At 34.2% G+C, this 72,089-nt stretch overlaps 4 protein-coding genes across 4 annotated transcripts; 3 read left to right on the top strand and 1 right to left on the bottom strand.

The window, feature by feature from the left end:
* Nucleotides 1-19,906: 19,906 nt before the first annotated feature.
* On the top strand, nucleotides 19,907-21,071 carry LOC115960313 (ethylene-responsive transcription factor 2-like). The gene has a single exon (XM_031079136.1). It carries the CDS (start codon nucleotides 20,036-20,038, stop codon nucleotides 20,816-20,818), a length of 783 nt encoding a protein of 260 aa, XP_030934996.1. The 5' UTR covers nucleotides 19,907-20,035; the 3' UTR covers nucleotides 20,819-21,071.
* Nucleotides 21,072-45,060: 23,989 nt separating this feature from the next.
* On the bottom strand, nucleotides 45,061-45,450 carry LOC115961518. The gene has a single exon (XM_031080492.1). It carries the CDS (start codon nucleotides 45,448-45,450, stop codon nucleotides 45,061-45,063), a length of 390 nt encoding a protein of 129 aa, XP_030936352.1.
* A 6,475-nt stretch (nucleotides 45,451-51,925) lies between these two features.
* LOC115958962 (oleosin 1-like) lies at nucleotides 51,926-52,556 on the top strand. The gene has a single exon (XM_031077251.1). The coding sequence runs from the start codon at nucleotides 51,974-51,976 to the stop codon at nucleotides 52,403-52,405; it is 432 nt and encodes a 143-aa protein (XP_030933111.1). The 5' UTR covers nucleotides 51,926-51,973; the 3' UTR covers nucleotides 52,406-52,556.
* Nucleotides 52,557-65,258: 12,702 nt separating this feature from the next.
* Nucleotides 65,259-65,690, top strand: LOC115959224 (oleosin 1-like). Its single transcript, XM_031077556.1, has one exon. It carries the CDS (start codon nucleotides 65,259-65,261, stop codon nucleotides 65,688-65,690), a length of 432 nt encoding a protein of 143 aa, XP_030933416.1.
* The last annotated feature ends 6,399 nt before the right edge of the window (nucleotides 65,691-72,089 follow it).

The following is a 72,089-nucleotide window of genomic DNA, read 5'->3' as shown; positions in this document are numbered from 1 at the left end:
TTCTCTGCCAAAATTCGTTCTCCACAGCCTCCCTTCAAAACCCTAATGTCTAAGTGTCCCAAAGAAAATAAAACATTTACTATTTTAATTTCCGTCCAGGTTTACAGCGGTAACTTGTGAGTTAATTTCGGCCTCCAAAAATTGAGAATTTCGAAAAACTCAAAACTGGAAAGTTGTAGATATTTAAGTCACGGTTCCAACCCATCTGGCCTTGTGTTAATTGGATTTTTGAGGAGAGAGATACGCTCAAAATACTGATCAGTGCTCAAATCAGATTTTTCCTTTTCAGATTCTGCCTCTTTGATTTCTTTCCTTATTTGAAGCTTCCAATCATGGTAGACGATCCAAGCACTCCAGCTGCACCTCCTTAGAATTTTAAGCATGGTCCTTTAGCTCTACTTTAATTCTAGTTTGGCCTCCATTCTCTCACAACTTCCTGTAAACTCATCTTTCTCACATGATTTCCTGAAAGTAGAAAATTACATACAATGAATAGCATCTTATTCAAGAAATTATGTAAAGATAAATAATAGGGACTAATGCAAATCATGGCTTAATTATACAAATTAAGCATAGTAATAAGGAGATAACGCCCATATAAATATATAACAAGTATACATTTTAAGGCGTTATCAGTTGTGGAGGAGGATATGGCAAGGTTTAGAGGTAGTGGCATTGAAGGTACTGCAGAATTGAAGGACAGTGTTGCTGAAATCACCCTTTATGCATTACTTGGTAGCCCTTCCCCAGGTAAAATGAGGGTTTTGGCAAGGATCAAGCAATAAGAGATGGTTATTTTGATTGATAGTGGCAGCACACATAATTCTTTGGATGAAGGTATGTGGAAGGCCTTGAATTTACCTTTGTTATCTCTAGATACATTTGAAGTCTAGATTGCTAATGGTGCTTTAATCAAGACTAAAGGGATTAGTTATGGGGTTCCACTTAGAGTTCAAGGGCATATTTTTAAGGTGGATTTGAACATATTGCCCCTTGGTGATTGTGTAGTAGTCTTGGGTACACAATGGTTGTATCCTTTGGGGTTGATTCAATGGGACTTCAAGCATCTCACTATGCAATTCTGGTATGAAGGCATTTCTGTTCTGCTCAAGGGTTTACAACCTTCAAAGCCTTCCTTGCAAGAGGGTGAGAAGTTTTTGACACCTGCTGTCAAGAAGGGGTTGTTGTTGCAGATTGTAGCTACTCCTCTAGCAGCTTCAAAAGTGCAGCCACATCCTGCTTTAGCCCAATTACTTCAGGACATCAACAAGGTCTTTGAAGTACCTACTGGTTTGCCATCACTCAGGAATCATGAACATTCCATCATTTTAAAGGAGGGCAGTCAACCTATCTGTGAAAGGCCTTACAAGTATTCTTTCTATCAAAAATCTGAGATTGAAAAGATTGTTAAAGAATTGCTTGAGGCAGGATCTATTAGAGCTAGTCAAAGTCCATTTTATTCACTTGTGTTGTTGGTGAGAAAGGCAGATGACAGTTGGCGTATGTGCATTGACTATAGGTCACTTAATAAAGCCACTATTAAGGATAAGTATCCAATTCTCATGGTAGATGAATTACTTGATGAGTTGTGGGGAGCAACAATCTTTTCTAAGCTGGATCTTAGGTCTGGTTACCATCAAATTAGAATGAAAGAAAGCGACATTCCAAAAACTGCATTTAGGACTCATGAGTGCCACTATGAGTTCCTAGTCATGCCCTTGGCCTAACAAATGCACCCTCCACTTTCCAATCTTTAATGAATGACATCTTTAAACCTTTCTTAAGGAAGTTTGTTTTGGAGTTCTTTGATGATATTTTAGTCTTTAGCATGACCTTAGATGAACACGTTTCTCATTTAAAATTGGTCTTGGAGGTGTTGCTTTAGAACCAATTGTTTGCTAAAATGAGCAAATGTGTAAGAAGTGGAGTATTTGGGACATTTAATTTCAGGTGAGGGGGTTAGAACTGATCCTAGAAAGATTGAGGCTATGCAGAATTGGCCTACTCCCACTTTTGTTAAGGCTTTAGGGGGGCTTCTTGGGTTAATTGGGTATTATAGGAAGTTTATCAAAAATTATGGAGTCATTGCTGCCCCACTAACTGCTTTACTTAAAAAGGACTCTTTTCATTGGTCCTCTAATGTTGAATTGGCTTTCAATGCTCTTAAGCAATCTGTTTCTAATCCACCAGTCTTGGCTTTACCTGATTTCTTGAAGCCTTTTGTGATTGAATGTGATGCTTCTGCTTATGGATTGGGTGCTGTTTTGATGCAAGACAATAGACCTTTTGCTTATCATAGTGAGGCACTTAAAGGTAGGTGCTTGCATTTGTCTACTTATGAAAAGGAACTATTGGCATTGGTGAAGGTTGTTAAGAAATGGAGGCCTTACTTGGTTGGCAATCCTTTTTTCATTAGAACTGATCAGTACAGTCTCAAATACATCCTTGAACAGAGAATTGGCACTCCTACTCAACAGAAGTGGATCACAAAGCTGTTGGGTTATTCTTTTATGGTGGAGTATAAAAAAGAGAGAGAAAATAGAGCTGCTGATGCTCTTTCTAGAGTGCAACCTTCTGCTGATAGCCTTGCCCAAGATGCTTCACTTTATCTCATTTCATTCCCTTGTCCAATGTGGTTGGATTTATCAAAGGCTAGTTACAATTCTGATGTGGTTTATCAAGACTTGCTTTCTAAGCTTGCTGATCCCAAAAATCTTCCTCCAGCTGGTTATTCTTTACAGAATGGACTTATTCTTTACAAGAATAAGATTTATATCAGCCCTACATCTTTCTTGATTCCACTAATCCTTCAAAAAATGCATGACAACCCAATTGGTGGTCATTCAGGTTACCTTAAGACTCTTTACAGGGTTAAATATGATTTTTATTGGCAGGGCATGAAGTATGCTATTAAGGATCATATCAGGTGTTGTGAGGTTTGCCAAAGAACCAAAAGTGATACTTCTAAACCAGCTAGCCTATTACAGCCTTTTCCCATTCCTGATAAGCCTTGGTTGGATATTAGCATTGATTTCATTGAAGGGTTGCCTAAATCTCATGATCAAGATGTTATCTTGTAATGGCTGACAGACTCACCAAGTTTGTGCACTTCTTCTCTCTTCATCATCCTTTCATTGCAGCCAAAGTTGCTATTGTGTTCATGCAAGGTGTCTTCAAACTACATGGCATGCCCAAGTCAATTTTCAGTGATAGGGGGGCTGTCTTTATTGCTGCTTTTTGGAAGGAGTTGTTTAGGTTGCAAGGCACTAAATTGGCCATGACCTCAGCTTATCATCCACAGTATGATGGTTAGACTGAGGTTATTAATAGAAGTTTGGAGCAGTACTTGAGGGCATTTGTGAGTGACAAATCTCATGAGTGGATTGATTGGTTGCATTTGGCAGAATATTGGTTCAATTCTAATTACCAAACTTCTGCCAAAATGACCCACTTTGAGGCACTGTATGGTTACCCCCCTCCTAGACTTTTGGATTATGTTTCTGGTGTAACTAAGGTGGAGGTAGTGGATAACTTCTAATGTACTAGACAGGAGCTTCATCCTCTTTTGCTGACTTCAGCATAGGCTAAAATGAAGCTTTTGGCTGATCAACACAGGTCTGATAAGTCCTTTAGTGTTGGTGATTGGGTTTACATTAAGCTCCAACCTTATAGATAGTTTTCTCTATGAGTGAAAGGGTATAACAAGTTCTCTCCAAGGTTCTTTGGTCCATTTCAGATTGTTCAACGCATTGGTGAGGTGGCTTACAAGGCAGCTTTGCCAGAGGGTTGTCCTATCCACCCTGTGTTCCATGTTTCTTGTTTGAGACAAAAATTGGGGGCTCAGGTTACTCTAATTCCTTCTCTTCCTTCCATGGATTCAGCTAGTTTGCTTCAGCCTGAACCTGTTGCAATTCTACACCAGAGGTCTAAGCAGTTGAGGAGCCGTGTCATTATTGAGGTATTGGTCCAATGGCAAGAACAATCTGCTGAAGATGCAACCTGGGAGTCTCTTTATGTTCTTCATAATAGATTTCCTCACCTTGTGGGCAAGGTTCTTTGAATTGGGGGGGGGGGGGGGACTTTGTTGAGCTGTCTGACCTTGAGGACAAGGTTTTTAAAGGGGGGTGGATTGATAGGAGTTGTATTGACTTGATAGAAGTTGTATAGGAAGTTAGTTACTATGCCAGCTATATGTGCCAACTAAGGGTAGGCTGATGAGTTTAACTAATTGTAACTACTAGATTGTATTGTACTAAGCTGTATATAAGGTAGAGAAGGGTGTATGAGAAGTTTAAGCAGAAATAATACCAATTTTCCTTGACTCATTCTTCCTAATCTCTTAATTTCTCTCTGATCTTCCTATTCTCTATTCTCTTTCCTTGGAGGCTGGTTTCCTCGAAACAAGCCTTGAACATAATCACCCTTCCCTAAGCTGATTCTATCAAATAGCTATCGAAATCTATTAATGCCATGAGATTGAACAAGGTCGCGAGATTAGCCATAACCTCAAAGAAATAAGGAAATTCTTCTAAGGTTTTAAGATTGGCTGTGGTCATGAGACTTATCTAATCTTAAATAGACAAGGGAAACTTCTTTGGGCCATGAGATCGGCCGATCGGCCTCGCATTAATGGCCTTGTGGCTATCGAAAGGCAAGGAAATTAAGATTAGTTCTTGAGTTGGCCAATTAGGCTAATGGATCATGCCCAACATTCTTTTCTTATTTAAATAGTCAAGTCAAAACTTTCTAGGGTCTAGGCTTAATCAAAGATGTGTGTCAACTGGAGTATATATACAGTAAGGGCCTACACTTGGATGGTAGCTATATTAATTTGAGTGATCTGCTTAGGGCAACGTGATGTATTAGAATAAACATCATTATTTGGAGTGTCGACGAAATAAAAATATAATAACAAGTCATTAAAAATGGTAGTATTTGACTATCTGTTACACATATCCTGTTTTATTTCCTTAAAATCCATTTTCAACTCACGATTTTGTGGGTTCTTGTTATCTTAATTGATAAAGTCTCTGATGATTGAATAATAGATCTAGAGTTTAATTTCTGCCTATATCAAAAATTGTAAATACCAAATAAGAATTAAGATATATATATATATATATATATGAAATCTAAAGTAAGATTCACCGTACATGTAATTTTTATAAATAAAGTAAGAGATATTCCAAAACATTTTTATAAAAAAAAATACTGTAAATTAAATATAAGGACTACCAAATCAATTAATGCATTGGGTTCCTTGACGGATTCACCAAGGCCCAGCCCACAAATTAACACAATTAATAATACATTATTTTTTACGTAGGGTGAAGTTTGGGTCTAGTATGCAGTTGCACTGGACCCGTTGAAATTATAATACGTATCTACTTTTGAATACATACCATCATCTTAATAGATCCAATACACTACATGCATTGGATCTAAACCTCACCCTCCTAGATATGGGTTCCACCTTTTCATCGTTTAGCAGCCGCCTTAAAACTTTGCTTTGCGGTGCTTGAGCTCCTTACTTTGGAGGGCTGGATAGTGGATACTAATAAATTTAGCTAATTAACGCCATAGTCGTGTGTCAACTGGAGTATATATAGAGTAAGGGCCTACACTTATAGATGGTAGCTGTATTAATTTGAGCGATCTACTTAGGGCAACGTGAACTTCCCACCAACCTTGCATGCTCAAAAGTTGTACGCATGATATATTAGAATAAACATCATTATTTGAAGTCTCAACGAAATAAAAATACATTAACAAGTCATTAAAAACGGTAGTATTTGACTATTTGTTACACATATTCTATTATATTTTCTTAAAATTGCGTTTTCAATTTTTATGGTTATGTGTGTTTTAGTTAGTTTAATTGGTAAAATCTCTAATAATTAAATACAAAATTTGATATTTAATTCTCGCTTATATCAAAAACTGATCAATGTCTTGATTTCGGTTTTAAAAAAAAAAAGTATGTAATAGTTTTTATTACGTTATAAATACTAGATAAGAATTAAGATATATGTGTGTGTGTATATATATATATATATATATATGAAATCTGAAGTAAGATTTACTGTACATATAATTTTTATAAATAATGTAAGAGATATTTCAGGATATTTTTATAAAATATATATATAAAGGAAGGACTACCAAATCAATTAATGCATTGGGCTCCTTGACGGATTCACCAGGGCCCAGCCCACAAATTAACACAATTAATAGTACATTATTTTCTACGTATGGGTTCCACCTTTTTTGTCGTTTAGCAGCCGACTCAAAACTTTGCTTTGCGGTGCTTGAGCTCTTGACTTTGGAGGGTTGGATAGTGTATACTAATAAATTTAGCTAATTAATAATGCCATAGTCGTGTGGGGGCAACGAATAGTGTGATCCTGTGACCGCACGCAGATAGTGGAACAGTCGAAGGATTTGGTCAAACATTCCACCATACAATTCAATTTCAAAGGTTGAATGTTGAAACTGTTTAATGTTTTTTTTTTTTTTTTGGTGCATGGAAGATAATACTCCCCAATTGAGTAAGTTATATAATATATAATAATACCACCTAATTCAAAATTTTAAATCTTTAAATTTGGGCCCAACTATGTAATATTAACTTTTTTTTTTTCAATGTAGAACTTCATTTACACGTGTATGCTTAACATTATAGATGTATGATAACCTCTCATTCTACTCATAGAACAACATATGTTTGGTGGTTTCAAGTTATAATTTGTAAAGTTTTTTATCTTCAAATAAGAGATTTGAGGTTTAAACCCCATCTATACCAAAGATTAATTGATTTCTTAACCTGATGATAAGGATAATCAACATGAAGTGAACAACATAAATTAAAATCTTATCATATCTATAATTAAAAAAAAAGTGCTTGAAAATTTTTTATTTTATTTTTATTTATTCTTACTTGAGCATGTGCTTAAGATTTCTTAATATCTAAATGTCTTTGTATCTCTAAAATTACTGAAATACCTTTAGAACTTTTAAAATAACCAAAATATCCTCGAAATGTTCTTAATTATCAAAATGCATTTGGTATCGCGAAAATGACCAAAATATAGAACCTCTAAAATGACAAAAAGAAAAAGACCAAAATTTTTGTAAAGGATTACACTATTTTAATTGTATATATTTTTTTATTGAATTCTCATTATATATTCAAGGTTGGTCAATTTAATTATCAATTGCAAGTTTTTGGCCAATTCACTTTTTCATTATATTGTTATTGGGATAAAATACTCTCAAAATTGGTAAAGTTAGAGGTTTTTGGTGTATTTTTTAAAAAATTAAGTTTTGATGGTATATTTCTCATTTTGGTGGTTACAAGGGTATTTTTCTTTTTTTGAGAGAATTTGGGATATTTTAGAGGTTCAAGGCTATTTTGATGATTTTGGTGGTTATATGTATATTTTGATAATTTTGAATGTTTCAAAGGTATTTTGGTCATTTTAGATGTTTCAAGCAATATTTTGGTTATTTGGAAGATTTCAGTGGCATTTTGGTCTTTTTGGAGTTTCTATGGGGTATTTTGGTAATTTTGGTTATGGGTGTGCAACTAACCCACTAAACCTAATGCCTTGGATTGGTTTTTATGAATTAATGGGTTGGGTTGGTTTACATATATATGGTAGGTTTTGATTTGATATATTCTCCAATTCTACTGACTTGACTCAATGGTTGCCAAAAATGAAGAGTAAAAAAAGCTAGGCGTCCCCTCTATGGGGTTTGTATATGAGGTTTCGATCCCTCAATTTTACAATCAACCAACCAAAATTTTTTTTTTGAAGCCTTAAAAAAACAAGTCTTTGGAGTCACAACTTGTTTGACAATTTTTTGAAGTGGTAATTGTAACACATAAGTGGTAGGAAAAAAAATGGTGTTTGTGACAAGTTGTATGTAAGTGATGTCTATACAGATTATACACACAACCAATCTTCTCAGTAGGTTGAGAAATAAATTGTATCTATAAAAAAGTTGAAAAAAAAAAAAACATGTGATTGTGGAATTTTCATATTTTATCTTCTTGGGAAGGTACTAACGTTGTGCGGCAAGCGTTTTATAATGACTATGGAACACCATGATCGATGTGAAGGGTGTGTGGAAAAGAAAAACCCTAATAAAGCTAGTGTTTTATTAGACTAATCTTTCCTAAACGTGATAGCAAAATTATCTATTATCTTCATTCCATGGGCCCTTACTGTCTATTTTTATTTATAAATTTGTATTGACTTACTTTTGAGAAGAGACTTTAGTAAGTCTGATCGAATAAAGTCATGACCAGGGCTTATGTATCTTGATCTTTCGAACATGACCATGTCTATGCCTCGGGGCTTTTATAATACCTCATAATAACTAACAAGTTGCAATGATCGTACAAAGGAAAAAACGTTGAAAGGGACATATTCTAATTACTTTGATTCTTGATATATGTTCACATTTAAAAAAAAAAATTTTTGATTTTCAAATTTTTTTTTTCTCCTAGCATTGGATAAATCGACTGTCAAGCTTTACATAGTTCAATTTTTCCATTTTAGCCCAGACAACAGTGCTCTTATACTTCCCTGGACCTGGTGCTGGAGCCTAAGGGCAATGGCAAAGTGAAGTGAAACATTTTGTAAACAAAAAACAAATATATCGGCTTAAAATGGTGTACAATCGCTGATTTGGTTTAATATAATTAACATACAATAAAAATGATATCGATATATAGTAAACTCATATGAAAATGATGTTACTTTCATAAAAAAATTTGTTGTCTTAGCATGTTGTAAAAAAAAAAAAAAACTTGTATTCTTAAGAGTTAAGATGCTCTTTTTAAATAAACATACAAGGAAGAAGTGACACACTAACACTTCAATTTGTTTCAAATGCTAAATATAGTTATTACCTTATCAAAGTCGTTCAGGGCCACATAAGAACATGCATATCTATTAGATCTTCGAAAGTAACAAATGGTATCAAGTCAAGTTAAAATTTTCACATGCTGTAATATTCTATAAAAGGGAGTTTAGGTTCACTTGTGAGGAGGATGTTCAAATATTGAATAAGTGATTACATTCACGATTTTTTATCATCTTAAGCTTTTGAAATGTGTGGTACATGACTTGCTATACCACTTAGTCTTGTTAAAGTTAGTGATATAGTATTAGGGGAAAATTTTTGGGAGTGTTTGGTACCACAGAATTAATTGGTTCAAAATTGAATTGGTTTTTATTTTATCTAGAAAAAGTTATAAGTGATACATCATACATGGCTCACAAGTTCAAAATCGAAGTTTTTTATTTTATCTAGCTGGTCTAGAATCAAATCAAAACCAGTAAAAGTTAATAGGCAATTTATGAAAATGTAAAATTTAAAATAGTTTTTGATGGGAATAAACACTAAAATTTAGAAATTTGATTTTGGAGAAAGTGTATTTTTAGCTAAAGCTAGAATTTCTAGTCCCATTTTACGGCAGTTTTATTAGCCAAGAAGTTACAAAACTAAAAAACAACTAAACCAATTAAGTTGTTTTTCACTGGAGTCATTTTGTAGTTTCCCAAAACACTCCCAAAAGATTCATTCTTATAACTTTTTTTTTTTTTTTGAGAACCATTTCATTCTTATAACTGATGCCAAATACACTCAAGTCTAACATTAAAATACTGCTTAATATTTAAATGAAAGACATTTTATTGTTCAAATTTATCTTAGTAAATACTACATATAATGCATGCACAATGTGTGTATCTACGTATATTACGTATATTATGTATGAACATAAATCTTGTTTGTCAACAAAAATTACAAAAATTCTAAGTCCACATAATAAATCATAACTCTAGTCATAACTGTTTATGTAACAGACTGTGAATGATAGAGAAAAATTGGTGGGTTCAAGTAAAAGTGACATGCATTCAATCATAATCTACCACGTAATATAGTTGTGATAAAAATTGTAACTTTTTATGTGGTATTAGAATTACTCAGTTTGTCAATTTAGGAGGAAAAAGATGCCAATATGTGGTGGTGGGATCCACATAATAGAATTATGGGCTCTATAATTCACGTTGTTGATAATGAGTCGGTTTTGTTGTGGGCCTTGAGGCTAAAATTCTTAGCTGAACGGCACTTGGCGGGTGGGACACTTCCAAATTACCACCAACTTACAAACCTAGGGTCTACTCAAGGCATTGTGGGACTTAAGGCGACTACTTTAAATGGGGCCTATTCTTTATATTTTAAATATTAATAAAATATTTATTTAGCTTTTGGTTTTTTTTTTTTTTTTTTTCATTTAAAATCTATTTTTTAAATTGCAAAATTACAAATTAAAACAAATTTATCGTATTATTCAATAACTATACAACTCAAATAAACACTATTTATTAATTAGAGCAACCAAATGCTAAAAAATAATTTACTAAAAAAAAATAAAAAATAATGATTCAAAATTTTAATAAAATTATAAGTTTGATATCTCTAAATAAAATTTGAATGTAAATTTATTAACTAGTGGGAGATTAATGAGTTCTTTCAACATTTGTGTGTGGGACATTAATGAGTTCTACAATCTAAAATTGAGAAAAACAAATAGTCATTGCCACATCCAACGAGAATATTTTTCTTTAATTGGTTTTTCTTTGAAAAAAAAAAAAAAAAAAAAACTACTTTTTATTATTGGTGAATATTTGTAACTTAATTAATACTTCCATTGGTACTTAGATATCTTTATTGGTAAAAAATTAGGGGCTTTTTTCATTAGGAGCCTTAGGCAATTGCCTATTTGCCTCACCCATTGAGTTGACACTATACCAACCTTTACAACTAATAAGTTGATTGAAAATAAAGGAGGTTTCAACTCGACGAGTTAGGTAGGTTATGTGGATTAACAAGACATATTTGCTTAAATTGGACCTTCTCTAATGGAGGCATGAAATAGAACTTTTTAGTGAATCTTTTTAAATTTTTAATAGTCATTTTTTCAAATAGTTGTTTGTTTTATCCCAAATAAATGAAAAGAATAACAAAAAAAAAAACCTTAAGTTTTTAATATTAGTAATATATATGTTTTATCCTTATATGTATAAGAATAATTTCGGTGCCACACCCAAAATCAAAACTTTGTTCACAACTTTCATATGAGGCAAGCTACCTCATCACCTTAAGCCCACTAACACAAGACTTAAACCTTAGTTATCCTTCTTCTCCCACCATAACTTCACTTCTCCAGTCTTCTTCTCCCTCCAGCACTTTCAAAACAAAACCCATATATGAAAAAGCTTGAGTGCCAAAACGAATTGTAGCGGCAGTTTTAATTAGGTGGAAACCTTTACCATCTCCCCTGTTTTAATTTGTGGAACATTCCTTTTGTTTGTTCTTTGTGTGAGGAGTTTATGGCTCAATAGCTTGTTGTTATGTTGATTTGCTCAAAGTGTTATCCCAAGGATGTTGTAGTATTGTGTATTGTACAAATGCACAAATTGTTGTTATTGACGGTTAATTGTGTTAAGATTTATGAAGTAATTGGGATTTTGAGCAGGTCGCTTCAAGAGGACCTAGGCCTCCATTTGCAGAGAGTGAGAAGAAACACACACACACAGAGATAAAGAGAGATAGCCTAATCAAGATATTATTTCTTAATGAATGTCCAATAACAATGCCTCAAAATTCTTATACATTTGGCAATTGTAACTGCCTCTAACCAACTAGCCAACTACATCTAGCTGACACTAACTAACTTCTGTTATGCCCTCTATGCACACTCACACGAACACATTTGCATAGATACATGCATACACTTGCACAAATACACACATACACTTGCACATATATTCACACTCCACAATGACATACACCTGTACCAATAGATGCCTAACATTACCCACCCTCCATTTAAAACACCTTGCCCACAAGGTGAGGGAATGACATTTGAAGTTTGTGCAAAGACTCCTAAGTGGCATCATCTGAGCAACACCCTAACCACTGAAACAAAACTTCAGTTATCACTCGAGATCTCAATGATCTGGACCTAGTTTGTAGCACTCTAATAGGTTTAATGTACACCTAACCTTCTTCATCCACAGGTGGTAGAGTAGGGAAAGGGTGAACCTGTTGACCAAGCTTCAATTTCAGGCATGACACATGAAAGACAGGATAGAGCTTGGCTTTTGGAAGCAAATCCAGCTTGTATGAGATTGTCCCAACCTTCTATAGCACTTGAAAAGGACCAAAGTACCTAGGTGACAGCTTCCACTTGCCCTTATAAGCTAAAGTCCTTTGCCTATAGGGTTGCAACCTCAAATAAACCCAATTAACAACCTCAAAGGATCTGTCCTGCCTGTGCTTATCAGCCTGGACCTTCATCCTTTCTTGAGTAGCAGCCAAATTACTTCTAAGTGTAGCTAGGATAGCTTCCCTTTGACACAACAGAGAATCAAGAGCATCCACCCTTGTAGTACCAAGCACATAATTTTGTAAGGTAGGAGGTGGGAATTCATACAAAGCTTTAAAGGGGGTTAACTTCAAGTTGGTGTGGAAATTAGAGTTAAACCAAAACTCAGCTAAAGGCAACCACTCAGCCCATTTGTGTGGCCTATCACTTGTAAAAGCCCTCAAATATTGCTCTAAACTTTAGTTAACAATTTCTATTTGACCATCAGTTTGAGGATGGTAAGCTGTTCACATAGCCAAATTAGTACCCTACAACCTAAATAACTTAGACCAGAATAGGGAAGTGAATGTGGCATCTCTATCACTCACAATGGAGATTGGCATACCATGCAATTTGAAGATATATTGCATATACAGGGATGCAACCTTTGTAGCAGTGTAAGAATGAGAAATAGGCACAAAATGGACATATTTTGTTAACCTATCCACCACAACCAAAATTACCTCAAATCCTTGGGACTTAGGTAGACCTTTAACAAAATCCAAGCTAACATCTGCCCAAGGAGTGGTAGGAATCTCCAGAGGTTGAAGCAGACCAGCTGGGGCAGAGGTTTCAGATTTGATTCTTTGGCAAACATCACACTCCCTTCCTTAAGCTTTGATATTTGCTTTCATCCCTTGCCAAAAAAGTTCTCTCTTTGCCCTCTGATATGACTTAAGGAAGCCTGAGTGACCAGCCACAAGGCTGTTGTGAACCAGCTGCAAAACCTGAGACTTTAAAGGACATTGAGAACCCAAAAAGAATCAGCCCTTGTAGAAGACTAAGCCATTTTGCCAAGTGAAACCAATAGGAGAGGCACCAACTTGAATGGACTAAATGAGGTGTTTCATAGGTTGGTCTTGAGAATAGTTATCCCTAAGGATTCCCAACCAAGTGGGATCAGGGACTGAAAGTAGCAGCAAACAGCTAGCTTTGGAAGACTCACCCTACTGACACAACTTAGGAACATAATCAGATCTTCTTGAAGGAGCATCTGCAACTTTATTTTCAACTCCTTTCTTATATTCAACCATAAAGGCATATCCTAGCAACTTGGCAAGCAAATCTGTTGAGCTGGAGTGGCAATTATTTGCTCCAACAAGAACTTCAAACTATGGTGGTCTGTTCTCACAAGGAAGGCCTGCCCAATAAGTAAGGTCTCCATTTCTTAACAGCAGTAGCTAAGGCAAGCAGCTTAGTTTCATAAGTGGACAAATGAAGGTGTTTACCCTTCAAAGCTTGACTGTGGTAAGCAATGGGCCTGTGGTCTTGCATTAAAATAGCCCTTAACCCAAATCTTAAAGCATCACACTCAATGATGAAAGGTTTTGAGAAATCAGGAAGAGTCAAGACTGGAGGTTAAGCCATTGCAACTTTAAGCTTATTGAAAGCAATAAGAGCAGTGTCAAACCAATGAAACCCATCTTTCTTGAGGAGATTAGTTAAAGGCTAAGCAATAGCCCCATAACTTTGAATAAATTTTCTGTAGTACCCTGTGAGACCCAAAAATCCTCTTAGAGCCTTAACATTTTGTGGAACTGGCCATTGCTGCATAGCCAAAGTTTTCTTAAGATTAGTTTTTACCCCTTCCCCAGAGATAATGTATGTGTTTGGATAGAGATTATCTCAAGTCTGCGTTTTCAATGTTGCGTTTTCTCTCTCTTTTTTTTTTTTTTGTTCAGCCCGCAATTGTTGACAAGTCAATTGTGAACAGTGCTCCCGTGCACTGTTCACGGGTCCCACAAATTACACTTTTCATCAACTTTTTCATTAAAAATGGGTCCCACGGCACTATTCACACATTTAAAAATTATTTTACTATAGTGTTTTTAGTTTTCAGTTTTCTGTTTCAGCAAAATAAGTTTTATCTAAACAGACCCAATATAACCTAAATATTCAACCTTAGCACAACCAAACACACATTTAGACTTCTTAGCATATAACTGATGAGACTGCAGAACCTCAAACATAATTTTTAAGTGAGAGAGATGATCAGAAAAATTGGAACTGAATACCAAGATATCATCAAAGAAGACCAATACAAATTTTCTCAAGTAAGGCCTAAAGATTGCATTCATAAGTGCCTAAAATGTAGAGGGGGCATTGGTCAAGCCAAAGGGCATCACAAGGAATTTATAGTGACCCTCATGAGTCCTAAAGACAGTTTTAGGAACATCTTCAAATTTCATACGTATCTAATGGTACCCTGACCTCAAATCCAATTTAGAAAAAAATGGAGGAACCTGCAAGTTCATCTAGTAATTCATCAAACATAGGAATTGGAAATTTATTCTTGATGGTGGCCTTATTTAGTGCCCTATGGTCAATACACATCCTCCAACTTCCATCAGCTTTTCTAACCAATAAAACAGGTGAGGAAAAAAGACTTTGGCTAGGTTGAATAGAACCAAGTTCCAGTAACTCATGGACAATTTTTTCAATCTCTGACTTTTGGAAATAGGGGTACCTGTAAGGTCTTTCACAGACTAGTGGTGTGCCATCCTTGAGTACAATTTGATGCTCATGCCCTCAAATTAAAGGTAGCCCTGTAGGGACTTCAAACACTTTGGAAAAATGATCTAGCAAGTTAGATAAGGCAGTAGGTAGCAGAGACTAATCACCAGAAGCAACACTGTTGACATCAGTAATTTGGAGAACTGAGCCCTTCTTTTTAGACCTAGAAAACAACTTGTTAGGCTCTGAAAAGGTTGAAGGTGACATGTGCAAGATTTGCAAGAACACTTCTTTACCCAGGTAACAAAACCTCATGGTCAATAGCTTGAAATCCCAGATAATTTCACCCAATGTACACAACCACTGAGTGCCAAGGACCACTGCACACCCTTCTAAGTGTAACACATTGAAATCTACTACAAACTTATACCCCTGGATAAGGACTATAACTCCATGACAAACCCTTAATGTCTTGATAATGCTTCCATCAGCCACCTTAATTTCTAAAATTTGAGAAGTGTCAAGTGGTAACTTTACATTGGGTAACTCAGCAGCATCCAGAAAGTTATGTGTGTTCCCAGAATCAATGAGAGACACCATCTCATGATTCCTTATCATTCCCTTCACCCTCATAGTTTGAGCAGATAGATTGCCCACCAAAGCATACAAGGTGATTTCAGCAGGTGAACCTATACTCTCTGGTAATTGCACACCCTCTTGAGGTTTTAACACCACCCCATCTTCCTCTAAGTCCACCAATTGGACACCAGATTTAGGCTCGACTTCCACATCCTTACCCTTCAGTAAAAACATTTTTGCCCCTTTACACTTATGACCCAAATGACATTTCTCCTCTCAATTATAATACAAGCCTTGTCTTTTTCTCTCCTCCATTTGAGCATTGGTTAGCTTATGCAATGGAAGCTTAACCTTTGAATTAGTTCTACCCTTTAACTTAGGTAAACCCAAGATAGAAGGTCTACCCATATCTGACACAGGTTTGAAAGTCTTCTTGCTACTCATTAAGTATTCTTCTTGAATCTTAGCTAACCCAAAAGCATCATTAAGGACTTAGGAACTAACATCCTTACTGGCAATCTAATCTCATCTTTCAATCCACTCAAAAAGCAACTTAATTTATGAGATTCAAATAACCCCTTAATCCTATTGGAAAGAATTTTCGAAGTTACCTTTTGTATGATACCACAGTAGTAGTTTGTTTAAACCTAGTGAGTGCTTCCATTGGATCATCATAGGCCGTGGCCCCAAAACGAGTTTGCAATGCTCTGATGAAGACCTCCTAGCTAGCAAAGCCTCCTGCTTGTTTAGCATCTTGGAACCAAATCAGAGCCTCCCTATCAAGGTGGTATGAAGCCATGATCACCTTTTGATGCTCAGGGGTGTTATGGTATGAAAAGAATTGATTGGTTCTATAAACCTAGCAAGTTGGATGTTCACCTTGTAAACTAGGGAATTCTAATTTCAGATTTTTGATGGAACTCACTGATGAAGATTCTAGATTGTTGGCATTTCCAATTTGAAGAGCTTGTGACCTATTAATGGGAGAATGGATACTTTTCTCCTCAATTTCTACTATTCTTTGCATAAGCGAGTTGATGGTTTGCAATTGTTTCTGAATTTCTTGTAATGTCTATTCATGGTAGTCGAGGACCTTAGACATAGTTGCAATCCTCTCAGAATTTTGGGAATTAGAACGTGTTTCAGTCATGGTGGTGAATTGGGATCAATCTTGCTCTGATACCAATGTTAAGATTTATGAAGTAATTCAGATTTTGAGTAATTCACTTCAAGGGGCCTCCATTTGCAGAGAATGAGAAGAAACACAGAGAGAGAGAGAGAGAGAGAGAGAGAGAGAGAGAGAGAGAGAGAGCCTAATCAAGATATTATTTCTTAATGAATGTCCAATAACAATGCCTTAGACTTCTTATACATTTGGTAATTGTAACTGCCTCTAACCAACTAACCAACTACATCTAGTTGAGACTTGAGACTAACTAACTTCTGTTATGCCCTCTATGCACACTCACACGCACACATTTGCACAAATACATGCATACACTTGCACAAATATACGCATACACTTGCACAGATATACACACTCCACAATGACATACACCTATACCAATAGATGCCTAACAAATTACTGCAAAAAAACTACAAAATCCTTAGTCCCTGTCTTCAACCTCAAATGTTTTTTCTTTTTTCAAATATATAAAAATAAAAACTCTCAAAAAGTTAATATAACACAACAAAGGCTCAAAATACCCAGGAAAAAAAAATGGTGACATACCTATTTGGGAAATGAAAATTTTGGTTTGGATTTATGAATTGCTTTCATTGAAACAAAAACAAGCAAATTACAATTGGGAACCAAAACCTTCTTCTCTTGAGTAATACCAAAAAAATAAAAAAAATAAAATAGGGGAGATTGTAAAGGTTTCCCACCTAATTAAAACAACCATTGCAATTCGTTTTGGCATTCATGGGTTTTGTTTTGAAAGTGCTGGGGGGAGAAGAAGACTAGAGTAAAGTTACGGTGGGAGAAGAAGGATAATTAAGATTTAAGTGCTTTGTTATGTTAGTGGGCCCAAGGTGATGAGGTGGCTAGCTACATATGAAAATTGTGACAAAGTTGTGATTTTGAGTATGATGCGCATCAAAATTACTCTATGTTAGTTTTTGGCTGGTTCAAAAAAATTCAACTCGCACGTCAAACCAACCCGACATTTTAAAGGGCAAAACCTCCTAACTTGCCTTGCACCACGCACCTCCAACATTAAATCCATACGGGTCGAAGCTGGGCAGGTTGGATTTTTGCCCAGTTCCTAGTGATTAGTGCAGTGGCGAAGCACCATTACTGTTAGGAGACCAGAATTTTTTTAAAACTCTTAGGTATAAATTTTTTTTTTGACTGAGCTTAGGTATAAATTAAGAAAAATTGAAGTATGTATAAATTTTTAAAGGGTAAATAATAAAAACTTGCTTTTGAGGTTAAATAGAATGACATTCTCCCAAGAAATTTGATTGAAATAAAGAAATCATCCAAGAGCTTCTTTGTTTTTTTTTTTTTTTTTTTTTTTTTCTTTCATATATATATAATGATGCCAAATATTATTAAAAAAATAGATCAAATCAAATTTGTTAAAAAGCCTTACCAAAAGGGGGAAGATTAATGGAATATTATCAGGACATCACTGAACAAACAATAAGACAGCTAATTGATTCTCAAAAAAAAAAAAAAAAAGAAAGAGGAAAAAAAGACAGCTAATTATTCATATTCATACTTTTTTGATGAAATTATTCATATTCATACTGGAACGTTAATTAGGATAAGAATTGATCAGACAAACGATAAAACAGCGCTCGCCGCGTGCACTTGGATGATCTATCCAAGGCATATCCTTTTCTTATAGATTTATAGTTAATGGTTTTAATTGATGTGGTTCATATTCCCCGTCGGTACCCCCAAGTGGGACTAATAATCTAATATTGTTCCCAACCTTTATCAAGTTTTGAGTTTGACATACACATTATATAATCCAAAATATAGTTTTTTATTGTTAGGATATTCTTTTTTATATTTTCCATTTGTTTAGGGTCCCCACCTTTTCTTTTATCACTTTCCTTACGAAGATAGTATTATTTCTGCATTCATGATGTAGAATCTTAATTTATTTATAACTGTCGTTAAAAACATTTTCGATTTCTTGAAAAAATCTTTTCAAAATTATGTTTTGAACCTGAAAAATAGGAAACAATTTTATGAAATTATATTTAGAGAACATTAACCAAATAATATATTCAACTATGGGACTCACCATTTTTTAGTTTTCCAAACAAAGTTTTTTATTTAAATCCTCTTACCTAACAAGCCCTAAAATACCCATAAAATGATGTAATTAAAACAAGAATGTTAAAATCGATAAGTAAGGCTGTAAATAAACCAACTTGTTTATGAACAACTTGAGCTCAGTTGAAAAAAAAAAAAAAAAAAAAAAACTTGTTTATTTTTGTTTGTTCAGTAAACAAGCCAAACTCAATTCCAATTTTAGAATCAATTATTAAACAAGCTAAACTTAAACATAATAATGTGTTCGTGAACGAGCTCGTGAACAAGAAAGCTCAAATTAACTATATATAATACTATATATTTATATGTATACTTGTTTAAAAATAAATCTATATAAATTTGAAATTGGGTTTTATAAGTTTGTAATTGGTTCTTATGATATAAAATTGTTATTTGTAAGAGAGAGACAATTAAAAAATGATTTTTAAGAATACTATTATGCTACAGTAGTATCATATAAATGAGATGTTATTATAGCACAATTGTAAATTTTTTTTACAACTTCAATACCAGATAATGCACACTTTTATGGTTTTGATGCTAATATCCTCTAACATATACAATTTGCAAGCTCTAATACTAATGCTAAGGGTGATGAATCTTCGCATGTAATAAGACTAGATCCATTTGGCTCGAAAGCTATCCTTAAGGTATTTATGACACAAAAGACTTTCATTGAGCCTTTTTTTTTTGCAAAAATTCCAACATTCTTGTCATTGTTGAACATAGAATCTCAATTAGCTATTTATTTTTTCCTTAGGCAAGGATTTTAAGTTTCAACGAGAAACTTCCCTCAATTCTTTATTTTCTCAAAAAGAGAGAGAGAAAAAAACTCCCTTTCTTTGCACCCTGTCTTGCACGAAACGTGGCGCATAGCCAACCTAAGCACATTACGTCAGCTACCCTATGTAGAAGTTGTCGGTCACATTAGTGATGCTCATTTCTATCCATTCGCGCACCCACTTGTTGCTCTAAAATGAAATTTCGGAGAAACCCAATATATAAATATACAAATTAAGCCCTTTAAAAAAAAAAAAGAAAAAAGAAAAAAAAGAAAGAAAGATAAAACACAAAAACGTATAAAAAAAAAAAAAAAAAAAAAAAAAAAAACATTCCCACCATGAGTCTCTCCCATTATAAATACCCTACAAAACCTTCAACCTCCAAAATCTTTTCTCACTCTTATTTCCAAAGCTCTTACACCATAACTCAAACCTGTTCTTTAATTTGAAACAACCCTTTATTTTACCCAAAAAAAAGGTGAAAACATGAACTATACTACCTTGGGTGAGTTTAGTTTTCCTCATCTCTGTCACCGAAGCTCAGCCTCCGGTGGTCTCTTCCCTTACTTAACGGAACAGTGGGGAGACTTACCGTTCAAAGTTGACGACTCTGAAGACATGATTGTCTACAACTCCCTACGTGATGCCGTCAGTTTTGGGTGGTCTCCGTTAGACTTAACGGCAGCCACCACAACAGTAACAGCAACTTCCATAAAAGCCGAGCCAAGAGACATCTTTCAACAGCTGGCTCCAGGAGCCGCCGAGCCATTGAGATTGGCTCCTCAAAGTGCTTCACAAAACAATTCGTACGAAAGTGCTTTCCTTGCTTTCAAAAGCAGAATTGAACGCAACAATACTATTGCGTCCAAAAAAACAGAAAACAAAGTGAGCGCTACTAATACTATTATTAAAGAGAGGCATTATAGAGGGGTGAGGCGAAGGCCTTGGGGAAAGTATGCGGCGGAGATACGTGACCCGGCTAAGAATGGCGCGAGAGTGTGGCTCGGCACCTACGAGACGGCTGAGGAAGCGGCTTTGGCTTATGACCGAGCGGCTTATAGGATGCGTGGCTCTAAGGCTTTGCTTAATTTTCCTCACCGGATTGGCTCGGGTGAGCCAGAGCCGGTTAGAATCACGGCTAAGCGCCGTGAGCCGGAGCCGGGTTTGGAAAAAGGCGGCTCAGCCAAGAGGGGTAAAGTAGCTAATGAAATTGAAGCTGTGTTTCAACTGGGTTCACTGCCAGTTGCCGAGCAATTATTGGTTAGTTAACATAGTGGTTTGGAATGGAATCTCGTGTCAAGAAAAATAAAACAGAGAGAGATATCTATACCTACCAAGTGTTTGTTTTGGTTCTGTACAAAGTGAGGTTTTGCAAATCTTTTTTTTTTTTTTTAGTAAAATGTACTTGAGGTTCTGAGAAATAAGTTGGTAAGGTAAAATTTGATTTTACCGAAATGGTGGAAATTATTAATGGAGTGACAAGTGAAGTACTTTACTAAAATGACTTTTATTTTTGCTTTTACTTTCTTTTTTGGTGTTCTATGGATTCCTTTCTTGACTTGCAAAAGGTTAGGCAAAGAAAAGCAATTTATAAAGTCACAATTGCAAATGCTATGCCAAACAACTCAAAAAGTTATATATTATCTGAATTTTCAAGTGAGAAAAAGTTGAGCCATTACTAAGCAATAGCCAAGAGTTTGAAAAGGCATTGTCATTTTCCTTATGATCCAGTAGGATATCAATTGCATTGATTCATTAAACATTTGCGCTTATGGGACACGAGTAATTTTTTCTTTTTTTTTTTGAGAATAATTATGGGACACGAGTTCAAGACTGAAATATGGTATAAATTTGAAAGGATTAGTAACATAATATTTTAGATTGTCTTTTATCCGTACAAAATCATAAATTTATGGAACCTTTTTAAGTTCCTATCCAAATGTGATGCTATTATAAAACAACAACCATTCTAATGTACACAATTTCACGTCATGTTGAATTGTCAATTTATGATGGAAGCAAGTTCACTTTCACGTTAGTCCACTTTTTTTTTTTATGTATCAATCATGATTTGAAATATTAGTTAATTATTATGGATCTAGTGTACTTTTAGACTTTTTCATTATAAAATTAGGACTAATACTAAGGTTACAATTTTTATCACAATTTTATCTTAATTTATCTATGTGATGAGTTGTAAATAGTAAAATTATAGACTTACATAAATCCACCATTTTTACTCTACCATTCACAACTTATCACATGAATAAATTGTAATCTTAACATTTTTCTATAATCTATGGCACTACTAACACCACATATTTCACATAAAATTTCACAAATTCTCTCCCTTTGGGTCAGCACAACATGTAAGCAATGATCTAAAAAAAGTCGGCTAAAAAATTTATGCCACTTTGAACTTTTTTTCTTATAAAATAAAATCAAAGCAACCAAAAGAGCAGTACTTCGTGTTTGGCTAACCACAGTACAAGTACAACGTGAAAAACGTAAAAGTGGCATCTTGATAGCTCCACTACTAGTACTAGTGACAGTGTAACTGCTTTAATCAATAATAAATTAATAATTCAATCAAGATAAGTTTCAAACCCAATTTGTCTTCATAGGTTCAAGTTACATCTAGTGTAATTTTAAGAAATATTACATTATTTAATAATTTATTAAATTTATATTTTAAAAATTCAACCATTGAATTACATGTTCTATATTTTTTTAACATGTATGCCAAGTTTTATGTCAATTGGATGTAATATATCATTCGATTCATAAACTCATCTTTTATGCATTATTTATTTTAAACTACAAAACTTGAATTTAAACAATTAATTAATGATATGACTATTGATCTTTGATCACCTTTAAATTTTGTAAGTATGGAGAATATATAAAGATAATATATATGTGTGTGTATTCAAAATATTAATTTTTTTAGTAGGCTTAAAGTGTAAAAACATGCCCCTGAAGTTTGGGGGGTTTTTTAATTTTACGTCATGAAGTTTCCGAATTTGGATTTTACTCATGGAATTTATATTTATTTGCATTAGCAGCACATTCATCTATATTTTTCATTAAATACCACATAAACTTGCCACGTGAGTTTAGTTCTATCAATAAAATAAAGGCAAAGTTTGGCTACAAACTTTGTTGTAACCTAAAACTATAACTTCTTTTAAAAAAATTAACATTGATACATATTTTGAAAATTTAATCGTTGAGATTGCATGTTTTTTATACTTTTAACATACATGTCAAATTTTGTGTCAATTAGATGTTATTTACTATATAATTCATAAACTTAATTTTTATACATAATTTTATACTACAAAAACTTTCAATTGAAAAAAATTGATTGATGACATAGTTCTGGATCTTTAATCTTCTGAAAATTTTGCAAGTGTGGAGGATATAGAAGAAAATGTAATTCAATTGTGGATTTGTCAAAATTAACAATTAATAAAAGGAAAATACTAACAAGTGCCCTTATGACATTAGTTAACAATCTATTTTGGGAAAGTTTTGACATCATTTTTATGGAAAATAAAAAAGCTGTCAAAATATTAATTTTTTTTCTTTTCCCGTAAAATCTTTCTTTAATTGGACTATTAACCAATACTCTAAGGACACTCGTTAGCATAATCCTTAATAAAAAGATATTGAGTAAATTTGCAACCTTAGACTACTTTGTCCATAAAATAATGTCAAGACATTAGTTATTTAAAGACATTAAATAACTAATGTCAAGACATTAGTTATTTAAAGTTTTTTTAGGCTACAAAAATGATGTAGCATCATTTTAGAGGCATAAAATTTAAAATTTGAAATTTCATGAAATAAAATTCAAAATTTAAAATTTTAAAATATAAAATTCAAAAACTCTCAAATTTTAAGAGTGTAATTTGCCCTTTTAACCTTTTTTATTGCCTTCCTGTATTAGCAAGATATCTTTTTTCACTATATGTATAAGCAAGATATCTTTCTTCACTATAGCTCTAAGCAATAAGTCTATTGAAACAAAAAATATCACACTATTTCTTACACGAGAAGGAGTAAAAAAAAAAAAATGATGTCCGTTTTAACACCTAAATTAACCTAAGCAATACGAGAGCATAATTGAGGTGTCACTTTCTAACATGCTAAGCACATTTTGTCGGTAAAAAAGAATAAGACTAAAACTTGACTTACCGTACAGGCATCTAGCTTGGTCGTACATCTGTGTACCACGTTTGTTGACAAAATGCATCTTTTGAATTTTGTGGAGAATTTTCTATTGAAGTAGGAAAAAACGTGTTTTCCTTTCCCACTGAGGAAGAAAAATGATTAAAAATGTGACAATATTTCTTAATTAAAATTTAAAACATGCCAAATCTTTCTTCTTCTTCTTATTTTCTTTTAACAAAACAAGACAAACAAGCAGAAATTACATTTAGTGCATCTAGTGTACTAAACCGGTAAATATAATGATATGTGTCAAAAAATAGACACATATTACAATCGCAGTGAGTCTAGTGTCATTGGACACTGAACGTAAGCCACTCCCCCCTAAGTGTTGTAATTTAAGTTTTACAATTAGATTCAAAAAAAGAATTAAATTGATTAATGTAATATAAATAAAATTAAAAATTTCAAAGACAATTAAATTTAATGTACTTATGTGTTTAATTTAATTTTCAAAAATATAAGGCATAACATTAAAAAAATATATCCAAATTTTTTTTTTTGAGAAAGAATTATATCCAAATTTGACCCGTAAAATAAAGCTAATGAAGATATTTGATGTGATGCTAAAATTGTTAGATATTTTTGTAGGCAAATTTCCAGTGTCCTATTTTTTAAAATATCTAGATTTTAAAAGTATTATTAGTAAAGTCACTCTTTCCTATCTGATGATCAACTTTTTCTGGAACCGGTGGGCCACGTGTGTGTGTGACTCTAACAAATGGGCTACTTTCTGTCGACTACGCAAAGCCCCGACTAAGAATTTTCTTTGATGCCAAGGATATACTATTCAAGCCATGTTCTAGTCTTTTGGTTAAATATTACAAAAAAATAGAATTTATTGGTGTTATAAATATTGTTTAAAGTTATTTGACAAAATAATATGGATTCCTAACATTCATGATCTAGATGTGAATGAGTCGAATTACTTATCCCTTGGTCTATTAGTGAACTATCTCTCCAGGGATTGTGAAAGACGTTCCACTAGAAATATTCTTGTTATTGCTTCGACTCATATTCCCCAAAAAGTAGATCCCGCTCTAATAGCTCCGAATAAATTAAATACATGCATTAAGATACGAAGGCTTCTTATTCCACAACAACGAAAGCACTTTTTCACTCTTTCATATACTAGGGGATTTCACTTGGAAAAGAAAATGTTCCATACTAATGCTAATGGATTCGGGTCCATAACCATGGGTTCCAATGTACGAGGAGGAAAGAGACTGAATTTCGGCAACGGTGTTGTCGAAATTGCAAGAAAAAGTACGATAAATTGAATTTCGGTAATCTTTAAAGTTATTTGACAAAATGAGGAAAGAGACTGAATTTCGGCAACGGTGTTGTTGAAATTGCAAGAAAAAGTACGATAAATTGAATTTCGGTAATAAGATTACCGAAATTCTTGTCTTGCCCAAACTCTACCCATGAATGAATTGTGGCAACCAAGTTGCTGAAAATGGGAGGAAAAAAAAAAGAAAAAAAGAATTGTGGCAACAAAGTTGCCGAAAATGAAGGAAAAAAAAATGCTACGTCCATAACATTTTTACAATAAATTACAAGTAGTTAGTTGTTATTGGTTCAAATTTGAATCTAACACTAAGATTACTTTTTTGCCTCAATAATAATAATCAGTAATAACTTGCCACTTAGGATTTTTTATAAAAATGTTGTGAAAATGTTGTGGACATATCATTTCTAAAAAAAAATAAAATTGTGGTGCAGAAATAGAAGGAAAAAAAAAGTGGCAAATTGATTTGTGGTAATGGCATTGTCGAAATAGAGGAAAAAAAAAGTGACAAATTAATTTGTGGTAATAGCATTGCCGAAATAGATCACAATAAAGTGATTTGTGGCAATGACATTGCCAAAAACACTTTGACAAATTGAGTTTATTGTGACAAAGTGATTTGAGTTTATTGTGACAAATTGACAAATGGCATTGCAGAAATAAATATTTCTTGAAGACTAGAGTTGCCTGATGACCATTGGCCTTGTTATAAGGTACTGACAGCTCAATTTGTGAAAGTGTTTTTGGTAATACCATTGCCAAAAATCACTTTATTGTGATCTATTTTGGCAATACTATTGCCACAAATCAATTTGTCATTTTTTTCTCTCTATTTTGGTAATGCCATTGCTACAAATCAATTTGCCACTTTTTTTTTTTTTTTCCTTCTATTTTGGCACCACAATTTTTTATTTATTATTATTTTAAGAAATGATATCTCCACAAATCACTAAAAGTTTTTTTTTTTTTCCCTTTTAAAAATGGGATATTCTTTTCTTCTGTTCTTTACGTTTTTGCAACCAATTGATATAATTTTGAATACATGTTCATAGAGAAACACCTAGCAAATTCTGGATTTAATACTAGCAAATTCCTTTCATGCCAAACGTGGTGTGGACTCTGGAGCATTGAGATATGGTTAGCCTGCAATTTCTTTTTTGTTCTTTTTAAATTCTTATAACTAAATTTAGTAGAATGACTAATAAAAAAAATAAAGAAAAAGACATGAAATACTAGATTTTCCAATATTAAAGTTTAAACATTTTGTTGTCAAGAAAACATAATAATTAATAATATTATTCATAAAATTTTGCGTCTGTTTTGGAACAACATATCTAATTTTTGGAGAAAATTTTTTACTGAAAATATGGTAAAATATTTGTACCTTAAAATTTTTTTAAGAAGTGAAAAAATAGAAAAAAAAAAATGAGGTTTTAAAAATCTGTACACCAAAACTAAAAGCTAAAACTCGACAAAGTCATTTATGTTTATTTATTTATTTTTTTTAAGGAATTAATTATAAAAACAGAGCATAAAGGAAATGGGGGCATCTCGAGGTACTAGCAACTAGCAGTCCAAGGTCGTTGACATCTGCGGTATGACAATATCATTTGAGTTTATATATATAAGTATTTTTTTTAATGAAAGGGCCGTAGGTGTTGGTTTGTTTGTCATTACCATTTTTCTTATTCTTTTTTGACTAACTTAGTTCTTCTTCTTTGACATGATTATTAATTAAAAAAATGATAATGATCTTTGTAACATGTTCTTTATTTTGTATAGAAGATGACATAATTTTGATTAAGAAATTTTTTGTTTTAAATTGTGAGAATAATATAGAAAATTGAAATTTTACTTTGAAATTTTTTCATATATACTAAAATAATCTAAATCTGGAAATGAAAGATTAGAATCTAGAATATATTATGTAAGGACGCAATTTGGTTCCCCGACCCAAAAGATGTATGGGCTTAGACCCAAAAAGCCCCAAAACAATGAATTTGTAGAGAGTGAGTTGGAAATCTAGGCTCTAATGAGTTTGATAATTATTATGATAGATTCAAATGACAATATAATAAGAACATGCAGGTTATACTTAAAGAAAATCGCCCTCGGCACGATCCGAGGAGATCAGTTCTTTTATATCTTTCGAATTAGGTTACCAATCCGGTCCTTGTTACTGCAGTCCTTTTTCTCTCCATCTCTTGGATCCCCCACTATCAGGGTCTCCCCTCCCTTTTGTAATATCCTTTCATGTGTAGATTTAGATTGATAGTTCTGATACTTGTTCCATCAGCCCCTCTCAAAAGTCTTTGGGAGTAACTGTAAGGCTGAAAAGCACGGTTTAGTCAGCTGTAGAGCATTCAATGCCATGGTAGCAGTTTTATCTTAGATATTTTATAACTTTCCTTTGTCTTGTTCCTTCTTAATACTTATCATTTTCCATGGAATAGTCCGAAATGTTGTTCTTGATGGTAGACCATGCCCTCTGTCCTCGGCCTTCCCCAACCGAGGAGGGATTCTTCCTCGTTTTCCCCCCAAGGTGGCTCTGATCGGATTCCATTTCTACCCTTATTAGCACAGACACTTTTGGAAGTGTTTATCCCTCCTCGAATTGTTTAACGTCCTCGTATTGGACCCCTGGCTCAATATATACATAGATATGGACTCCTTGGCCTTTCACCTATACAAATTACATTTTTGAACATTAAAATTTGGGTTTTTTTTTTTTTTTTTTTTTTTTTTTTTTTTTTTTTTTTCATTTTGGTTGCATAAGTTTAAGGTTTTTCAATTTTATTCATCAGATTTGGTTATGATATTACTATTAAGTGCCAACAAAACAACATTTTTTCCCTTTCTTAAAGTTCATATCAATCATGGTCTCACGAAGATAAACAAAATGACCATTTAGAAAATGAAATTAATTTTTTTAGGGGAAAATTGAAAAAATTAAATTAAATTAAGTGAACTAAAATGAAAATCTCAAATTTAAGGGAAAAAATTAAAATAATTGCATATTTTAAGGGTTAAAAAAAATGTAACCTTGTCTATGATCTATGCGAAATTGAGGGAGTATTATACTATTATAGTATTATGTATGTGTGTGTGAGTGTTTTTTTTTTTTTTTTTTTTTTTTTTTTGGATATGAGAGAAAATGTAATGGCAAGTAACATTTTTTTTGTCCTTGGGTCTCTATTTAGCTACACAATACGTCATTTTGACATCATGCAAATATTAAAAAAAAAAAAAGAAAAAGAAAAAAAGAAAAAAGAAGGAAGCATGTTTTCCAAATTGCCATCCACATTGAAAAATGTATTCTATTTTAAAACTAACTTTTTTAGGCAACTTCTACGGTGGAAGACTTCCTGAACATCCTTGACCCATATGTACGCTTGTCGCAAATCAATATAGTGAAAGTAATGAAAAAGGAATCGAATTATTCTTGTGAAAGGAACAATGTTCTCACAACTTTGTCTCCCAACAAATTCAAATGATAGCGCTTGCTTGTTCTAAGTTCTAACCATCATGTTTCTTTCATCGATGAAGGTTGTCATTTGGAAAAGTAATAAGGAATGTTAATTATTAGTTTATAACGAAGACAAATGTTGCAGTAGTACTTGAAATAATTTCGAATCCTTTAACTCCGTTGAGATCCAACCAGAATATTTAACATATAAGTTGAAAATTAATATTCTTGCTTCTTATGATATGCATGACCAAATCGACTAAATGGAAATGTAATAAATCTACAATCATACGAATCTGTCATATTGATCTTTACCTTCCTTATCTCATCATTCTTGTTGACGAAATGAGATTCCAATACCACAGAGCTTTAATTAAGTATATACATGTACCCATGCCTAACTTTTACTAAACATAGGTCACCAAAACCTTAGGTGATTTATAACTGAAAGATATATTTAATGGTAGCTAGCTTGGCTGACACAATTCGATTGGTCCACTTGATTATAATGGATTATGTTCTCATGTTTGAGTTTTCTGATAGAAAATTACTTACTTATTGTTTTGTCTCGGAAATAAATACATGTTATAATAAAAACTATATAGGTTGAAGTTTTCATAAGTTGTAGCTCAATTAAGATTTCTTGATATTTTTAACAGTAATGTCCAGGTTTCAGATTTTATCTTCTTCTTTGTAATTATTAAATTATAAATTGAAAAAAAAAAAAAAAAAACTATATGGTGTACCATTTTCCTCTTCCTTTTTAGATCCTCATTTTATTTTAACTTGCATGTAGTCCATACTTACGCACGGAAATATTAACAATTGTGATGATAAAATGTTTATCTTAGTAGATTCAATTTCCACATTGAGCATTATGAATGGAAGTAACTTAACACCAACATTTAAAAATCAAATTGGACACATAGCACAAAATTAAACTACAATTAGAAATTAATTTGATTCAATTTGAATTCTAAAATTGAACTTCAACTTAATATAATATATATGATTATATTTTTGTCACTTTTAACAAATTAACAAAATCTTAATCCAAACACACTAAAAACTATTAAAAAATAAGAACTAATCATTGAGCTTGGAATCTTCTTGGAGGCGCCAATGAAGCGCTAATGTATGAGAGTGTGAAGCAAGGAAGAGTGGGATTGAACATTGTGTTTGAACCCGGCCTTGCTCTAAAAAATCCGTAAGGAGGAGGAGAGGGCAGTGTGTGGATCTAGTTGGTAGAGGTTGAGAGAGGAGGAAACATGGGATGAAGATATGGAATTAGGAGGAGATGATGTTTTACTTTTATAGTCTTTCTCGTTGGACTCCTTGGTTCTGGTTGTGGGATTAGAAGAGCTCCAGACTCTATTGAGATCACCCATAAAAGTGTGCAGGTGAGATGTTCTTGCTTAGGCCAATGAGTATTATTATTGTGGTTTTCTTGGCTTCCGTGTTAAATGTTAATGCATCATTTATTTGGGTACAAAAATTAGAAAATTTAGATAAGATACATGACACAAAATTGGAGTCCAATTTATAATCTCCATGAAAGTGTGCAGGTAAGATGTTTTTGCTTAGGCCAATGAGCATTATTATTGTGGTTTTATTGGCTTCCGTGTTAAATGTTAATGTATCATTTATTTGGGCACAAAAATTAGAAAATTTAGGTAAGATACATGACACAAAATTGAAGTCAAATTTATAATCTAATTAATTTTTTTTTTGAGTTTTGGTTAGGACAAGTGGCGCAAAATTGAGAATCCAATTGAAATCTAATTGGATTTTCTCTCTGCTTCACCTATTATATATATATATAGATATAGATTGGATTACACATATTCACCAATCAACGTTGCATATGATTTTCCCTCTAGGTTGGCTATTAATTATTAGGGGGTTGGTGAATACTTTTCCCCAATTCCATGTTCCCATCTACAGTTTATGCCTAACCCGGCCCTATCCCTATGCATGGCTATGTCAACACTTAGTCGCTCGTAGAAAAAAATAATGGTTCAAATGAGGAGAATTTGGTGTGGTTCTTGACCTAACAATACCATAATATTAACAATACCATAGAAAATGTGAGGTCAACTAGCCGTTTAACCTGGCAAAAGGTTCACTTAACCCAGCATTTTAATTATGATTAACTCATGATTTCATTCCAAGCTCATGATTCACCTTGGGCTTAAATTCTTGCATTGTCGTAAAAATTTTTTCAGAGTGGCATCTATTTTCCCAGACAAGCTAATCCAGGTTTTTTTTTTTTTTTTTGTTTTGTTTTTCCTGAATATACTTGTCTATTTTTCCTCATTCCTCATACCTCATACTATGATTGTCTGACATTTCATATGAAGAGTCCACAGCGACTGAAAATTATCAATTTAATCATTTTATCACAATATCATAACAACAATAGAGAAATCCAATTTGAGTTTAATTAAAGTTTATATATTAGCTAAGAATAGAGCCAATGTTTTAAATTGGAACCATAATCAAATGTAAACCTAATCAAATTGTGATTGAGTTGAGATTATTATAACCGGACCCACTGGTAACCCAAGCGGAAGGAAATTGCGAAAAGGCCTATAAAAAGTGAAATAGAAGTGAGAACTGCAAAAAGTTTCAGTCTGAAAGGAATCAAATGAAAAGTAGTTTCATACTTGCTCCGACATGTTATGTCCATTTTAGAATTGGTCTTTTAATTTTGTGGGTGCTATAGGATAGACTTCTTTGTGAGCCATATTCAGAAGTCAAGCAGAGATTTCCACGAAAATCTTGTATCTAAAACCACCGTCGTTTTATTTATTTATTTTTTAATTTCTATTGGACTGACCCTCCTGGAGTCAAAAATAGACGTATACCTATGATTCCATCAAATACAACGGTACAAAACAGACCTTTCCATACATAATTTCCGGGGGAATTTTTTTTTTTTTTTTTGATGAGAAATCCAATTAATGTGTTTGCATTGCCTTTCTGCCTAACTTGTCTGATATTTATGCAGAGCTAACAGTACAGACAGTCGACTGACACGTTGAATTAGTCAGTAGACATCACTGGTATAACTCCGCCACGTTATTTTCAGTCAATTGCATGCATTATGCATACTATCCCGGTGGATATACACTCTTAGAGTATTCACATCAGCTCATCTAAAAGATTCCGTCTATTTTACACCAAAAATCTATTTTTTCTATTTTACACTATCATTTTTACAAAACACACACATCAGTTTATCTATTCTATCACCTCTCTTATTTAAATAATCAATTTTCTTAATTATTTTATTATTTTCCACCTAACCCCTTACCCGTTTTTATACGCGCTTTCCCTCTCCCTGTATCATATTTTCTGATTTCTTTCTCTCTCTCTTCTATCTCTTCAAACCCGGTCTGTCCCTCTCGGTCTATCTCTTCATACCCGGTCTCTCCACTCTCCACTCACGAGCCTCTCTCTCTCGCTCCACTCACGAGACTCTGTTCTAGAGTTTCTCTGAAACTCCTCTCTATTTCAAGATTTTCACTCCTCTCTATTCCAAAAATTCTGAACTTTCGATCCAAGCAGGGAGCACGGCGCCGAGAAGAACTTTCGATCCACTCTCTCTGTCTCCGATCCAAGCACGGCGAGAAGAACGCCGATTCAAGCACGCCGATCCGCCACAAGCGCCGATCCACTCTCTCTTTCTCCGATCCAAGCACGGCGAGAAGAATGCTGATCCAAGCACTCCGATCCAAGCACGCCGATCTGCCACAAGTTCCGATCCACTCTCTCTGTCTCCGTTGGTGTGTCCGTGTGTGGGTGTGTTTGGTTTTGTGGTGTTTCTGGGTGATTTTGTTGTTGATTTTGTGGTTGATTTTTGATTTTTGTGGTTGATTTTTGATTTTGACTGTGGGAGTGTGTGTATAAGAGGAAGAAGCAGTTGATGATGATGAGGGTGTTGGTTGTGCAGATGGAGAAGAGAGAGAAAAAAACGAGCGAAATTAGAAATTATTATAATAATGTATAGACGAGCTACAGTAACCGTGTATATATGCACAGTTACTGTAGCTCATGGAAATTTTTAGATGATTTTACATAGGTTTACATGAGCTGATGTGGGAGGTTTTTTGGCCAAAATGTGTAAAATGAGGAAGTTTTTGTATTATAGAAGAGTATCCACCAACTGATGTGGATGCTCTTATATATACTAGTTAGGGCAGCACGTGCAAGCCACGTGCTTGCCGTGAAAAAAAGTACTGTAATAATTAAGGTCAATTCTAAATTTTATTTGTATTATAAAATAAAGATATGAATTATTTGATTTTTAAAGTATATAGAGATTTACATTAATCAAAAGAGACATTAATTTTAATAATTTTGATAATTATGTCGAAAAAAGTTAAGCTCATTCGTTTAAGAATTTTGATCAATCACAAAGTTAGGGTAGTTGTTTAACACATAAATATTTATTTAACTATAATAGTTTTTTAGTATTTACTTGCTAAAGACAATATATCTATTTTCCAAAAACTTCTAAAAATAATAACGAATATTATCATCTTCCAACAATAAACAACTGAGTTTTGCTAAGAAAAAAAAAAAAAAAAAAAAAAAAAAAAAGATAACAAAAGGCTTGTGTCATTGAATATCATCATTTTATCTTTTTAAGAATTTTTATCATTTAAAACTCAAAATACGTAAAGAAAATTTCTAAGATGTTAAAATTTAGCAGGAGTAATTTAGACATTACATAATAAAATATTTTCAGAATCATAAGTTTTCATTAGGATTTAACTGAGAGAATAACAATATGATATATTTGCTTTTTTCCAAAATATTAAGGGAAAAATTACATGATTTTAAAGTTTAAAGAAGAATTGTAAACTGCCCCAAACATAAATGATGAAAAATGTTTTTTTCCTAAGTTTTTGTTTTTGTTTTTGTGTGCAAAACTATGTGTTTTTACTTAAAATAGTGTGTAAAGAAAAAAAATACAAAAAGGCAACCCAAAAAAAATTGTATGTGGAATAGTAAATTTTGGCTGAACAAAGTTAAGTAAACCAACTTGGTACTATAGCTATTGTTCAAAACTTAAAAAAAGAAAAAAAAAGAAAAAAGAAAAAAAAAGAAGACAAAGTGGCTCAACAAAATGGCACTGTAGATGTACAACGCAAAAGCACTGGATGTACAGTGATATATATAAAAGGAAAAAAAAAAAAGAAAAAAAAAAAAAAAAAAAAAAAAAGAGAGTAGCTATTGTAGCTATAGTGCCGATTAGTACTGTATTTAAAACTAAAAAAAAAAAAAAAAAAAGACAAAGTGGCTAACCAAAATGGAACTCTATATGAACAGTGAAAAATGCTGTATGAATAGTGCAAAAATACTGTAGAAAAAAGAGCACAAATAGATGACTAGGAAAAAAAAAAAGCGATGACTGGGAAAAAATAAAAAAGCGATAAACAGTACATATTAAACAAACCAAAAGTACAGTAACTTTTACACATTCACCCAACAAGTTTCACAACATTTTCACAAAATATTTATTTTCAGTTGTAGTTGGTCACAGTTTCATATTTTATTATTTTATTTTGACTTATAAGAAATTGACACCTTAATAATTGTGAAAATATTATGAAATTTGTTGTGTCAGTATAACAATATATATGCGGGTTCTTATAAATATTTTTAAAAAAAAAGTACAAATGGAAGACTGAAGAAAAAAAAAAAAAAAAAAAAAAAAACTCTGTAGCTATAGTGCCACTTGAACAAACCAAAAATACTGTAACTTTTAAACATTCACCTAACAAGTATCACAACATTTTCACAAAACATTTATTTTTAGTTGTGGTTGGTTACAGTTTCATATTTTATTATTTTATTTTGATTTATAAGAAATTGATACTTCAATAATTATAAAAATATTGTGAAATTTGTTATGTCAGTAAAACAATATATATAAAAGAAAAAAAAAGTTCAAACAGAAGAAAAAAAAAACTGTAATTACTGTAGCTACAATACTGCCTGGGACTGTAGCTACTGTTTGAAACTTTAAAAAAAGAAAAAAAAAAAAAAAGAGGCAAAGTGCCTCACCAAATTTCCACCGTAGATGAATAGTGGGATGAACAGTGCAAATACACTGAATAAATAGTACTAAAGCACTGTAGCGGCATTGCCGCTTTTTCTGTTATAATTGGTCACAATTTCATATTTTATTATTTTATTTTGATTTATAAGAAATTAACATCTCAATAATTGTGAAAATTGTTGTGTTAGTATAATAATATGTATGCGGGTTCTTATAAATATTTAAAAGAAAAAAAAAGTACAAACGGAAGACTGAAGAAAAAAAAAAAAAAAACTATGTAACTGATGTAGCTATAGTGTCATTTGAACAAACCAAAAGTACTGTAATTTTTAAACATTCACTTAACATGTGTCACAACATTTTCACAAAACATTTATTTTCAGTTATGATTGGTCACAGTTTCATATTTTATTATTTTATTTTGACTTATAAAAAAGTGACACTTCAATAATTATGAAAATATTGTGAAATTTATTGTATCAGTAAAACAATATATATAAAAGAAAAAAAAAATCAAACGGAAGACCTAAAAAAAATGTAATTACTGTAGCTACTGTTTGAAACTAAAAAAAAGCAAAGTACCTACCAAATTTTTACTGTAGATAAACAGTAAAATAAACAGTGCAAATACACTGAATGAGCACTACCAAGCACCGTAGTAACATAGCCGCTTTTTATATATAAAAAATAAGATAAGATATATATATACAGTGACTAAGCCCAGATATTTTTCCCGGTGGATATACACTCTTAATATATATATATATATACAGTGACTAAGCCAAGATATTTTTCCTGGTGGATGCAAACTCTTAATATATATATATCAGTGACTAAGCCAAGATATTTTTCCTGGTAGATGCAAACTCTTAATATATATATATATATATATATATATATGATATTTTTTATTATAAAAAAGTTATTTTTTTAATACCATATTACAACTAGGGTGTTTGTGGTGCGGTTCGATGTGATTTTAAGTTATTTTTGGCTGGTTTGGACAAAATCATTATCGCACTACATCTCAATTTTACGGTCACATGTATAGTACGGTGTACAATGTATAGTTTGGTCGTTTTTAAGTTAGTATAATTTTCAAGATATTATAGCCAATTACTAGTTTATTATTAATAACTATGACAATATGACAACAAGTTTTTTTAATATATATATATATATATATATATAAACTTGTGTAACAAAAAAAGTAACACAAATACATGCAAGACAAAAGAAAAAAGAAACATGATAGATTGACAATAAACTAAAAGTACTACAAATATATACAAAACAAAATAATAATCCATGACAATAAATCATATACAATTATACATGTTAAATAAATATAACTTGTAACACAAAGATGCTTAACAAACACAACCATAAGGTTCATAACATTTTACCATATACATGACTAGTCATGCCTATTGAGAGTGAGAGGGTATCGAGAGAGAAGAGTGAGAGTATGAGATAGATAAGTGAATGAGGTTTTAAACTTTTGATTTTGTATCTAACTAAAACAAAGTCGTTTATAATGTGCAACTGGAACACACTAACTTTGGGCAAGCCACTTACTTTATATAATATTAAAATATTAATATATATTTAATATAATATATATATGAGTGTAGTTCAGTGTAGTTTTGTGCGGTTTTCTTATCATAAAAATGCATTCTACACTACACAATACGGTTCAATATGAAGTGCAGTTCATTACTACTTGCGAGGTGGTGCGATTACTCTATTTTACGAGCAGTTTTGGTTGGTTTGGGGGCGGTCATGCGGTTTGAACAGTTTGGTGAACACCACTAACTACAACCGATTTGCATACTCTTTAAACTAAGCATTATTGAATTTATGTGAAAAGTTTTTCAATTTTCGTTTGTGAAAAGTAGTGGTTATGAGGTTGATAAAAGCCATTTTGATGCTTTTCAAATTTTATCTATACCATTTTGACAGTTTTGTGGCTACTGGTTTATTGGATAAGTTTCTAATATTGGTTTTTATTTAATTAATTTCAACTTTTTTTTAATATTATAATTCAATAGATACACTAGAGTGAGAGAATTTAAATCTTGAATATCTTTGTTAAAAACACTAGAAGATGTCAATTAGTTGAACTAAAAAGCTATTGCATTTTGGCATCAATTTCAACTTTTTTGAGAATATAATTCCATGTTTTTTTAATTAACAAGTCAACCTGAATTGTTCAATAATTATTAGAGTTTAAGTAAACTTATCAATAATCAAACTCACAAGATATTAAATTTCAAAGATTCATTATTCAAAAACTAACTCTAGTATATTCAAACTAGATTCCTCACATGCGCTTTGTATGTGCAATAAGACTCTTTTTTATTTTAGGTTTAGTGAAATAATATTTAAAAGTGAGATAGAGACATTGTCCTAATTTTTTAGGATTTTGATAAAATTTTGAAAGCCTTAAAGTTAGGAATTTTTTTTTTAAAATAATAAATTACTCTTTTAACTAGTTTGTGTTTTTAAATTTAAAATTATTCAACTAAAAGATAGTGGTACTTTAGAGAGTTTAAAAATTCATATGAGAATATTTTGGTACGCCAAGAATTGAAGACGAAAGAAGGAATTTTCTTATTAATAGTATAAATTCATTATTCAACTCCCCTCTTATAAGAAAAAAGAGCAAAGGCTCTATAAAAAAAATAAAAAATAAAAAAAATAAAAAAAGAAGAAAAAAGAGCGAAGGCCCAATACATAAACTTATAACATCCACGCGGAATTAATGTTTGACTTTTAAACATACCCTGTCAAGTCTTGGGCCCAAAAACATAAACAAGCTCTAACTATAAAACTTCATTTATAAGGTGGACAGGCTTTTTATAAATAAATAAAAAATTTATAAACAGGGCCAAATAAATAAAAAAAACCCACACCAAAGTCCACATCCAATCAATATTTGACTTCCCAGTTCTCATCACTTGTATAATTTCAACATTATGAAAAGACAAATGCTTAAATCAGCAGTTTTTGAAATGCGCTAATAAGTAATAATCTTTTCTTGTTTTGATAGAGCTTTATCCAAAACTTCTCAAATTTTAATTTTTTAATCACACCCTCTGCACTTCTCAAAATTTTGCTATAGGCAGCCACAACCCACGTAGTCTTCAGTGGATCTGTAATTCCACATTTCCACCCACAGATCGATTTTGTAAAAATTGTTGAGATATTTATGGAAGATGGGAGAGATTTGAAATTATTTTACAATTGCATCCATTTTAAATAAAAAAAAAAGGGATCAACTATAATAGCTAAACACCCCCTCCCCCCCGGTGTCTTGTATCTTCCAGCCACTTTTTGTGTGTAAATGAAAGAGAGAGAGAGAGGAATGATCACAGTACAATTTGCAAAGATCTATTTTCAAAATTGTGAGACATTTTATATGAGGTTCCATTTATTAAATTGTTTGATGAATACGAAAGATAGAAAGTAAACAATTCAGAAGCTACAAGTTCCAGGAGCAACTCATGCAAATCTTCCTCATCGTACCCCCAATAATGCGTATGAGTCCAAAATTCAACCCCCTATGTGATTCATAGATTAGGCCTTTTCACGTGTAATTTTCATCTTTTTAGCCTCCCAACTAAGATAAATGATTCCTAAATTTGGAATTTTCACATGTAATTTTCATATTTTCATAATGTAACTAGGACATCCAAGCCTTGTAACTTTTTCTGAGATTAAATTTAGGACCAAAGTCATGTAATGTTCTTGTTATGTTCAATTCGTTGTAAATTCATTTTGAATATCAATTAAATGAGGTACATTACTATATTTCTCACATAGTTTTTTTTCATCAATTATATAAGTAGTGACTTCAATGTATAACTTTCAATCTTGGAGAAAAGATACAATTAGTCGAATTGCCACTTTGAGAGGCTTCTACATGACCTCACCTATTCATATGGATTTGGTCCAATAAAACAAGTGGGTCGAGGTTTCGGTCTCTCATATTAGTTGCGGTCTCTTACATAGGTTCGTGTAAATTAATAGGAATATTTATTTCTTAAATAAGATTCTTGTTGGTAACTATTTTTGCAACACATTTTGTACAAGCCTGATTCAACCAAGCCCAACTTCCTTGTGGGCTCAATTCATGTATAACATTATTTTTTATTCTTTTAAGCATAGCCTAAGCCCATGCGACATATTTGGGGAAATTGAGGAAGTGTGGTTTGGAGGGTATGGGTTAGTTTCTTTCGGACCTTTTGCATGAGCCTAGCCTATGCGTGCTATCAAGTGGGCAAGGGACACTAGTAGCACCTTAGGCTCATGGAGGAGATTTTGTACCTAAAATTTTCATCCCAAAACAGTTTTTATACTCTGATTGATTGTGACCTAAAGTTTTTGCTCAAACATTTTTTTCCTTTAAAAATAGTTGGCTCTCATTGGCCAACTTTAGCCGCTAGCTCTCATTTAAGTGTGCCTCCCAATGGTCTGAAACAACTAAAAAGGGGGAGCCAATGAGGCTTTAGTCAAACATTTCCCAAATCATGTTAAAAGCATGCCAAATTCTTCCCTAAACAAAAGCAACCCAAGCCAAGACACCAAATTAGTGTCATGGGGGATAAAAGTCTCTTCTACTACCAAAAACCCAGTCATTAGCAACACCCCAAATTCAATATAAAACTCTCTCTTTAGCTCAAAAATCATTCAACCATGATTTCCCCCCACAGAATTGAAACTTTAGAACAAAAGCCCATTCAGCCAGTTAGCATCTTCACAATTCTGAAGCTTATGGGTGGAAATATGGGTACAAGAGAACCTTCCCTCTCTTCCTTACAACCTCTCTCAATTTCATCTTCTCACTGACTGTGGATCAAAGTTTCAAGTTTCAAACCTGTGCACTTTTTCTGCATTTTCTTGTATTTCAGTTATGTCATTTTGATTTCTCTCTTGTTAAAGTATCATTAATCTTTAGTTCATTATACATTTGGAATTTTGGGCTTGACTCTCCAAAAATAAACATTTCTAAAGAACCCAAGGGGAGATTTGGGCTAATCTTGTATTTTTGGCCCTTGTCGCAAAAACGTCCCCGACAATTCTTAGCCAAACTATAAACAAAATGACACTCTCATCTCTTGAGATTTGTGGATACATGACACTTCTCCTTATATTCAATTTGTTTTGCTTATAAAATATTTTATGGAAAACAATTTTTGCAATTTATTGTGTTTGTTTCATTCTAATTTATTGTGTTTTGTAAAATATTATAAAACATTTTACCTCAAAAAACTTGGAAAAACATTTTACAAAATGCACAGTGGCTCTTTTCTTCCTCATCCGGTGGCTAGTTGTAAATCTGAGCAAGTGGTTCAGTGACAAGAGCAGCTAGTGTCAGCATTCAAGTCGTCAAACCACCAAAACTGGCAACTCTAGTGGCTAAGTAGTCAATTTTGGCGGTTTGTGGTTGAAAACATTTTACAGCGAAACAAATAGATCGAGTATTAGATATGTGTAAATTAATAAGGATATATTTTTAGAAAAGAAATATTAAGTTAGTCAAAAGTTAAATGTTGCATTTATACAAACTTCAAAAGGAAAAATATTATTTCAAAAAACGTTTAGAGAAGTGTTATTTTTTAAGAACTCAAGAAAGGTTTGTATAATTTGCTCATAATAAAATGAGTGGTGCACGAACAACAAATCAGGAATACAAATTCTTTGTTCTATATATATTTTTTACTACTTAAGTAATTACAATTTATAACGTATTCAGCCCCCCAAAAAAAAAAGTTATCACATGTTTTTTATTTTTTATTTTTTATTTTTTTTATAAAATAATCAAAAAAGAAAAGAAAAGAAAAAGATCTTAACATATATCACAACTATTTTCTAGAGTTTCTCAAAAGAGTTAATTTCCAAGGTGACATGTTATTAATCGACAATAAAGCTTTCGTTATATACAGTTGTCTTCTCTCACTGTTAGTTTTTGATCATGAACTGATCTACACCCAATGGCGGCGCCACCTTATGGCCAGGGTGGTCCCATTAGGAATGGCAATGGGGTGGGGTGGGGCTGAGACGAAGACCCCAACCCCATGACTGAGAAAACTTTCTAACTCCATCCCTGCCCTTTAGGCCCTGCAAAGTCCCGCCCCACCCCTTAAAACTCTACTTTTTGTTAATTTATCCTACAACTAGTACAATTTTTTTAATAAAACTGCGAGAGACCTCGAAAGTTGCCTCTCAAAAAAGAAAGATTTTTGGAGTGCTTTTTAGGGCACCTCTCTTTTTAGGTAAGTGGTATAGAGTCGCCACTTATTTTTTATACAAAAAATAAGAAAAACTAAATACATGACTGAATTATTATCTTCATTGATTGAATAAAAAATTACATATTTGGAAAATTGAAAAATTACATGGCTTTGGGTCCTAGTTACAAACTACCAAATAATTACATGGCTTTTTGTCCTAATTACATTCTACCCAAAATAAAAAGTAAAGACAAGGCTTAGATCTACTTAACCAAAGACCTAAATCTGGAGGCTAGGTTACAGAATGGGAAGATGTTAGGCATCCATTTCGGCCAGACAGAATCTGGCCTTCTAGATTCTTGTGATAATGTACCTTTTATGCATGTCATGAATGATATGTTGAACATGTTAAATAAAGATTAAATTACATAAATTTATTTATGAATGAAGTCTCTTCTTTTGTTTAAAAAATTCAGATCTGTTTTGATGGTAAAAAAAATTGATTTTGATTTGTCAAAGTACAAGATCAGCTTTGTAGGATGTAGAAAAATGTGGTTTTTGGAGATAGAAAATTAAAATTTGTGTTTATCACATGAAATAAAGTCTTTTGATTTGAAAAATATCAGATCTTTTTTTTAAGTACTAAAAAATGGTTTTTGATAACAGACAAATCAGATCTGTCTTTTATATGTTTTAAAAGAATGAAAAAGATTTTTTAAGAAGAAAGTTTCACTCATAATTTAAATTTATGCAACATGAATTAAATAAAACAAACACAAACACAAACACAATCATATTTAATCTTTTTCTTTATTTCAAAAATCTTTATATGTTAAAGAAAAAAAATCAGATTTGTATCTAATAAAGATACAGTTTTTTGATTTGAGAAAAATTCAGATTTGCATCTTTATTAGATGTAGATCTATTTTTATTTTAAGAAAACTTTAGATCTACATCCAAGAAAGATGCAGATCTTTTTATTTTTATTTTTATTTATTTATTAAGAAAAATTCAGTTCTACATCTTTTTTTTTTTTGAGAATCCACCCTAGAAAGAGAAGGGGCTTACGTATTATTGATAATTTCTGCAAGCTAATTAGCATAAGAAATTATAGGAACTTCCTCCATCCAAGTACAAAAAGGAGAAAAATTATAAGCTGCTCGTGCCAGACTATGAGCTACTTTGTTTCCTTGTCTGCATGTATGTTGGAAAACTAGGCTCCTAAAGTGGGTAGATAGGGCCTTTATGTCGGAAACGGTGTGTCCAAAGGGTGCGGTAGAATAATCTTCACTCTTCATAGCTTGAATTGCAATTTCAGAATCACCTTCCAGGATGACATGATCAAAACCAAGCTCTTTGGCAAAGATAAGAGCCCTCCGCGTTGCTAACATTTCCACCATCTCCACCGAAGTGGGTAGAGGAATAACTTGTGTCAATGCAGCCATAACTAGACCACGGTCATTACGAATGATGGTTCCTAATCCTGCTTCATCACTCCCCTAGAAAATAGCTTCGTCAAAATTGGTTTTGACCCACTCCACAAGGGGGAGGCATCCATTTGGTGGGACTTCGGGCTAGAGAAGGTTTTGGAGGTGTAGTATTGGCTTGCTGAAATTCTTGTAGGGCATTTCTAGCCATTGAGTTGATCAGTTTCAGGTCAGCCACTTCCTCTCCCATTCTCAATTTATTCCTCTTGAACCAAATTTGATATGCTAACATTGCAAACAGGTCAGTGGGATAAGACTTCTCCATACACATGCGAAACAGTTCCAGGAATATCGAGCACTCACTAGCTTCATTCATCAGCGAACCAAAATGCACAGCCCATACCTCTTTTAGCTTTGGACAAGACTAGAGTGCATGTAAAGTAGACTCATGTTCTACTCCGCAAACCTGGCAAGTGGGATCAGTGAGAACTTTCCTCTTTACAAGGTTAACCTGAGTTCGAAGAGCATCCAAATTTGCGTGCCACATTAGTGTTTTAGTTTTGTTGGGAGTCCTCATTTCCCAAAGACCCTTCCATGTGCTCTTAGACTGAGACACATTTGATGATCCAACATTTGAACTCATCTCTTCATCCACTAGGAGTCTATACCGGGCCTTAACTAAATATATCCCATCCATATTGCTCGGCCAACACAGCTTGTCTTCAGCAACATTGAAGCTTATGGGAATTGATTTGATTAGCTTGGCTTCATGAGGCATGAAATTATTATCAATTGCATCTTCAATCTAGCACCTCCTCTCCTGTCAATCAATACTGATACCTGAGCATCACAATCAAAGAAAGTTAGAGAAGATTAAATTCTGGTGTACTAGGGGTTAGGTAGCCATCGGTCCTTGTAAATGAGGATGTTCTTGCCATTTTCCACTCTCCATTGGGCCCCCTTTTTTATGAACTCTCGGCCTTTAAGAATACTTTTCTAGGCAAAGGAACCTTTATCTTCCTTCGCATAAAAAATAGTGCCATTTGGAAAAAAATTCTCTTTGAAAAACCTATGGAAGAGAGAGGTCTTATTTTCTAGCAATCTCCACACTTGTTTTGCAAACATTGCATCATTAAATTTCTGTAATTCCTTGAATCCCATACCACCAAGGTCTTTTGGAAGGCATAATGAACTCCACTTCGACCAATGTATCTTCCTTTGGTTTCCGTGATGGCCCCACCAGAATTTACAGATCATCTACTCTATGTCATTGCATTATGTGTGGGAAGTTTGAAGCAGCTCATGGCAAAGGTTGGGATAGCCTGCACCGTTGCCTTTAGCAACACTTCTCGCTCAGCTTGAGAAAGGAGTTGTTCTTTCCAACCTTGTAACTTGGCCCACACCCTTTCTTTGATAAACATGAGACTTGCCTTTTTGTTCTTTCCCACGAGAGTAGGAAGACCAAGGTATTTTTCGTATTGTTTGACCTCATGGTCCCCAAGGTAGCTTGTGATATGCTCAATGGCTTCTGTTGATGTTGATTTGTTGAAAAAGAGAGAGGTATTTGACCTGTTTAATTGCTGGCCTGAAGCTCTTTCATAACTGCTTAAAAGCTCTCAGATCCTGTGGCATTTAGTAATTGTAGATCTCTGTAGAAGAGCAAACTGTTGTCAGCAAAGAAGAGGTGGGTTAGCGGAGGTCCTTTCTTGCATATGGAAACCCCTTTGATTTGGCCAGAAACTGCAGAGTGTTGAAGTAGGCTATGGAGACCTTCTATGCAGAAAAGAAAGAGGTAAGGGGAGAGTGGACCCCCTTGCTTGATGCCTCTAGTTGGGTGGATGATAGGAGAGGGTTCGCCATTAATAAGGATCGAGTTGCTAACTGAGATACATTCCATCATTAAGGCCACCCATCTATCTACAAAACTCATCCTCTTCATCATTTGCTCCAAATACTTCCACTCAACACAGTTGTATGCCTTGCTCATGTCTAACTTCAAGACCATGAAACCCGATTTGCCCGTTTGATGATGGTTCTTATAGTGTAGTGTTTCAAAAACCATCAGTATGTTGTCTATAATCACTCTTCCTGCCTGAAAGGCACTTTGGTTTTCTGACACTACTAAAGGGAGGATACCCTTGAGCCTATTTGCTAACACCTTAGACACCACTTTATAAATCACACTGCAAAAGCTTATAGGTCAGAATTCAATAATTCTTTCTAGAGATTTGACTTTCAGAATTAAAGCAATATGTGTAAGGTTAATTTCTCTAGGAATCTTACAATTATGCAAACAGTCTAAAATAGCAAAGCAGATATCATCTCCAACAGTACTCCAAAAAGACTGATAAAAGAGCAGAGGCATATCGTCAAGGCTTGGGGCTGTAATGGGCTCCATATGTTTTATGGCTATTTCCGCTTCCTCCCTACTGAAGTCCTTGAGCAGCATCAAATTCATAGTTTCAATTACTGAAGGTTGGACCTTGATGAGGATTTCAGAAAAGTCAGATGGAGAGGAGGATGAGAAAAAAGACTGGTAATACTCAAAGTCAATTTTATTTTATTTTTTTATTATTATTTTTAATCTGGCTCTCCTCTGTACACCAAACATTCTGGTTATTCTTCAATCCAAGAATCTGATTTCTCCGAAATCTTTGGGAGGCCTTACTATGGAAATAGGCAATGTTCTTGTCTCCGCACTTCAAGAAAAGCGCCCATGACTACTGTTGCCACATCTGACTTTCCTAATCAAGTATGTTATTTATTTCTTTTTGGAGAGATTTTACCATCATTTGATCACCCCCTTTGTTGCATCTAGTTCTGCTCTTAATAGGAGTTTCCTCTTTTCCTCAAGCATCTTCCTAACACTCCCAAAAGAATTCATTCTCCACTCAGTGAGCTTCTCACCACATGCTTGTACTTTCCTTGCTACCTCTGGCATTATAGCCCCAATTATGGATGGACCCCAAGCACTAGTGATTGTGTTGTTACAACCTCTATCTCGGAGCCACATTTGTTCGAATTCAAAGGTTTGTTTTGGATTAGGACTGATACCTTCTGGTTTCACAATAATGGCTTGATGATCTGAAAAGTTGGAGTGGAGATGTTGGACTTTGGTGCTCGGGTTCTGGGAAAGCCACTGGTTGTTAGCTACTGCTCGTTCAAGACGTTCAAGCATAAAGCCACCTTAGTGACGCCCTTTCCAAGTAAATTTTCTCCCTACATAACCCAAATCCTTCAACCTAGCCTCATCCAAAACCTCACGGAAGGCTTTCGTTGGAGTTTCACTTCTTGGACCCAAGCCACACTTCTTATAGGATCGGAGGATTTCGTTGAAATCCTCAACACAAAGCCATACATAGAGAAACTTGCATGTAGGTGACGAAGTAGAGCCCATGTGACACATTTTTTAGCCGGATCAGCAAAGCCATATATGCTGGTGAGACGCCATTTATTTTCCAGAGATTCCCCAACCACGACATCAATGTGATTCGGCGATGAGGATGTTACTTCAATCTTTAGTGAATTCTTCCACAATAGAGCCAAGCACCCCAATCTATTGACTTGTGGAGTGACCTAGTACTGATCAAACCCCAGCTCTGCGCATAAATTGATTAGCCTAGCTTCGCCCGCCCACGTCTCGGCTAAGAAAAGGGCGGTGGGATCTTGTGCCCGAATAAAACTCTCAAACTTGTGAACGGTGTGTCAATTCCTAAGCCCACACACGTTCTGAAATAAAAGACTCATCAAGTTCGGCGGGGCTGCCGACCAGCCACCGTTGTTTGAGGAGAAGGTGTTGGGAAGTCATCGTCTAAGGTTGCTAAGCATTTTAGAGGGTTTAATTCCTCTAGGCTTGGTAATGCTCCATGTTTGCCTAAAGAGGTCTTTAATAGCTCATTATTTGACTTGAGATTGGGCAGTTGCATTCGGACCCATTTCTTTTCACTAGAAGATTCCAATGGGCATGGGTCGTAGGGATATTGGTAATATCTTTGAGTGGGCCTGAGTTGATGGGCTCAATGGGTTGGCGTTTGGGGGATGAAACTCTGGAGATGTTTGGTCCAGTGTGGTGGGATAGGTTTTGGTCCGATTAAATGGCATTTGAAATAGTTTGCTCGGGATACTCCCTATCAAAACAGTGAATATCTCTGTCAATTTCAGCCATTAATTGATCAAAAATAATAGGCTGGGTAGGCTACAGTGGAGGAACCAAAAAGGAAGGCTCCGAAAAATCTGAATTAGAAGATATCACTTCTAAAGAGCTATCAGAGGCGGGATTCGCGTTATGTTCCGAGATTTTTGGCAGCAAATTTGGTGAGAATTCACACGCCATCGCTATTGGAGGATTTCAAGGCTAGTTCTAAGCTCCGACATGATTCTGACTAGATTTTTCAACTTTCTTATGGGCATAAAAGCGCGGAATAGAAAGGAAGCTCTTCCTTGAGGCTGTGAAAGGTGCTGCTCTTAGCCAGGGACCAAAATGTTGTTCCTCCTTGCTTAGTAATCCCTTGCTCTCTATCCATCTTTCATAGTCCTTATCAGGATAGGTGAGGCACCCACACCAGAAGCACACATTTGGGAGGCGTTCATACCTGAATGAGACCCAATGAACCTTGTCATTGTCAAGGGTGATAAGTCGACCTTGACATAGGGGGAGGGAAATTTTTAAGGCTACACATATACGGATGAAGCTACCTTCATCACACTTCAGGTTTTCAGGCTAAATAACAGTACCCATTGCCCCACAAATCTGTTTAGCCACTTCTTTGTTTCTAAAGCATAGTGGGATGTCGTGCATCTGCACCCAAAATGACACTATGGTCATGTCTGAGCTATTAACGACTGCCGAGTTATCATATCTCGATACCACCATGATGTGCTTATCAAAACTTCAAGGCTCAACTGCTAGGATTCTATCTACGTCTTCTTTAGAGTCAAAGGAAAAAAGAATAAGGTGGTCACCAATAAACTTCATCCTAACCCTGGTTTTGGTCTCCACAGGGGGTTGAAAGTATTTTCAATGGTGTCAAGGTTGATAGGGAGTTTCGTTAGGAATCGAGCCACCATGGAGAACTCTGTAGTGGCTTGGTCAGACTTCAAGGCCAGGCTAGGACCTTCCTTCTCTGATAGTGAGAGGGATTTCCAACGGCTTGACAAGTCATCAATTTTGGATTCGAAAGGAGAAAGGAATTGAGAGGAAAAGAAAAGTGTTTCCCTGTAACCCCAGAAAAACAACCCAACTAGCCTAAGAATAACAGTGTTATCCATAGGGACGAGTACTCCTCGGAAAAGGAACGACAATGCTACGAGACTAGATAAGGTTTTTAGAGAAAACACTCATTAGAAACGAGCAACCCCCCATCTATAATTTTCTTCAGTTCTACATTTAAGAAAGATTGCAGACCTGTTTTTGATTATTGAGAAAAATTCAGATCTACATTTAAGAAAGATTCAGATCTGTTTTTGTTTTAAAAAAAAAAGAATTATTCACATGCAGATTATTGGAATTAAGAAAAAGATCACAACAATTGTATAAAAACCAAGATCATGCTTTAACAAAATAGTAGATAATAATTCATGGATAAAGAAAAACATTCATCATCATAAACAAGAAGCATAAAAAGAAAAGGTGATTGAAAACAACCTCTTGCATGAGCACTCCTTATTCTTGAAAGGATGTTTTAGGGTTCAAAGAAACTTATTTAGGTGTCTTTGAAACCTAAAAACCCTAATTTTAGCAGCAAATTTCAAAGAGGATTAGTAAATATTAGCAATTTGAAAGCCTCAAAATGTATGCCTCTCAGAGCATCGAAAAAAGTTGTTGAATTATGAGACCCAACCTCTATTTATAGAGGCCAAAAGACCCAAAAAAATAGCTCCGATGTGTAGAACACGAATCGGGACTCATCCTTTTGCAAAAAGATCGAAAATGGTGTGCCTTATTGTCACCCGAAAGGTGTTGGGCCAAAGCCCAAAAGGGGGGAATTCGGCCCTTTTAAAGTGCCATTCGACACTCCAAAAATGCTGAATGGGCTCTTGGACACTGAACGTTCTTCTGTGTTTGGGCGCGTTTTGGACTCGCCTTCTAGGGTTTTTTGATCCAATCCCCGCACCTAGACGTGTTTTCATCCTTAGTCTATGATTTTTATTATCTCTTTTCTAGATAATTCAGGCTTTTTCAGGAACAATTATCTTGTAGATAAATACTCTAAAATAAATCTTGATAAAGTTTAGATTATCCACAATTTTATTGTTATCCAATCATCCCTTTTATTCCTATGCATGCATCCCTATTTTAAACACTAATTATCAACCAATCACAAAATTATTTAATTAATTTTAATTGCTTAACCAATCAAAATTAATTTAAATTGATCATGTGTGGTTGACTCTACCTAGACATAATGCATGTTGACCGTGCAACTTGATCATGCGATATCTTTCGATTCGATGGTCCAATTTGGAAACCGAACATGCCATTATGACCGTTAGAATCTCAAGATCATTTTTATGATATGCAATGAATGAATTAATGCATGTAATGCAAAGACAAATTGATCCATGTAATACAAAAACAAATTGATGCATGTAATGCAATCATGATTTTTGGGGTACATGGATAGTCATTCAAGTCATTCTCCTTGATTAAATCATGGGTGCAAAATTGAGTGTCTAAAGAAACCTATTTCATTAATAAAAATATACTTGAAATTGCAACTAAATTTATCCCATCAAACCAAATCAATTTTTAGGAAAAAATTGAATAATATATCTAAGTGTTTAACAAGATAATCACAAAAAAAAATCTCATAGTATAACACATAATAAGATAAAGACAAAGAACCACATTAGGTAGAATAAAATAAGTTAATATTGATATGTTTGTTTAAACAGTAGGGTTTTAGGATATGAAAAATTTACAATTATAATAACCCTTAGCAACACGGGACGGGGCGGGTCTAAAAAGTCTAAACCCATCCCTGTCCCGCCCCATGGTGTGAGGCTAAAATCTTGCCCCATCTCCACCCCATCATCTTTGTGGGGCGGGAAAAACCCACCTGGGGTGAAGCAGGGAGAGGCGGAGCAAAATTGTCATCCTTAGGTCCCAGGACCACCCTGACCCGAAAAGAAAATTATATAATAATTTAAAATTTTATATTTATTTACCTTTAAAAAAAATTTTGGGACCACCTTGAATTTTTTTATGCAAATAAATTAAATTTTGGTCCATAATTTGAGCAACTTAACAATATATTAGGGTCTTTCAAGCAAAAAGGAAAAACTCCAAAAAAAAAAAAAATTGAACTAAAATCTAAAAAAAAAAAAAAATTATAATAAAACTATTACAAGCTAGGTAGTGGCTTGATTTCTTCAACTAAGCACACTACCCAATACAACACAATTTTCAACCTTTTATTATTTTTTATTATAGTATTATTTTTCCTCACCAGACATATATTACTTACTTCTCATTTTTAATTATTTTTTCTTGTTTATTCTTAATCACACACGACTTCTGTCTCCTCGATTTTTACACTTCATACTTTTAAATTTTATCACATATTCATTTACACTTTTATATCTATGTTTTGCCTTCCTCCTTGTTCGTAACTTCTGTGTCTTCTACCAATATTAGTGCTGCAATGCCTCTTCTCAAGTTTTGAATCTCAAATTACTCAATACGATTTTTTTTAGCTGTATCGAGTACCTTTGTTCATTTCTTTTCTTTTTCATTTTTTTTTTCCTTTTGAGGTTTTTTGGTTTACAGAATGCAAATTTGTTTTGGTTTTAAGAATAATCTTTTATTTTTTTATTTTTTTTAAGCACAAACTTCATGCCAGTCGAATTTTAAATTTTAGCTGGTATTTACTGAAACACCCAAATAGACCGGAATGACCCGAAATTTTTTCCAAAGTGGAACAGGGTGAGTTATTGTTCTGGTTTGTTTACCGACACGGTATTTTCCAGCCATTACGGCCAGAATGGAATGGAATTAATAACATTGAATCAAACCTAATTACTTAAAGGCTAAAAAGAAATAAGATTGTGTAATTTATGCTAGGAATGCCAATAAAAGTTCGACCCGTAGATACCCGGTCTAGCCCGACCCTAATAGGTCGGACTTTATTCGACCCGATAAATAATAGGGTCGGGTATGGGTCTTTTAAAAAAAACTCGAAGCGGGTCCGGGTTGGATCTAGGTTTTTGTCATACCCGACCCAGACCCAACCCGTTTAAATATAAAATTACCAAAAACCCCATTTATATATATAAACTAAAAAAAAAACCCTACTTCCTCTCATATTCCACACCTAGCCCCCATCCCCTTCACAGCCTCACTCTCCTCTCCCTCTCTCACTCACAGACTCACCCTCTTCTCCCTCTCTCACTCACTCTCACTCACGGACACAACCTCAAGCTCTGACCTCTGTCACTCACTGCTGCCATCACACGATCTCATTGCTGGCCTCAAGCTCTGTCACCATTAGTCTCAAGCTCTATCACCGCCAGTCTCAAGATCGTCACAGGTTTGTTTCTCTCTTTCTTTGTCTTCCCTGAGCTCCGATCTGTGTTCTCCAAGTGTAGCTCAGCCAAGATTTGCCTCTGCCAAGATTTGCCACCACCAAGATCTCACCAAGATCTCTCCTTATTTTTTTCTTTTTTTTTTAAGGTTTGTTACTTGGTGCCTGAAAGGGGTATTATTGTGTATATTCATTTGTGTGATTTATTTTGTAGATTTTTGAACTTGATGTAATGGTCCTGGATTTGGATTTGGGGGATTTATTTTGTATATATTTGAACTTGTGGCAAATCTTGTTGTAAGGAATAATTTTTTTATTTTTATTTTTATTTTTATTTTTATGTAATTGAGTTGTGTATATAGGATTTATGTATGGGTTTGTGATTTTTATGTATTATTTCTTGTAATTTTTGTATTTAAGTTTGTGATTTCTGTATTTGGGTGTGTTTTGAAAGGGAAAATGAGAAGTCCAAAAGTAAATTATTGTAGATTTTTGTGAAATTTGAAATCTAAAATTATTGTAGAAATCTAAAATAATTTTTGTAAATTAAATTAGTGTAGAAATCTGAGATTTATTAAATTAATTACAATTTTTTTTAAAAAAAAAAATTGGGTCACGAATTAGGCCATTAGGACTTAGGATTGGGCCCTAAAATGGGCGGGGTCCGTGGAGCCAGACGGGCCGGGTTTGGAGTCTGAAAAAAAAAATCCATTTATTAACTTGGTAGGGTTCGGGTAACGGATATAGGCCCACGGGTCGGATTTGGGTATAAAGAAACCCGGTCCGAACCCGACCTGTTATCATTTCTAATTTATGCTTTCTAAGGAACATCCTAAACAAAATTCTTGGAGTTGCCACTATCTACACTCCATTATTTCCAGCAAATCAAAGTGCTCGAAAGTCGAAACCTCCCAAACCCCTATCTCTCTATCTCAAAGCCTCGAATAAGATAAAAACGACGTGTCCCAAAGCAAAGCCACTTCGTTTACATGCAACGAGATAGTATATCCTGTACCCGGCATATATACAAAATGACATGCAACCCTTGCATGACAAACTCCGCAACACGTGCCACTCCATCTTCATTCCCATCTCCTCTTTATAATCCTCTCTCTCACCCACACACGCACACTTCCCCTTTGATCCGTCACCGTCTGATCTATCAATCTTCATCAAAAAATGGCGGAGCTCCAACAACAGTCCCAGTACCAACAACAACCGGGCCAGCAAAGCCAGGCCCAACAAGTTGTCAGGGCAGCCACTGCAGTCACTGCAGGTGGGTCCCTCCTAATCCTCTCCTGTTTGATCCGAGCTGCTACAGTCATTGCCTTGACCATAGCAACCCCACTGTTGGTGATATTCAGTCCGGTTCTTGTCCCTGCGGTCATTACCGTAGCGCTTATTTTCATGGGGTTCTTAGCTTCAGGTGGTTTCGCTGTTGCGGCAGTGACGGTTCTGTCATGGATTTATAGGTGCGTGACTGGGAAGCACCCACCTGGTGCGGACCAACTTGACCATGCGCGCTTGAAGCTAGCTAGTAAGGCTCGAGAGATGAAGGATAGCGCTGAGCAGTTAGGTCAGCAACACATCTCTGGAACTCACGCCTCTTAAGCTCGCTGCACCACCATCCATCTGATTGTGATCTCTCTGCCTCTCTCTATATATTTATGATAATGCAAGCTGTACTTAAAGAATGGGTCATTTGTTGTGCGTGTGTCTCGTTTATTTATTTATTTTTTTTTTGAGAAACTGTCTCGTTTATTTTATGTTGGAATAAACTTCTTTTTTTTGTTGCTTAATTTATGGGGTATGTTACGGTCTTTGTAATGAATTCTACATTTCTACTCGTAGTAAACTTTAAATTCTATTTTCATTTCATTTTCTTTTCCTTTTGATTTAAGTTGATCTTTTGATTTTCTTATGCCGGTTATTAATTTCATTCGTGAATGTAAGACGATATAGGTCACGCAGTATAGGGTCATTTCAGTCCAGGAGAGCTGATTCAATCGTTGCATGTAAAGTACACGTGTCAAAATTAGTAACATGTCATCAATTCACTAATAAAATCTCTAATCAATTCACTAATAAAATCTCTAATTTCTAAAAAAAAAAAAAAAAAAAAAAATTCTTATTAAAAAAACATATTGACGTGCCATTTGAGTTATTAATTTCATTGTAAAAAATGATTCTTAAAAACATAGACAAAAACACCATTTTGATCCATACATTTTTTGGTTAATGTCAATTTGGTCCCTACATTTTAATAACAGTCAATTTGGTCCTTATTATTTTTAATTTGCAATCAATTTGGTCCTTACAGTTAATTCACCGACAAAAAAATGTCTACTTAGCAAATGATATGCATAGTTGGCACAATTAAAGCTAACGTGGCTTATAAAAAAAAAAAAAAATGACAAATCGGCATTTTAATTATTAAAAAAATCCAAATCAGCAAAAAAAATTAAAACATCCAAAAATCTTTTTTGATCAACCAAACATGTAAAAACTAAAAACATAGGAAAAAAAATCACACGAAAGATTAAAGATAAAGTACATCTCAAACCTGGGCAGGAAATCGAATGAGAGAGGTGTGGTGGAGATTGGATGCAGTCGGTGGCTGGGATTTTCTTTCGGGGTCCTTGGAGTGGATCTATGCCTAATCAATCTATTATGTCAACAACACAAAACCAAAATCTAGGTTGTACTTGAAGAGGGGAAGAGAGTCCACAATGGATGGTGACAACATGGCAATGGTTCGCAAAAGGCATAACCATGTCCGGTGGATGGCAACGACATGGCAATGGCTTTCTTCAACCCTTGAATCAGTGAGCATGCTTGGGCAAACCGGTATAACCCTTTGATGGTTTTATCGATAGATGAAGGAGGAAGATAATGGTCGATTTGGTTTGGGATTCCTGCTTACGATTGCGCGGTGGAGAACATTGCTAAGGGGTGGGTTGTTGAAGTGGGTAGTAAAGTTCCAATTTGCAATATTTCCTTTTGTTTTCTGTTTGGTTCTCTAGAAAGTGTTTATTATATCTCAATACCACCATGATGTGCGTATCAAAACTCCAAGACTCAACTACTAGGATTCTGTCGACGTCTTCTTTGGAGTTGAAGGAAAAAAGAATAAGGTGGTCACCAATGAACTTTATCCAAAACCCTGTTTTTGGTCTCCACAGGGGGTTGAAAGTATTTGCAATTGCGTTAAGGTTAATAGGGCGTTTCGTTAGGAATCGGGCCACCATGGAGAGCTCTGTAGTGGCTTGGTCGAACTTCAAGGCTAGGCCAGGACCTTCCTTCTCTGATAGTGTAAGGGATTTCCAACAGCTTGACAAGTCATCCATTTTGGATTTGAAAGGAGAAATGAATTAAGAGGAAAAGAAAAGTGTTTCCCTGTAACCCCAGAAAAATAACCTAGCTAGCCTGAGAATAACAGTGTTATCCACAGGGACGAATACTCCTCGGAAAAGGAACGACAATGCTATGAGACTAGATGAGGTTTTCAGAGAAAACCCTCATTAGAAATGAGCAACCTCCCATCTATAATTTTCTTCAGTTCTACATCTAAGAAAGATGCAGATCTGTTTTTGTTTTAAGAAAAATTCAGATCTGCATCTAAGAAAAATGCAGATCTATTTTTGATTATTGAGAAAAATTCAGATCTACATCTAAGAAAGATGCAGATCTGTTTTTGTTTTAAGAAAAAGAATTATTCATGTGAAGATTATTGGAATTAAGAAAAAGTTCATAACAATTGTATAAAAACCAAGATCATGCTTTAACAAAACAATAAATAATAATTCATGGATAAAGAAAAACATTCATCATCATAAACAAGAAGCATAAAAAGAAAAGGTGATTGAAAACAACCTCTTGCATGATCACTCCTTGTTTTGGAAAGAATGTTTTAGGGTTCAAAGAAACTTATTTGGTTATCTTTGAAACCTAAAAACCTTAATTTTAGCAGCAAATCTCAGAGAGGATTAGCAAATATCAGCAATTTGAGAGCCTCAAAACGTATGCCTCTCAGAGTGTCGAAAAAAGGTGTTGAATTATGAGACCCAGCCTCTAATTATAGAGGCCAGAAGACTCTAAAAAATAGCTCTGATGTGTAGAATGCGAATCAGGACTCATCTTTTTGTGGAAAGATCAAAAATGGTGTGCTTTATCATCACCCGAAGGAAGTTGGGCCAAAGCCCAAAAGGGAGAAATTCGGCCCTTTTAAAGTGCGGTTCGGGTGCATTTTGGAATCTCCTTCTAGGGTTTTTTGATCCGGTTCCCGCACCTAAACGTGTTTTCATCCTTAGTCTATGATTTTATTTATTTATTTATTTATTTATTTATTATCTCTTTTCTAGATAATTCAGGCTTTTTTAGGAACAATTATCTTGTAGATAAATAACCTAAAATAAATCTTGATAAAGTTCAGATTATCTACAATTTTATTGTTATCCAATCATCCCTTTTATTCCTATGCATACATCCCTATTTTAAACACTAATTATCAACCAATCACAAAATTATTTAATTAATTTTTGATAGTTTTTAGACCCCTTAAAACACAATTGATTTAACCTAGGTAATTAGCCAAGTTGTTACTTAGTCCAATTTAACAAATCTAGGTTATCACAATCACAAAGATCATATCATGCAAAGCAGCGGAAAGATAAATAACACAAGATATGATCACCTAAGAAACCAAACCGGTAAAAACCTGGAGATGATTTAACCTAGCTATCCTCACGGTAAACTTGAATCCACTATCTTGAAAGAATCAAAGTTCATACAATAAGACTTACAAGTCCTCACGCTCGACTTCTTATTGCTACCAACCAATAGAACTTACTGACACGACCACGTGCAAGCTCTGAATCCACGGACTCTTTCTTTCTTGGATTCACCATCAGATACAAGCACACCTGCTTGTGTTTTCTTTAAACTTCAATGGCAGCAACCGAGTTGATCATCAAGGTGTAGATAATATCTCCTCCTTGAAAACCCTAAGTTTGTGTAAAAGAAAACTCCTTTAGATCTCAAAAGAGATTTACACAAACAACAATATAAGCAACACTAAAACGTGGCTAGGGTTTGCCTTTTATACTTAGGACAAATTAGAAAACCCTAAACGTTTTAAACAACTAGGGCTGAGTTGGAAATCTGCAGAAAAAAAACATTTTGCCCAAGATTCGATTGATCGAGCCTAAGCTTCGATCGATCGAGCCAGACCGAAATGCACAATACTTTCTGCATCAGCTCGATTCCAACTTTACATAAAATATACAACTTTGAGCAAGACTAAAACACTTCTAAACACATTGTTTTGATCATGGTTTGCCAACAATACATGTTAGAGTTCTAAATACATAAAAACCTAAGTCTTTAGAACCTAACAAACTCCCCCTTTGGCAATCCGTGACAAAACACAACTAGAAGCTCAAAGTTTACAAAATAAAAGCCCTTTACACAAATAATGCTCATAAAACAAATTCAATCCTAACTACTATCTATCAGTTGCAAGTATAGACAGCAGCTCAATTGAATCAACCTGTATATTTCTTGAAACACTAAACAAAATGCATAACCGCATGTGTGGAAAAAATACAAGTAAATAAAGTAAATTCTTGATTTCAAACAACACATAATAAAGACATATATCAATGAAAAAACTCATAAATATAAATCAATAAACATTTGAAAACAAGAAACATATAAGGTAATAAAAAAACACTCCCCCTAACATGAATATCCCATCAAAAACATGGCAAGAGCTAAAAAGATAAAATACAATGTGAAGCACCTAGATACAATCTAAACTCCACAAGCTCCAACCAACAAAATGCTCTCCTTCGGAAAACAAAAACTCTACAATGTACTCCTTCTTTTTGTGACGGAATTCCAAAGGGCAAACAAAATCCATCATCAAAAGGGAGGTGGTGTGGAAGAGCGTCTAAACTGTGCCAACTCTGCACGCAAGGCACGGATCTCATCGAGCACGTCCACCAAAATCTGTCCATGAGCCGCCTGAACGGTCAAGACATGATCCAACGTACGTCGAATGTCTGAATCATTCGAAGTAGTCGGTGGAGGAACAACAGCATTAGCAGCAGCAGCACCAGACGTCTCAGCAGCATCAGCACCTGTAGAAGAGGGAGAAGGGGGAACAACACCAGATGACACACCTCTAAGATGCGAAGGAGCAACTCTCAAGTGAGTAGCCCTCTGTCTAAGAAAGGTGGCACCTATGGGAGCAACAACATGAACAAGCTCACCAGAAGGGAAACCATCTAGACCCAAAAACAACAGAATCCTATGAATGAAAATAGGATGAATAAGTGAATGCCCTACGGCAGAACTCCTATGAACCTCGTTCAAAGAACGAAGGAACAAATATGGGAAACTGATAGACGCATCAGAAACGAACGCATATAAAAACACACATTGCTCTAGAGGGATGGTATGGAGATGAGAAATGGGCCACAATGAATGACACGCTATCCTAAAGAAAAGATAGGCAGTCTCGGTAAGCTTAGTGGATGTGATCCGAGGATCAAAACCCCACTGGATAGACGACCCAGTGATGTATGACATGACAACATCTAAGGGAGGAGACTCATCATAGGGATAGTCAGGCTCCCGAACAACCGGAACCCCAAGAGCTTCAGCCACTACCCGAGGGGTAATGGTGAACTCAACACCTCGTATCCAACTCCTAACAAGGGTGTTGGAATCATAGACTTGGCAAGAGAGATTTGAGAAGAACTCTCTAATTAGGGAGGTCGGGGGTGGATGATCTACCTCTAAGAGAGACAACCAACCTCTAGACTCAAAGTTAGCCCTAATGGCCGGATCAATCTCATCTAAAATCACAGCATGCTCAGCCCAAATCTTACGTTTACAGTTCAAAGTCTCAAAGGCCTCTCTGCTTTTATCATTCCTAAACACCTCACTCTTAGAGGGAGACTCAGAGGAAGTGGAGGGGGTCCTATGGGCTCTAGTTTTCCTAAGCATGGTGCTAGGATAAAGACCAAAACACAAAGCAAAGGAACAAAACAAAAAAACACCAAGGGCAAACTGCAAGTTAGCACAAAAAAAAATGTAGAACAAAAATCTATATGATGCATGAACAAATTCAATGACATGATGCATGTCCTAATGCGGTGCAATTAAGTTCAAATAAGTTCAAATTCACAAAATTGGCTTGAGCATAGAGTTTCTAACACAAAAACCCCAAAATTTTTAAAAACCACTTGATCAATTTAAAAGATATTGACTAATTGATCATCATACAAGATAGATTTCAGAAAATAAGGACCAATTACATCAAATCAACAAGCCAATTTCATCAATTTAGCCAAATTTGAACACAATCCCCAATTCGGGTTAATTACAAACCCTAGAATTTTCAATTTTTCACAAAGCCCCAAATTTATCAAATTAACCAACATATATCATGAATATAACAATATAGGAACAAAACCCGATGATCAATTTTAGAAAAAGAGGATTGATTTAACAAAAATCCCAATTTTGAAAAGTTCCGAAAATCCCACAAAAATGCATGAATTTATGCATGAAAACATGAAAATAAATGAAAAAGAGAGGGTACAATGGTCATACTGGCTTAGGAAGAGAAAAACCTTGCAAAAAGATTGGCTGAAAACGACAAAAAATCTCAATGGAGCCTTGCCAAGTTGGAGAGAGAGAGGAAAATTTGAAAAAGTTTTGAAAAAGTAGTTTGAAACAGTCAAATCTGAGTTTTTAAAAAAACCTTATTCACGAGTTTCGATTGATCAAAACAGACAGAGACTTGTTAAAAACAATTTTAAAAAATTTCGATTGATCGAAAATCAGTTTTGATCGATCGAAACAGATAGAGACTCACTAAAACATTTTAAAAAAATTTTGATTGATCGAAAAATAGAATGGATCAATCGGAACTGGTAAAGGCTTAATAAATTTGAGGAAAAACACAGTTTTTGAAAAAAAAAACATTTAGAAACAACTCAAAGCATTGAAATTGAAGAACAAAATGCATGAGTATGTGATGATGTGATTTTCAAAAACAAGAATTTAAGCCCAAAATTCCCAAAATTAAAATTTCTTACATTCTCCATAAATTTTCAAACGTCAAGTTAATTTTGCACAAAAATTCAAAGTATTTGCAAAACTTGGCTGGTCAGACCATAAACACACACAATAACTTGTACAATGTTTAGCAAAGAGTAACGTGTGTAGTGTGTGCAACTAGCAAAAATTTGAGATACATGTGAGGTGATATGTGAATAACAATCAATCACAAAGTCTACAAAATTCATTACATAGAATTTAAAAGAGACTATCACTTAAAGAGTTACATCATATAACTCCCACATCTCCTAGAACATAAGCTTGCAATCATGTAAGTTTCTTGAATTTATGTCTCATAACATACATACCAATTTTAATTTGATCAGAAACTTATTAAAATAGTCGGGATAATATACACACCAATTTTAATTATTAAGCAATTAAACCGAGGTTTCACCTTATGTTCTTTTTGTGCATATGGTACACTTTCTCGAGCACAAAATCTTATGATATGCACTAAGGTGTTCATGATTGGCTAGTGAACAATGGTGAGATGGTTATTTATGCCTTTCTCTAAAAGATCAAGTCCGACAGTTAAAAACATGTGACTTTAAGATCAAGACAAAGTAATCAAAAACCATAAACATCTTTCCCACACAACATGCACTACAAAACTTCAACTAGTAATGTGCAATAAGTAAACTCATCAAAGATAAACAAGGTACAAAAGACATGTTATGTGAAAATAAATTGACCAACTTTGTTCTCAAAAACCAAGAATAATAGTACAAAACACAATTTGCTTCCTTTTTCTTCCATTTTTCCCTTTTTCCTTTTTTTTTTTTAATTAAAAAAAAAACACCTAGAATGAAATGCACGAATGTTATGCAATGAAAATTCTAGAACAAACACAAAAAAAAAAAAAAACAAAACCAAAGAACAATGGTCACAAAGGGTAGAGTAATGAAGCACAAGGACCACGTCAGAAAGACTCAGTTAGTTCGAGTCTTTTGCATCCAAAACCTTTTAGATGCACCATAAGTATTGGAGTTCTTATTCACGTGAGAATGACTACCAACTCCAGGATTAGAATAAAGGTTTAAAACTTTTACCAATTCACCAATAAGTACCATAGGATCTTGTGCTTGAGGTACGGGTACTTTTGGTTTGTTTGCTCTCTTTGCAGCTTGCAGCTTGTAATAGTTTGGACGTATGTGTCCAGACTTTCCACAAAAGTGACAAACCCATGCAGGTTTATCATGTGTCTTGTCCTTAGATAGGGTAGGCTTCTTAGACTTAGACTCTTTCAGATCAACCCTAATCTTCCTAGATGATGAAACTTCTATGGGTTTGACAACCTCACTCATAGGGGGTTTGACAGTTTCACTCACAATCTCACTCACAGAAGGTTCAGAAGAAGATGAAGGGACAAAATTTGTGGAATGGGGAGCAGACACAGAGATGCTTTCAACATAACCTAATCCAGATTTGTCAGAAGGAGACTTCTAAACACTCAACATTTGATCAAGTTTAGAACTAGCAACGGATAAATCAAGTTCCAAAGATTTAACTTTATCAAGCAAAAGCATATTCTCATGTTCAAAAGTTCATTAGCATCAAACAGTTTTATAAGCAAATTCTTCTTATCAAGCTCAAGAGATTCAATTTTTTTCAGGCAAAGTTCAACATTCATAGCATCTTTTGCAGCAACTTTACAAAGTTTATTATAGGTCTCTTGAAGATCTGCATCCTCAGAGAGTTCCCCATCAGAAGGGTTTTCTTCAACATATATGCTCTCATTGACTATAGCTGTAGCAGTGAAAGTAATGAAGTTTCCATCCTCGTCACAATCAGACTCATTATCAGAAACTTCACCATCACTAAGGGTTACAGCCATAGCCTTACCCTTAGACTTCAAATAGGTAGGACATTCAGATTTCATGTGACCATACCCTTGACATCCAAAACACTGAGAACCCAAAGAATTATTAGAAAATTGACCTACTTTTTCTCTAGGTTTATCATTATTGTTAACCTTAGTGGGATCATGCTTCCTAAAGTTTCTAGGTTCAGCAGTGTTTGTGCCTCTTGCCTTTCTGTTACTATTCTTGAGAAAGTTTCTAAAGTTCTTGGCAAGGTAAGCAATCTCTGTAGCAGAGAGCTCATCATCAAATCCACCACCTTCAACATCATCAATTGACTTAAGAGCCATTGATTTGGATTTTGTAGTTTTGGGTAGATCCAACTCATAAGATTAAAGAGATCTTACAAGTTTATCAACAGGGATGGAGTTCACATCCTTACTTTCAGTAATGGCAGTCACCTTGGGTCTAAAGTCTTCAGTTAAAGATTTAAGAATCTTCCTAACAATTTTAGGTTGATCATAGATTTCACCCAAGTTAAAAGCAGAATTAACAATATCATTCAATTTAGCATAGAATTCATCAAAAGATTCATCATCAGACATCCTAATACTTTCAAATTTAGAAGTCAATTGCTGCAATTTATTGATTTTGACAGCTTTTGTGCCTTCATGCACAGTCTGAAGGATATTCCAAGCAGTATGAGCAACCTCAACATTAGAGATTCTCTTAAATTCCTCCATAGAAACAGCGTTAAAGATAACATTCATAGCCTTGCTATTGAACGCAACTGCTTCTTTTTGAGAAGTTTCCCACTCACTAACAGGAGTAGTGGGCTTCTCCCATTCGTATTCAACGGAGTTCCAGACTCTCTCATTAATCAATTTCAGGAATGCTTTCATCCTTACTTTCTAATAAGCATAATTATTCCCATCAAAGTGAGGAGGAATAACTAGAGAGTGTCTGTGTTCCATGACAACAGGGGTCAAGGATCAGCTCAGTGATCAAAAGGTCAACAATAAGAGAGCAACCTACTCTGATACCACTTGATAGTTTTTAGACCCCTTAAAACACAATTGATTTAACCTAGGTAATTAGCCAAGTTATTACTTAGTCCAATTTAACAAATCTAGGTTATCACAATCACAAAAATCATATCATGCAAAGCAGTGGAAAGATAAATAATACAAGATATGATCACCCAGGAAACCAAATCGGTAAAAACCTGGGGAGGATTTGACCTAGCTATCCTCAAGGTAAAATTGAATCCACTATCTTGAAAGAATCGAAATTCATACAATAAGACTTACAAGCCCCCATGCTCGACTTCTTATTACTACCAACTAGTAGAACTTACTGACATGACTACGTGCAAGTTTCGAATCCACGGACTCCTTCTTTCTTGGATTCACCACCAAATACAAGAACACCCGCTTGTATTTTTTTTAAGCTTCAATGGCAGCAACCGAGTTGATCATCAAGGTGTAGATAATATGTCCTCCTTGAAAACCCTAAGTTTGTGTAAAGGAAAGCTCCTCTAGATCTCACAAGAGATTTACACAAACAGTGATATGAGCAACACAAAAACGTGGCTAGGGTTTGCCTTTTATACTTAGAACAAATTAGAAAACTCTAAACGTTTTAAACAACTAGGGCTGAGTTGGAAATCTGCAGAAAAAAAACATTCTACCCGAGATTCGACTGATTGAGCCTAAGCTTCGATCGATCGAGCTAGACTGAAATGCACAATACTTTCTGCATTAGCTTGATTCCAACTTTACATAAAATATACAACTTTGAGTAAGACTAAAACACTTCTAAACACATTGTTTTGATCATGGTTTCCCAAAAATACATATTAGAGTTTTAAATACATAAAAACCTAAGTCTTTAGAACCTAACAATTTTAATTGCTTAACCAATCAAAATTAATTTAAATTGATCATGTGTGATCGACTCTACCTAGACACAATGCATATTGATCGTGCAACTTGATCATGCGATATCTTTCGATCCGATGGTCCAATTTGGAAACCAGACACACCATTTTGACCATTAGAATCTCAAGATCATTTTTATGATATGCAATGAATAAATTAATGCATGTAATGCAAAGACAAATTGATGCATGTAATACAAAAACAAATTAATGTATGTAATGCAATCATGATTTTTAGGGTACATGGATGGTCATTCAAGTCATTTTCCTTGATTAAATCATGGGTGTAAAATTGAGTGTCTAAAGAAACCTATTTCATTAACAAAAATATACTTGAAATTACAACTAAATTTATCCCATCAAATCAATTTTTTTTTAAAATTGAATAATATATCCAAGCGTTTAACAAGATAATCACAAGAAAATCTCATAGTATAACACATAACAAAATAAAGGTAGAGAACCACATTGGGTAGAATAAAATAAGCTAATATTGATATGTTTGTTTAAATAGTAGGGTTTTAGGGTATGAAAATTTTACAATTATAACCCTTAGCAATGCGGGGTGGGGCAGGGCGGGTCTAAAAAGTCTAAACTTATCCCTTTCTCGCACCACGGTGTGGGGCTAAAATCTTGCCCCATCCCCGCCCCACTACCTTTGCGGGGTAGGGAAAACCCGCTGGGGCGAAACGGGGAGGGGCGGGGCAAAATTGCCATCTCTAGGTCCCAGGACTACCTTAACCTAAAATAAAAAATTATATATAATAATTTTAAAATTTATACTTATTTACCTTTAAAAAAATTCTTGGGACCACCCTGAATTTTTTTTATGCAAATAAAATTAAATTTTGGTCCATAATTTGGGCAACTTAACAATATATTGGGGTTGTGGGTATCTAAGGCATGCTTGGCAACATCCTTGGCCAATCTCGGCATGCTTAGCAACGTCCTAGGAAAGAGCTAGTGGTACACTACTCCTTCGCTTCAAAACTTATAAGTTAGAAAGTGGGGGGATTTCTCTTCGATGTGGGACGCCTAGGACGTTGCAAAGCATGCCAAGGTCAGCCAAGGACGTTGCAAGCATGCCTAAGCATGCCTTAGGTACCCACAATAAAAGGATCCTTTTATTGTGGATACCTAAGGCATGCTTAGGCATGTTTGCAACGTCCTAGGCATGCTTGACAATGTCCTTGGCCGACCTCGGCATGCTTTGCAACGTCCTCGGCATGCTTTGCAACGTCCTCAGCATGCTTAGCAACGTCCTAGGCATGCTTGGCAACGTCCTTGGCCGACCTTGTCATGCTTTGCAACGTCCTAGGCGTCCCACATCGAAGAGAAATCCCCCCACTTTCTACCTTATAAGTTTTGAAGTGAAGGAATAGTGTACTACTAGCTCTTTCCTAGGACGTTGCAAGCATGCCTTAGGTACCCACAGGGGTCTTTCAAGCAAAAAGGAAAAACTCAAAAAAAAAAATTGAACTAAAATCTGAAGAAAAAAAAATTATAATAAAACTACTACAAGCTGGGCAGTGGCTTGATTCCTTTGACTAAGCATACTGCCCAATACAACACAATTTTCAACCTTTTATTATTTTTTAATATTGTATTATTTTTCCTCACCAGATATATATTACTTATTTCTCATTTTTAATTATTTTTTCTTGTTTATTCTTAACCACACATCTTCTGTCTCTTCGATTTTTACACTTCATACTTTTAAATTTTATCACATCTTCATCTACACTTTTACATCTACATTTTGCCTTCCTCCTTGTTCGTAACTTTTGTTTCTTCTACCAATACTAGTGTGGTAGTGCATTTTCTCAAGTTTTGAATCTCAAATTTCTCAATATGATTTTTGTTAGCTATACGAGTACCTTTGTTCATTTCATTTCTTTTTTTTTTTTTTTTTTTTAATTTTTTTTCCTTTTGAGGTTTTTTGGTTTACAGAGTGCAAATTTGTTTTGGTTTTAAGAATATTTTTTTTTTTTTTTAAGCACAAACTTTATGTCGGCCGAATCTTGAATTTCGGCCAGTATTTACCGAAACACCCAAATAGATCGAAATGACTTGAAATTTTTTTTTCTGAAATAAAATAGGGTGGGTTACTGTTCCAGTTTGTTTACCGGCATGGTATTTTCCGACTGTTACCACTGGAACGGAATGAAATTAATAACATTGAATCAAACCTAATTACCTAAAGGCTAAAAAGAAATAAAATTGTATAATTTATACTTCTTAAAAAACACCCTGAACTAAATTCCTAGAGCAGCTACTGTTACACTCCATTATTTCCAGCAGATCGAAGTGCTCGAAAGTCGAAACCTCCCAAACCCCTATCTCTCTGTCTCAAAACCTCGAATAAGATAAAAACGACGTGTCCGAAAACAAAGCCACTTCGTTTACATGCAACCCCTGCATGACAAACTCCGCAACACTTGCCACCTTTTCTGAAACACGTGCCACTCCATCTTCATTCCCATCCCCTCTTTATAAATCTCTCTCTCACCCACACCGATTCATCTCACACACATACGCACACACACTTCCCCTTTGATCCGCCACCGTCTGATCTATCAATCTTCATCAAAAAATGGCGGAGCTCCAACAACAATCCCAGTACCAACAACAACCGGGCCAACAAAGCCGGGCCCAACAAGTTGTCAGGGCAGCCACTGCAGCCACTGCAGGTGGGTCCCTCCTAATCCTCTCCTGTTTGATCCTAGCTGCTACAGTCATTGCCTTGACCATAGCAACCCCACTGTTCTTGATATTCAGTCCGGTTCTTGTCCCTGCGGTCATCACAGTAGCGCTTATTTTCATGGGGTTCTTAGCTTCAGGTGGGTTCGGTGTTGCGGCAGTGACGGTTCTGTCTTGGATTTATAGGTACGTGACTGGGAAGCACCCACCTGGTGCAGACCAACTTGACCATGCGCGATTGAAGCTAGCTAGTAAGGCTCGAGAGATGAAGGATAGGGCTGAGCAGTTTGGTCAGCAACACATCTCTGGAACTCAGGCCTCTTAAGCTAGCTGCACCACCATGCACCTGATCGTGATCTCTCTGCCTCTCTATATATATTTATGATAATATAAGCTGTACTTAAGAATGGGTCATTTGTTGTGCATGTGTGTTTCGTTTATTTTATGTTGTAATAAACAACTTCTTTTTGTTTACCAAAAAAAAAAAAAAAAAAAACTTCTTTTTTGTTGCTTTATGGGGTATGCTACGCTCTTTGTAATGAATTCTACTTTTCTACTCCTGGTAAACTTAAAATTCTATTTTCATTTTTTTTTTTTTTGAAACAAACCCACACACAAGGTTTTCTTTTCCTTTTGATTTAAGTTGAGCGCTAGTTATTAATTTCATTCGTGAATGGAAGACGATATAGGTTACCCATGCACTATAGGGTCATTTAATTTCAATCTAGGAGAGCTAATTCAAGCTCTGTTTGGGATCTACTTACTTTTGGATTTAAGTTGAGCGCCTGTTATTAATTTCATTCGTGAATGGAAGACGATATAGGTCACCCATGCACTATAGGGTCATTTAATTTCAGTCTAGGAGAGCTAATTCAGGCTCTGTTTGGAATCTACTTACTTTACTGCTGAAAACTGAAAACTTTTTGCTACGTAAATAAAGTTAAAAGTTAGCTGAAATGATAAAGTAGACTTATGAATAGTACCAAAAAAGATAGTGGAGCTCATAAATAATAAGAAAAATAAATTGAATAGTAAAATAAGTTGGCTTTTTAATTTTTGTCAAACACAATAGTTGCATGAAAAGTACACGTGTCAAAATGCATGCTTTTAGCTAAGGAGACATGACAAGTGATGCAAAATATATGCATGCAGAAATACACGTGTTTAAGTTTTTATTTTTATTTTTTTAGAAATAATGCGGCAGAGTAATTTTATTCAGTTAGAAATATAAGAAAATATACAAGGGGCATAACTGAACCAGGATGGAGATGTCCACCCCATCCAAGTCTTAGTAGCAATCGATTTACAAGCATAATTTTTAAGAGTCGAAGCAACTCTATCTTACAACATCTTGAGGAAAAAAAAAGCCTTAAAAAAGAAAAGTTAAAACAATTATTGCTCTTTATCTTCACCTATAAAAACCAATTAATATCTTTTATTATCAGCTTAAGATATTAATTGGTTTATGGTTCGATTTTTTATCCGATTGATCATTTTAATCCATTGGTTTTTTATGTAGATAAATTTTTCATCTTCATTTGCTGCAAGATGATTACTATTTATCATCAATTTAGCTAAGACATTAATTGGTTTTTGGCCTGTTACATGATATGATTATTCTTTAGATATATCCGTTTGGTGATAGTTGTTCTTTGTCATCAAAACTGATGGATGCATTTTGTCATCATCTTAATATTCACCAATTGGTTTTTTGGTTTTTAATGTAGTTGGGAGTTTTTTATTTAATCAATTGTATCTTGAAGTAATCACATAATAAGAAAAATGTAAATTTAGTTAATTGGCGTAGAGGAGTAGTGAGTTTTTTTTTTTTTTTTTTTTTGGGGGGTGTGGGGGGGGGGGGGGGGTAAGAACTACAGATTCAATATATGAAAACAAATCTGTAAAATAATTAAATAACTCACATATGAAAAGAAATCTTTAAAATAATTAAACAACTCACAGATTAGATGTGTGAAGGATGAATGTAGAATTAATTAAGTTTGTGAAGGATGGATGATACAGAACTGATTAAGTTTTGTATTTGACACAATCTCCTTAAAGCAGTTTTCACCTCCTCTCACATAATTCGTGGTACTTAGAGACTCATGCAGACATTTGCCTCTCAGGATAAAATGATCAACAATACGAAGAAGAAGCATTGCAAGGTCTGTGCTGAATGAATTGAACTACGTTGAGTTCTCTCTCTTTGACTCTATGTTTAAGCACAAAAATATTTTCTCTCTGGAGAGTTTCTCATTAAAAAGTAATTTTTTTTCTCATTAAAAGTAATTTTAAAAAGGGCATTGCTTCTTCTTCTTCTTCACACTCATAATAGTTTTAGAAAGAGGGTTCAGATTGTGAATGGTTGGGTGGTTGCCCCTCTTTGAACCCAATGATATCTATCAACTTAGCCCTTCAAATCAACCAACCATGACCCTTCTCTTCTAAACCCTATACCCAAAGTAATTTTTATGAATGAGGAACTATAAATAAATACGTTAGTGAACAAATATAAGCCCAACCCAATGTCCAACCCATGAGCATATAAATTAATATACTCACTCTTTCCTTTTCCTATATGGAGCTCAATTTTTTTCTCCACTTTAAATCCATGTTCAAATGGACCCACTAGGAGTCAATTTCTCATTTATTTCTTAACATTTTTCTAACATATAATATAGTTATTTAATCTATATATATCAAGGTAAATCTAGCTATCTAAATAATTTATCGTGTGTATATATAGTTAAAATGAAAACTCAAATTTATATAATATATTCTTATGATGAAAATTCAAGAAAGTGGGAATGGGTTATGATAAAATGGATGGATCGTAAAATAAAAAGGATTCGAATATATATTTATTTCATTTAGAGTCTTTTTTGGGAGTTAAAAAAGAGACCTCTAGAGGGGATAAATTTAAAAAGAAAGAAAGAAAAAAAAAAGAATGGAAAGGAACTATTATATAGTTTTACATTTAGACACTTCACCATTTACAATTTTTTTTTTTTTTTTTTTTTTTTTTTTTGAAATAAGGATATAATCTACATACATACATACATACATATATATGGGTCTTTTTTGGGTGGTTAGAGTACCTCCTTAGCTTATAATTTTATTAATTATTACTAAAACTTTGGATAATAATTTTTTGATAATTTCATTATCCTTCATTTACAAATTTTCAAATTCTCTCTATATAAATGAGATTATTTTATCATAGCCAATAAATTTATTTTTCAATAAATCACATATTTCTTTAGATTTAGTTTCACAAAGAAAAAAAAGGTTTCACCCAAAATTCTAGGACAACTTAGTTTTACTTACCCCTTGTTGGATGAACTATAGTCATTGCTTCTTTTTGTTTGAATTCCTTTTGCTTTTTTGTTGTCTAATAAGTGTACGTTTGACAATAGATCATAAGTTGACTTTGTTCTTAAATATTTATTATTTACAGGGCTAATGCTACTTTTTGTCTCAACTTTATTTCAAATAATCTAACTTTTGAGTTTTTGGAAATTAAACTAATTTTAATCTTTTTTCCCTCACACTATGCAAAAAAGTTAAGAAAAATAAGCAACTCCCAAACAAGGTAGTCTTTGATTTGTTGTTGAAGTTGACAAAAACATTTTTCTTTTTTCTCCTTTTTAATTGCACTTTTCTCTTTCTTTTTTTCGATACCATACTTCACCGATAAGGAGAAACATGCGGAAGTAAAAACGCAGCTACACCTAGTCGCGTTTAGTAAAAACACAGCTATTGAGTGGCTTTGAGCCACGTTTGGTAAAAACGTAGCTACACCAAGCCGCGTTTACTAAACGTGACTATAGATTAACTCTATAGCCGCGTTTTTTGATGTTTCAGCTGTGTTTATGTGGGAAGGGCTTAGGCCACATTTTTAAAATGCGGCTATAGACCCATTTTATTTTTTTATTTTTAAATATGTCCTAAAGCTGCATTTAAAAAAACGCGGCCATAGACATACCTAGAGCTGCATTTATGAGAAATGCAACTATAGTATTGTCTGTAGTCGCATGTTTTAAGCGTGGCTCTAGGTTGCACAATTTATTTTATTTTTCTGAAAAAGGACCTATAGTCACGGCTATGAATCGTAGCTATAGTCCTTCTACAACTGCATTCTCTTAATTGCGGCTTAAAGAATGTCTATAGCTATTTTTTATAAACGCGGCTACAGACTTGGTATAAATTGAAAAAAAAAAAAAAAAAAAAAAAAAAACCCTCATCACCACCAAACAAACTCAGATCGATCTATCACTCTCAAACAAACCCTCAAACAAACCCTCACTCTCTATCACTCTCAACACCACGCTGCCACTGCCGTCTCTGCGAACCAATTGCCACCGCCACCGCCAAGAACCTCTCCACCCATCTTCCTTCTCCATCTTCACTCCACTGCCAAGAACCTCGTTCTCATAGCTCTCTCTCTTAGCCATCATAGGTCAGAACTCTCTCTCTCTCACCTTTATTTCTTTCACTTATTTCTCTATGTTGTTTCTCTCTTCACTATGTTGTTTTTTTCAGTTTTAGGTTTGGTGGGTTTGGAAAGGTCATAAATGGGTTGGGTTTGGTTGTATTGTGGCTAGTATTGTCTTTATATAAGTTGTTCATTGGTTATTACTCATGTGGCTACACTACCAAAAAAAAAAAAAAATGCCTATTAGCGACCAAGAATTTTTGACGGACTTAAAATGCCCTCTTTTTTTTTTTTTTTTTTTTTTGTGATGGCAAAATAAAGCCCTCGCAAATACTTGATAAAATACAAAATATTTGTGACCAACAAAAAAAGATGTTGCAATTATGTGTTATAGCTGTTACAAATGCTAATATTTTGGAGGGAAATTTTCCCTTCATATTATTTGCTAGGGACAGTTAAAAATCTCTCGTAAAAAGTATATTATTTGTCACGGTTAAAAAAATGCCATTACTAATACTAAATTATTTGCGAGGGCTAGGATCGACCTTCACAAATAATCATTAAAATGTAAAAATTTTTGAAGGGAAATGTTCCCACCAAATTATTTCCGAGGGACAATAAAAATTCCTTGCAAAAAGTATACCCTCACTTATACTAAATTATTTGCAAGGGCCACAATTGGCCTTCGCAAATTATCATGAAAATATTAATTTTCTTTGGAGATAAAAGTTATTCTAAAATTCAAAGAATATAATGATTGGTGAAACATAAAGTGATAGGAAATTTTTATTCAAAATTATGCCTATTAAAATTCATAATATCTTGTTTTTCATCTCTGGTTTTCAATTAGGCCACCAACTTATAGTTGGTTTGCTCAAATTCTTTGAAACCTTTGGACTCAGCTTGACTTTGAACTTCATAATTCTAATTTATCCATCATTTTCTATTTGTGTAATTAACCACTACAAGAACTACATGATCACTTCTTTGGAAAGTTGCATGAACTAGACTATAGTAAAAATGTTATTTACATATCCACAACACATATAGCAATCAGTGACTGCCAATCACTCATAGTACTGGGAAATAAGATGAACAAAAAAAAAAAGTTCAATTTTAAAATCAGTGCAAGGCAATTAAGTGGTGAGAATTGGATCGCTAGTCACAAGCCATCCTAGTCGTCAACCTGGTACAAGCCATCTCTTTGATATGGACCCTAGTGTGAGAACAGGCACTATTGATCCAAATACTCCCATTGGCACAAATGGATTAGTTCCAAAAGTGAGATGGTGATAAACTTCATCCGCAACCACCAGAATGCGCAACTTTCTTGCTGTCCCTGCAATCTAAAATTCAGAAAATCAACCACCACTAACATTAACACCCTAATTACCAAAAAAAAAAAAAAGTTTTACTTATGAAAACTCACACTTATTGCAGAAATGTTTCTAAACCATTATATACACCATTGTGTTACATGTAAGTAACAAGATCATATGAGAGTCTAGCAAAATAAACTAAAATTTAATTGTTGTTTCACCACTAAAAGCTTTAAGTCATTCTTATTATGAACTTATAGACATTTTGATATTCTCAAAACAAATTTGACTCTACTTCCAAATAGACATTGGCTCAAATGATAAAGAAATCAGGTAAGGAGGTAAATTTTTAAAGCTATTTTTTGAGTCGATTGCAGTTGATATATTAAAGGTCAATGCCCTCTCTAATAACCTCCATGTATCCAAGAATTTTGATCAAGCTCAAATATGTGGTTTAAATTATGTCCATGACTCCATTGTCCCTGCCTCCCTAGTCTAAAGTGCATGTCTGAAACAAAATAGATATATAAGCATGAAGGGGATACATTCATAAAGCCAGCAATAGTATCTCTTTCAAAAAAAAAAAAAAAAAACTTCAAGCTAAAACAGAGTCAAAATAGATATTATAATCACATATTAAACTCAATGGGGTCAATGAGAGCATTCTATACTTTTAGGGTAATAATCTTAGAGAATTAAGAAAGAAAGCAAGAGAGATAACTACCCGTACCTTGTTTGTAACTAAATTTCTATTTCAATAAGCATCCTTAGTATTATGCACATGGATGACTAATTTGGATGAAGCCAAATACGGTGATGGAATGCAGGCTGTAAGCCTTGAAGTCACTCGATTATCATATTCTCAACACCACTCCTACTCCAATCTATATCATCATCCTCATTTTCTTCTTGCAGCACATTTGCATTATAGTGTAAATTTTCTTCTTCTTGGTATGGCTCTTCTTCATCT

Source organism: Quercus lobata, chromosome 9 (assembly GCF_001633185.2).
Source record: "Quercus lobata isolate SW786 chromosome 9, ValleyOak3.0 Primary Assembly, whole genome shotgun sequence".
NCBI classification, from domain to species: domain Eukaryota; kingdom Viridiplantae; phylum Streptophyta; class Magnoliopsida; order Fagales; family Fagaceae; genus Quercus; species Quercus lobata.
Note: the sequence above shows the minus strand (reverse complement) of the source record. Positions and strands in the feature narration are given on the sequence as shown.

What these genes read in the sequence shown, in the direction of transcription:
- LOC115960313 (XM_031079136.1), top strand. Translation starts at nt 20,036, where the DNA reads ATGAACTATACTACCTTGGGTGAGTTTAGTTTTCCTCATCTCTGTCAC.
- LOC115961518 (XM_031080492.1), bottom strand. Translation starts at nt 45,450, where the DNA reads ATGCTTGAACGTCTTGAACGAGCAGTAGCTAACAACCAGTGGCTTTCC.
- LOC115958962 (XM_031077251.1), top strand. Translation starts at nt 51,974, where the DNA reads ATGGCGGAGCTCCAACAACAGTCCCAGTACCAACAACAACCGGGCCAG.
- LOC115959224 (XM_031077556.1), top strand. Translation starts at nt 65,259, where the DNA reads ATGGCGGAGCTCCAACAACAATCCCAGTACCAACAACAACCGGGCCAA.